At 38.7% G+C, this 72,089-nt stretch overlaps 1 protein-coding gene, 1 non-coding gene and 1 pseudogene across 2 annotated transcripts; all 3 read left to right on the top strand.

Moving 5' to 3' along the window:
* Positions 1-12,763: 12,763 nt before the first annotated feature.
* On the top strand, positions 12,764-53,023 carry LOC125995804 (DLA class II histocompatibility antigen, DR-1 beta chain-like). Its single transcript, XM_049764787.1, has 6 exons — positions 12,764-13,024; positions 13,425-13,448; positions 19,259-19,389; positions 35,841-35,938; positions 46,951-47,220; positions 52,716-53,023. Exons 1-6 carry the CDS (start codon positions 12,764-12,766, stop codon positions 53,021-53,023), a joined length of 1,092 nt encoding a protein of 363 aa, XP_049620744.1.
* LOC125996752 (U1 spliceosomal RNA) lies at positions 36,903-37,066 on the top strand. Its single transcript, XR_007491433.1, has one exon. It is a non-coding gene; the product is annotated as a U1 spliceosomal RNA (small nuclear RNA).
* Positions 53,024-62,662: 9,639 nt separating the features above from the next.
* LOC125995803 (rho GTPase-activating protein 5-like) lies at positions 62,663-70,834 on the top strand (annotated as a pseudogene).
* The last annotated feature ends 1,255 nt before the right edge of the window (positions 70,835-72,089 follow it).

Raw genomic sequence — 72,089 nt, 5'->3', positions numbered from 1 at the left:
TGCCCCAAAATCCTTCTATTTAAAACCCATTCAAGGAATAAAGCCTCTCTCTCTGGTCTCTCCCTCTTTATTTTCACCATGTAGTTCTGTGAGGTTTCATTTATTTCATATTTCATAATTCATATTTCATATTTGTCCGTTTCGTGCACCTGCTTGATTCCCAGTGGGAAAATGAGCCCACTAAGGTTTGCTTAGGGACCTTTATCTTATTATGATAAAAACTCCGCAGCACCTTAGCTCATTGAATATCCATGGCTCTTCTTTGCCTTTATCCCCCTGGAAGCTTTCCTGATGATTTTCCTGGTTCACGTTTTTACTAGAGATTTCTCCACCTCAGAAGTCATTAAAAGGGAGTGTGGCTGAAGGCCTTTCTTCTGTAATTTCTTCAGGCTGGCAAAGGATAATGGTCTCTACCTAAGAAGAGGAGAAATCTCATGCTACCTTAATTCAAAGGAGCACTTAATTGATGCAGCTTTACAGTTTCAACACCTGAAAAGGATTAAAGCAAATACACAGAGGAATATTACTTAAACAGATCTGACCCTAGAGCAGTTAATGGACCTCTAATAAACACAGCTCTGAGTTACTTCTCCTTTCTTCTCCTATTCATGTTAATGTGAGGAATAGACTTTAAATTATGCTTACTGGAATGCAATTATTTTAATCAACTACAGAAACACAGTTATTCTCTCCACTTTTACCATGAACTTTGTCAACTAATTAATGATAATCTTGGATAAACACAGCAATACTGGAGAAATATCCATCTGGGGCACCCCATTATTTACAGAGAATTTCTGAGGATTTTTCAAGGACAAAGCCCATGTTTCATTAATAAAGACATAAATACTTTATTTATCAAGTTTGTTTTACTCAGGCTTGGCCAATGTAGAGATGAAAGGGTCCTTTCAGTAGGATAATCTGAATGATAGCCCTGGGCATCTCACCCTCTGTAGGAGAGCCCTAAAGGTCATCTGCCCCACCCATCTTCAGGTTGGGAGAGATTTTCCCCAGACTGAGAGCAGAGCCCAGGCTGTGTCCAGTCAGTGCAAATCCAGAAACTGCTAGAAGATCTCCAATTTCGTCAAGTCATCATTCCACTTGTATGGCCAAGTGTTTAAGAGTAGGGGCATGCTTGTCACTCAACCTTAACCCCTTTTAACTCTATTCCTTTGAAAGATGGCTTTGTGGTCAGCTAGCTGACTTTTAGGATTTCTTGTCTTCATGAAGAGTGACCACCACTACAGAGAGGAAAACTTCCTGCCTGTATTTGTGCAAATCAACAAAATGCCATGTAGCATCAAAAATAGAGAAGATGCCAAGAAAAGAGATAAAGCAATATTTCTCAATTCAAAGAACACACAGAACAACAATTATGCATGCAATTTAAAATCCCAATATAAAGACCTTGATTTCCAGTCATTCTTTTTATTTTTTTGTTTTGATTTTTTGAACATCACTGCGACAAACATTTTTCAGAATATTCAATGTCTATGTTGATTCTACAATCACAGTAGTCACAGTCAAGTTTCTGTAGTTAGAGAACCTTGTTTTGCAATAGATCCTGTGTCCAAGTCAGGGAGACCCAGAGAATCTTCTGGTTTCATCCCAGGGCACCATTAGGACCTTTTTTCTGGTAGAAATTTGATTCCTGGTGTAGAAAACTGTCCTGGTGGACCTCCAGGTATCTTACATGTTTCTCATCAGAGGAATCATTTCTGGCCCCTCATCTAGCTTAGGTCATCCTATTGTTCTCTGTACCAGAACCCCAGTTTTCTCCTGACATTACGCAGTCAGTTCTAAGTCAGATACAATATCTCCCCCTTTCCTGTGTTTCCCTGGGAACAGGAGGATGGTAGATGATTTCCTGCATTCTGGAGTCTTTGGTTCCTATGATTCAGTCTGGGATTCGGTATTCTCATGGCCTCTGGGTTCAGCTCACTGAGGGTGTCTCTATCAGTTGCTTCCTGGACCAACCCTCACACAGCCTTCCTGTCCCCACAGCATGTTTCCTGTTAAAATGAAAGTTGAGTGTCACTTCTCCAAATGCACAGAGTAGGTATAGTGGAGAGGAGCTCTTGAGCTTTGATAGCCATGGGGTGCGAGTTCCTTTTGGTGATAGACATTACACATCTAGAAGTTCCGTCTTGAAACACACAAAATGACAAACTGGAGAACTAGCTGGCTGTGGTGGACACATACTGCAAACAGAATTATGGTGTTTTTTGCACCTCCTGGGGACGCTCGGGGGTTACACCTGACTATGCATGCAAAAATCGCTCCTGGCTATGGTTACCTTATGGGATGTGTTGGATAGGACCCTGGTCTGTCCTGGGTCAGAAGCGTACAAGGCAAACTCCTACCAGTGTACTATCGCTCTGGCTTCATGTTTTTTATGGCTTCACCTTTCAGAGAGGTGAACACTGAGGGATGAGAGCACTGTGTGTGTGTGTGTGTATGTATGTATGTATGTATGTATGTGTGTGTGTATGTGTGTGTATGAGTAGAGAGAGAGAAACAGAGAGGCAGATGACAGAGACAGATGTAGTGTGTGAGAGAAAGGGGTGTGTATATGTGGGGAGAGGCCAAAGTGTGTGTGTGTGTGTGTGTGTGTGTGTGTGTGTGTGGTAAAGGAGGAACCTTGAAACTGTGTGAGGTGATAAGTAATCTGGGGGTGTCAATGGGGTATCAGGTGCTTTTGGTGTTCCCTTGGGAAGGATTAGGGGTGTGTGAAGCACCATGCTGAGCCTGGAGGTGGATCAACTGGGTGGGAAGGGCTGTCAGTGGTTGTCTGTGGTTGGGTGAAAGTTTGGAGTGACACTGAGTGGTGACCCTTCCCTCCCTCTCTCTATTCCTCTTTTCCTCTCTTCCCCCTTTTCCCCCTCTCTCCTCCTTTCTTTATCTTTTCCACTCTCCCTCTCTCCCTTTATCTTCCTCTCTTCCTTTCCCTCTATTCCCCTCTCTCTCCTCCCTTTGTCTCCTCTCCTCTTTCTCCTTTCTCTCTCCTTAGAACACCTGGTGAGTCCCTGGTCCTATTCTGACCACAAATGTCTGCTTAAAATAGAGAGAGTCAGGATAATATTCTAACGATGCCTCTGGTAGTTTTACAAGGAAAAGGTGATCAACTGAATGTAAATGACACCAGATTTATCTGTGGTGAGACATACTCAGAGGTGCTGAGGCCATACTCCTAAGTCTGAGCTCAGGGATCACTTCTGGATTATTCAGGGGCTCATACAGGGTGCTGGGTATGAATCTGGGTGGACCACATGCAAGGCCCTCTTCACCAAAACATTACTTTTAATGAATCACTCTAATTTTTACTTTCTTTTCCTTTAGGATTCTTGTTGTGGAATCAGCTGTTAAAGACAGAGAATCACCTGAACCTTTTCTTTCTTTTCTTTTCTTTTTTTTGGGGGGGTTTTGGGCCACACTCAGTGATGCTCAGATTTTGTTCCTGGCTATGCACTCAGAAATTGTTCCTGGCTTGGGGGACCATATGGGACACCGGGGTATCAAACCACCGTACATCCTAGGCTAGTGCGAACAAGGCAGACTCTTTACCGCTTGTGCCCCTCCTCCAGCCCCGACCTTTTCTTTCTTAAGGTAGAATTATTTATGTGGTGTTTTAGATACAGAAGCAGTTCCAAGAATTTTATACTTGGTCTGCATCTCTCGTGCCATGTGACCCAGTTTATTGACACAGTTTTGTTTATTTACATTATTTGAGCATATTTTAGTGCAGATTTATTGTAAGTAATTGTGTGAAGGCATCTTCTCAATAAAATTTCCCCTTTACCTATGATTTTAGCTCAAGGAAAGTGTAAGGACTATTACTGCCAGGTGGTGGCAGTGATGCTCTCCTGTATCATGCTGATTCTTTGGAACATTAAGCAGATATTATGATGTTACTGTTTTCATTATCCGTGTTCTTCATTTCTTTTTTTTTAATATAATTTTTATTTTGATCATTGTGGCTTACATATTGTTGACAATATTATTTTAGGTACATATTTACATAAAATCAAGGGGGATTCCCATCACCAGATTGTCTTCCCTATACCTCCATTTTTGTCCTCCCTCCCATTTCCTCTTCCCTCACCTCAGGGCGGCTAGAATATGTGGTCCCCTCTGTATCTGACCTACTACTTAGTAGTCTTGCACCTGTTTGGTCTTGATGTCTCCCTTATTTCCCCCTCTAACTGGAAGCAGGACTAGCTAGTTCAAGATGCATGGTTTTGTTTGAAAAAGAGAACCAAAAAAAAAAAAAAGAAAAAAAAGAAAAGTAATAAGCTGGGTAAGAGACTAATATGCCGAAAATGGGCGGAATCCTTCTAGGGGCTCTCATCAACGCTTTGAGAGATGAAGGAGATAAAGAAGGTGAAACACTCCCCCAGTACCAAAAGAAGTGTCAAATATCCAGTGAGGATTCCAGCTATATCGATTAGCACCATAAAAAAAACAAGCAAACAAACAAAAAAAAAACAAAGAAAAACAGACAAACAAAAACTAAAACAAAAACAAAAAGAAACAAACATAAACAAATCAAAACGAAAACCGCCATGGTCTTGAAATAAGAAACATGGCATAGCACATAAAGAAAGAAAAGAAGAGAAAAAAAATAAGTATAACTGGGGACAACAATTTTAATAATCACACCCAAACAGAGAAATCTACCAAAGATAGGTAGGTAAATAAAAATAATAATAATAATAATAATAAATGAAGATAAAAAATAATATATATAAAAAATAACCGAGGTTTTGTGCTTTTTGTATTTTTGTTTTTTCCCTCCTGCCCTGGCACAGTAGATATTGGGGTCATTCAAAGAGGAATTCACTTGGCCTAAGAAATATGGGGTTTCTCCGTCCTTGGAGTATATTGTCATGGGGTCAACTATAGACTCTGTTCAGGATAATTTATTCTCCCGGTGGTGCCTTTGTGGTGTGTGGAAGACTTCTGCCCTGTCCTGGGTAATACAATCAGACCTCTGTGTCTAGAGGTCTCAGTATCTGCACGGATCATGAGGTGGGACTTATGATGAAGTCAGTCTTTGTGGTTCTAGAGGTTCTGTTCCTTCAGTGTCATTTTAATCCATCTTCTGTGGTTGGAGATCTTGGTCTTTGTGTTGAACCTGGGATGGCGCCTAGGATAGCGTCTTTCTTTGTGCTTCCCGAAGCCCCATTCCGTTACAATTGTCTCTGCCAGACCTTTGGAACTGGGGATCATAATTATTGTGCAGGTCATAGTTCAAACCCTAAACTAGGGCTTTTTTATTGGTCCCAAGATATATCCAGTCTGGTCATGGTTCTAGCAGCCAGTCATCGATAAATCACGATCTTGGCTTTTGGACCTACCAAAGGGTGACAAGTCTTCTGGTTTTGTCTTGTCATTGGCTGGTAAGGTAGGCTAATCTGTTCTAAGTTCAAGTTGTTCACATTTTCCTCGTTGTCAGGATATCATGTTAGAGCTGGTCCTTGTTGGTGACCCCACAGTATTAAGGCTGTCCCGGCTGGGATTTGTTTCTTGTAGCTGTTGTGAAGAACTGTGCCGTTTCTATGTCTGGGGTCCAGGTTTCAAGGCTGGATGAATGGTATCTAATCACCTGAGGTCTAAGTTGATTCCACATGACATATTTTCAGGGTAGGAGATATCCCTGTATTGTAAACAACTATGAGTTCTTATCTCTAGTAGATAAGAGCTCTTTTTTTTATGTAAGATTTCCCCTTTATTTAGTGTGCCTTTGCAGGGAGAAATGGTGCTACCTTATATTGTCGGTGTATTTGGGGGTGGACAGAGGGGATAACAGAAACAGGTCAATTACCCAAAAATGATAAAAAAAAGGAATAAAAATGTATGTGCTCACAAATGTATATGTAGGACAGACATTTAAAAAAATAACTTAATTAATTAAAAAAAAAAGAAAAGAAATAAAATGAGTTAGCGAAGTTTTTAAAGGACCAAAGTGGTGCAAAAGACTATCTTACATTTGGGGGAAAGCAGGTAAAGAGGTGCTATATTACAGGTCTTATGCCTATGTTGGAAGTACAGTTTTTCCCATTGTCTTTTGGGTTTTTCTTGTGGTGCGTGGGTTCCCAGGCATCTTTCTATCACACCCCTGACCTTCTTCAGATTCGTAAAAATTTGCGGCAGGGAGGTCTTCGAAAAGTTCTTGCTTTGGGTATACTTTTGGACGTAGGTCCAGTTTCAAGAAACAGTCCACATTAGGGGGAGTTGGTAGGGAGGGCCTCGCATCATGAGTCCGCAGGGGAGTTGGCTGTCTTTTCTTGCAGGAGACGAGGTGTGGGTTTGACTGGGTGTTCCCTCGCCTGGGTGCTGGGTACTGGTTCGTTGGGTAGGAGGTCGATCTTGATGCCTGATAGATTAAGGACTGAGGGTGAAGAGTTTTAATATGGTGGGAGATCTGGATGGGATTGAGGGGTGAAGGGATAGTTGGATTTCTGGAGGGGAGAAAGGGGAAGGTATATGGGAGGGGTATGAAGGGAGAGAAAAGAGAAAATACCTTAGAAAGAAAGGGAGAAGAGAAAGGGAAAAAAGAAAAGAGAATAGAAAAGAGAAAAGTGAAAGGGAAAAAAAAAGTAGAGCCTGTAGTTTAAGTCTGTGCATCGCAGTTACTGCTTCGGTGGTCTGACTAGTCAAGTACTTCATTTCCTAAAAGAAGGTGTAACCTAGAGATAAAGTGTATGTTCAAGGGTTTTCTTGGGGCCATCTCGTAGTGCAAGCAAGGTATGGAATCTCGTGTGGTATCCCGAGTTGCCGTCTTAGTTTGTCCGCCCTTTGTATCCAAGGGCGCCTGTGGACAGAAAAGCTGAGAGGTTATTTAAAATATAGTAAGATAAAGGCATTAAAACCTAGTGTTATGGTATGTTTCCATTGCAGTCAGTGATTTCCCGTGGTGTTCTATACTTGTGTTCCTGTATACAATCTCTAAGGGATTATTGTGGGCCTTTGTTGTAGAAGTCTGATTACATACCTGTTCTCTCTATGCTGCTGTTTCTGTTGTTGTTGTTTTCTTTGTGGTATAATGTGTAGTCAAGAGTTCGTGTTGTTCCTTTTTCATGTATTTTGGACACTGCTCCCAAGTATATGTTGACTATTACAGTGTTTGGAGTTTCTACCCTGTTAAGCCCTGTTATTTGGTTGTTAGGTATTAGTTGTGTATAAAATATATGTTCTAGGTGCTTTAGAATAGTGCTACCATTCTGTGTTTATCTTTTGTCTTCTGACTTACCTCGTTTAACATAACATGATCTAGGTCCATCCACGTTGCTGCAAAGTGTGTGATTGTATCATTTCTGACTGCCATGTAGTATTCCATTGTGTATATGTACCACATCTTAATGATCCATTCATCTGTTGTTGGACATCAAGGTTGGTTCCAAGATTTGGCTATTGTACTGAGTGCTGCAATAAATAGTGGGGTGCATACGTATTTTGGAATGAATGTACTTTCAACTTGGGGGTATATGCCTAGGAACGCAATTGCTGGGTCAAATGGCAGCTCAATTCTGAGTTCTTTGAGCACTCTCCAGACTTTTCTCCATAGGTGTTGGACTAGGGGGCATTCCCACCAGCAGTGGATGAGAGTTCCTTTCATACCACATCCCCGCCAACAAAGGTTGTTTCCATTATTTTTGATGTGAGCCATCCTCACTGGTGTAAGGTGGTATCTCAATGTTGTCTTGATTTGGATCTCCCTGATGATGAGTGAAGGTCAGCATGTTTTCATGTGTTTGTTGGCCATCCTTCTGTCTTCCTCAGAGAAGTGTCTATTCATTTCATCTCCCCATTTTTTATGGCTTTATTTGGTTTTGGGGGGCTCAGCTTTCTGAGTGCTTTGTATGTTCTAGATATCAGCCCTTTATCTGATATATCGAGTGAAAAGATTTTTTCCCATTCTGTTAACTGTCTTCTTGCATTAAGTAGGGTTTCTTTTGTCATGCAAAAGCTTTTTAGTTTGATGTAGTCCCATTTGTTTATATTTGATGCTAACGTTCTTGCCATTGGTGCTCCATTCTCAAAGACTTTTTTGATATATAGGTCTTCAAGTGTTCTGCCTATTTTATTCTCGATAAACTTTATAGATTCGGGTCTGATTTCAAGGTCCTTGATCCATTTTGAGTTGACTTTTGTATAAGGAGTGAGGTATGGGTCGATTTTGACTTTCGTACATGTGGTTTTCCAGTTGTACCAACACCATTTGTTGAATAGGTTTTCTTTGTTCCATTTCAGATTCTTGCCTCTTTTTATCAAATATTAGTTGGCTGTATATCTGGGGGTTTATGTCTGGGAATTCTGTCCTGACCCATTGGTCTGAGGTCCTGTCTCTGTTCCAGTACCATGTTGTTTTGATTACTATGGCTTTATAGTATAGTTTCAAGTTAGGTAAGGAGATGCCTCCCAGCTTTTTGTTTTTCAGTATGTGTTTGGCTATCCTGGCTCTTTTGTGGTTCCAGATGAATTTTGTGATTGATTGTTCTATTTCTTTAAAGAATTGTGTCTGGATTTGGATAGGGATTGCATTAAATCTATATAGAAGTTTGGGTAGGATAGTCATTTTGACTATGTTAATTCTACCTATCCATGAGCATGGGATACTCTTCCATTTCTTTAGATCGTCTTCAATTTCTTTCTGAAGTGTTTTGAAGTTTCCCTGGTATAGGTCTTTCACTTCTCTTGTAAGGTTGATTCCTAGATACTTGATATTTTTTGATACTATCTTAAATGGAATTGTATTTTTAAACTCTCTCTCCTCAACTTCATTTTTTTGTATATAGAAACGCTACTGTCTTTTGTGTATTGACTTTGTATCCAGCCACTTTGCTGTATTGGTTAATTGTTTCTAGGAGTTTTACTATAGACTCTTTAGGGTTTTTGATATATATCATCGTATCATCGGCAAATAGAGATAGCTTGTGTTCCTCTTTCCCAATTTGAATTCCTTTGATTCCCTTCTCTTGTCGGATTGCTATTGCTAGGACTTCTAAGGTTATATTGAATAAGAGTGGAGAGAGTGGGCAGCCTTGCCTAGTTCCTGACCTTAATGGGAATGCTTCCAGTTTCTCGCCATTAAGTATAATGTTGGCTGTAGGCTTTTCATATATAGCTGTAACTATTTTGAGGAAGGTTCCTTCTAACCCTATTTTGCTGAGTGTCTTTAACATGAAAGGATGTTGGATTTTGTCAAACGCCTTCTCTGCATCGATTGATATGATCATGTGGTTTTTGTCTTTCATGTTGTTGATGTGATGTATAATGTTGATTGATTTGCGTATGTTGAACCAACCTTGCATTCCTGGTATGAATCCCACTTGTTCGTGATGTATGATCTTTTTGATGAAGTGCTGGATTCGGTTTGCTAAGATTTTATTGAGTATCTTTGCATCTATGTTCATTAGTGAGATTGGTCTGTAGTTTTCTTTTTTGGTAGTGTCTTTGCCTTCTTTGGGAATGAGTGTGATATTAGCCTCATAAAAGGAGTTGGGGAGGATTCCTGTTTTTTCTATGGTTTGGAAGAGCCTATGGAAAAGTGGTAGTAACTCTTCTTGAAATGTTTGATAGAATTCACCTGTAAATCCATCTGGGCCTGGGCTTTTGTTCTTAGGGAGTTTTTTAATTACATCTTCAATTTTCTCTGAAGTGATTGGTCTGTTTAGGCTTTCTAGATCTTCCTTTTCCAGTCTTAAAAGAGGGTGTTTTTCCAAGAATCTGTCAATTTCTACTGGGTTCTCTAGCCTAGTTGAGTATAGTTGTTCATAATATGATCTCATGATATGTTGTATTTCTTGGGGTTCTGTTGTAATATCTCCCCTTTCATTTGTGATCCTACTGATTTGGGTGTTTTCCCTCTTTTTTTTGGTGAGTTTTGCCAATGCTTTGTCTATCTTGTTTATTTTTTCGAAAAACCAACTCCTGGTCTCATTGATTTTTTGTATTGTTTTCTTAGTTTCTATGTTGTTTATTTCTGCTCTGGTTTTTATTATTTCTTGCCTTCTGGTTGTGGTTGGATTTCTCTGTTGCTGTTGTTCCAATTCTTTGAGGTGATCTTTTAAACTGTTGGTTTTGTTATTTTCCTGTTTCTTGACATAGGCCTGTATTGCTATGAGTTTCCCCCTAATTACTGCTTTTGCTGTGTCCCATAAATTTTGACATGTTGTCTCTTCATTGTCATTTGTCTCAAGGAATCTTTTTATTTCTTCCTTGAGTTGTTCTTTGATCCAGCTGTTGTTGAGCAGCATGTTGTTTAATCTCCAGGTATTAGTTTTTCTCCATTGCTTCTTCTTGACCTCAATTTTGAGCTCTGTTGCATAGTGATCTGAGAGGGTACTTTTAATGATCCTTACCTTTGTGGTCTTATATAGCTTGCCTTTGTATCCTAAGACATGGTCTATTCTGGAGAAGGTTCCATGTGGGCTTGAGAAGAATGTGTATTCTGCTTTCTGGGGATGGAGGGCTCTATATAAGTCTATTAGCCCTAAATCTTCTAATTTTTTATTCGGAGCTCTTATTTCTTTACTATTTTTCTGTTTGGTGGATCTGTCCAGTGGTGATAGTGGAGTATTGAGGTCCCCTACTATTATCACATTTCCCTTCATGTGTTTCTCCAGGTTTGCCAATAGTTGCCTCACATATTTTGCTGACTCTACATTAGGTGCATAGATATTGACCAGGGTTAGTGTTTCTTGATCTAATGTTCCCCTGATCAGTAAGTAGTGACCCTCTTTGTCTCTGATCACTTTCTTGAGGTTGAATGCAATTTGGTCTGATATAAGAATGGCTGTCCCTGCTCTTTTTTGTTTTCCATTGGCCTGAATAATTACTTTCCATCCTTTTATTCTAAGCCTGTGCTTATCCTGTATCTGTAGGTGTGTTTCTTGCAGACAGCAGAAGTCCGGTTTATTTTTCCTAATCCAGTTCTCTACTATGTGTCTTTTAATTGGAGCGTTTAGTCCGTTAACATTTAGGGAGATTATTGAGAGAGAGGATTGCTGTGCAGTTGTGTTGTGTAGGGTGGTTTTTGTTACAATCAGGGGTTTGGATTGTGTAATTCGTCTCTGAGTAAGTCGTTTAGGATCGGTTTTGTTTGCACAAATAGTTTAAGTTCGTTCTTGTTTGAGAATGTTTTTAGTCTATCCTCCCATATGAATGATAGTTTTGCTGTGTATTGGACCCTAGGTTGGAAATTTCTTTCATTCAGTCGTTTAAATATGTCATTCCACTGTCTTCTTGCTTGAATTATTTTGAATGGGAGATCTGGTTTGATTCTTATATCCCTACCTTGGTACTTGAGGTTTCTTTTCTTTCTTATTGCTTTAAGGAGTTCCTCTTTCTCTTTGGTTTTTGCCAATTGGATTACTATATGTCTTGGTGTTTGTTTATTAGGGTTTATCTTATTGGGAACTCTTTTTACTTCCTGTATTGGCATTGGGGTTTCTTTCCAGAGGGTGGGGAAGTTCTCTGCTATTATCTCTCTGACTACTTGTTCTTCCCCTTTCCCTATTTCCTCTCCTTCTGGTATACCCACAATTCTTAGATTGTTTCTTTTGTCCTTGTTCATTAGATACTGGACTTTTCCTTCCAGTGCTTTGCCTTTTATTTCTTTGTTGGTTTCTTGATCATTTTTTGTTTGCAGTTTTCCTTCGAGTTCTTCAATGTGTTACTCCAATTCTGTGTTTCTGCTTGTAAGGTTTGTTACTTTGTCTTTTAATTCCTTCACTTCTTTTTGTATGGAATCTCTCATGTTCTTTAACATTACTTCTTTAATTTGGCTGATTCGTTCATCCATAGATTTCTTATACTCGGTAGCTAGGGTTTATCTCATTTCTTTTATTAATTCTTGCATTTCCTTCCTCATGGCTGCTTTTAGGTCTTCTTCGCATGGATCTGTGCGTTTTGGTGGACTTGGAAACTTGCTAGGGTTTGTCACCATATCTCCAGATATTGGGGTTCTCCTTGATTTATGCATATTTCTTTGTATTTAATGGTGTGCTTTAGAGTGCTGTGCTTCTAAATTCTGCCTATTTTGATCCCCTGTGGTGTGGGAATGGGTTCCCTCCCTGAGGGTGGTTCTAGAGGGACTTTTGGGTGAACTCGCTGAGGTTTGGTTCCTCCTGGCTCTTTATCTGGCCTGGTTAGTTGTTTTGCCCTTTTTTTGGCAGCTAGTACTGGCCCTCTCCTGACCACAATAGTGGAGGGCACTGTTGAGCCTAGCTCTTTTCCCCTCCTCTACTACCTGGAAGTCAGCCTTCCTCTTTATTCCTCTCAGCAGGTGTAGTTTTGCTCCTGGCCACACTGGTTGCGGGTGCTGTTGAGCCTATCTCTCTGTTCCCTCCCTTATCTGGGAGTCAATGAAGCTCTGCTCCTCCGAGTTTCCGCTGAGGAAATTCCCCCAGTCAAGCCCTCCCAGTAGCTGCTCTCAGCCCTTGGGGGTTCTCAGGTCCACTCTGGGGCTCGGGGCTAGGTTGCTCTAGGTTACCTAAAGGTCCAGGGGGGCAGGTCCAAGCTCACCCAGTCTATTCGTCCCAGCCTGTCCCAGTGGGGCAGGTGACTCTGGCCCACTAAGTACTAGGGAATGCCCTCCTCTGTCTAAGCTCGGGTTGGGTGGGGTGAACTCTGTGGCCTGGAAGATGAGGCGACGGGTGGTGTGGTCTCTGTGTCAACAAGCTGGCGGGTGCGGAGTTCTCCGAGTGTCCACGTGGAAGGGCTCCAGTGGAACGCACTCACCCTGGGCACCACCGGGGTCATGAGCGCGGACGTCCCTGCTCCCCAGTTGGAGCAGTTCCAGGCCCCTGCAGCCTCTCTGGGGGGGGCGCAGGGTGGCGGGAGCGGATGTCTCCGGTCACCCACGTGGGAGCGCCTTAGGGGGAGCGCACTTACCCTGGGCGCCGGAGGGGTCATGAGTGTGGAGGTCCCTGCTCCCCAGTTGGAGCAGTTCCAGACCCCTGCAGCCTCTCTGGGGGGGGGGGGCGCAGGGTGGCGGGAGCGGATGTCTCCGGTCACCCACGTGGGAGCGCCTTAGGGGGAGCGCACTTACCCTGGGCGCCGGCGGGGTCAGGAGCACGGGGGTTCCTTCTCCCCAGTTGGAGCAGCTCCGGGCCCCTGCCAATGCTAATGTTTTTTCTCAAAAATGTTAATTGTTAACATTTATGGAGATCTCAGTGTATCAACCTGGAATAATTAAGAAGGAGACTCTAAAATTTATGAGATTGATTTAAATTTATGTGTAAAACTGATGTTTCGAATGCTCCTACATTCTATTTTCTATCCTGGCATTTGTGGTGATGGTTGTGGTATTTGAAAAATCTCAGGGATGTGATTGATTTTGTTCATGAAACCTTTTTTTTTCTTTATTCAACATATTTTCTGCCATTTGATTTAGTCTATATTTTTTCCTCTTTTCATAGGAAACTCGGGACTTCAGCCCACAGGTAATATTTTACTCATGTCTTAGAGATGTACGCATTTTCTCTCAAACATATTTATGAAGTAACAAGAGAGAAGACAGAGCTATTGGAATTGACTTTGGATCTGACAAGTAATTGGGCAGTTTACACTAAAGTGTGCTCCACATTGAATAGAAGGTAACTTGTAATATAATTTTGGGGCCAGAGCTATAGCACAGTGGTAGGGCATTTGCCTTGCAAACAGCCAACCCGGGACTGACCTGAGTGGGATTTGGTTCCAGGCATCCTATATGGTGCACTTAGCTTGCCAGGAGTGATTTCTGAGTGCAAAGCATGGAGTATCCTTTGAGTGCAGCCACTAATTGTGCCCCTCTTCAAGAAAATACAAATCAAAAGTAAAGTAGTTTTGATCAGGCTGATATGAACACCCCCCACCCTGATTACCTTAGGTTGTAGTATTAGACACTTTGAAAAGGGAGAAAATACTTATAGTTTTAGGTATTAGTATAACACTCTCCTTTCTTCTCCAGGACTTCTGCACTGAATTGACATTCATTGGTTGACATTGGTTGACATTCAACCAAGAACCTTTTCTTCCTTCTTCTCCATCATATGAAAAGTTACCTGCTTGGCTTCAATTCTTCTCCATGAGTGTGCTTTCTTAGGATCTGGTTTCCTTTTCCTATGACCTTGAAATGGTCCTTCTTCATATATAACTTACTTTTTTCTTCCTATATGGGATCTCCTGAGTTCTCATTTCATGTCTGATCTTCAGTTACTCCTGGTCCCTTTTGAATTCAACATAGCACCACCAGTGAATCTGAACTTACCTTCTATCCTCATTACTTTATGAAGTTTTTCCTTAAATATATATGTAGGAACTTTCTACTCCGTGTAGTTTCAAAGATTTGAAGTAATAGGAAAATCAAGGGTGAACAGAATAATTCTTTCCATTTATTCACGTAAAGTTTTATAAATGTGAATTACGAAGTCTCTGTTGCTCATTCCCATTTTATCTTGAGTTTTATGCACTGTTTAATCAAGAGAAATTTGCTGCCTAATGAGAAAGTTTTTAATAAATATAGATCATATTGGCCTTGTATGTGTTTTTATTCTCCAAGCCAAGTCATTTACACCATGGAATAAAGTAAAATAACATCAAATAAAGGAATATTAATAATAGAGAAGGACAGGGCATGTAAAAATTTAAAATTATGTCACATAATTTTTATGTTACTTTGAAGAAAAAATATCTAAATTTTGATATTTTTCATTAAAATAATGCTGCATTAGAAATATATTTGTGCTCTTTGTTTTGGCTATCTTTATTTAAACACCTTGATTACAAATATGATTGTAGTTGGGTTTCAGTCATGTAAAGAACACCTCACTTCACCAGTGCTATATTCCCATCACCAATGTCCCAAGTTTCCCTTCACTCCACACCACCCTGCTGTACTCTAGACAGGCTTTCTACTTCCCTCATTCATTTACATTTTATGATAGTTCTTAGTATAGTTATTTCTGTAACTGCATTCATCACTCTTGTGGTGAGTTTCATGTCAGAAGAGAACTTTTTTTGATCTTTTTACTCTTTGGTTGGAGGCATTATCCCCTAAAAGTCTCACAGCCCTGTAACACAACACTATATCTCTAGAGAAAAGAGTTGTATTTTAGAGGTTCACCAGATTATGTAAAAAACAAGTTTCTGATAAATACATGTGAAAGTTACAAAAGTGTTGGAAGCTAAATGGAATGTATGAAGACATTGATAGACATCCCAACATCAAGTACTCTTCAAGTGGGAGAAAAGTGATCTGACATAGAATAATATTAAAAATGCACTTGGATATATAGATAACATATTTATAAGCTCATTCTTTTTCTATAGAAAATAAAAATTATTAGAAGAGGCTACAATTACAGATCTGAATGTTTCCATTTATGACTTTATATCATTTAAATTTTGAAAAATATTCATATAGTTATGTGTTGTGGGCCAATTCTGTTGCAGAACGCCAGCGCCTGCAAACAGATTCTTCGTGGAGTTTGGGAAACCTTCACGGGGAGAGAGTGGGTACACGAAATGGTGAAAAGACAGAGCAATATTGTAGAAATGAATGAGACCACACAGAATGCATGGGGACTTGCATCTAGAAAGACGAAGACAAATTTATTTTTTGAGCTGGCTGCTTTTAAGGTTTGAGGTTTGGAATGCAGGGTGTAAATTTTTGACATCAAAGAAAATGGGAAAAGAATGAAGGACCCTGGCTAAAATTAGCATATTAAAGAGCCGATACTGAAGGTGAAAAGGCAGTTTCTGTTGGGTTTGCTTTGTTTTGGGTAAGCAGGGGGAAACAGGTAATTTTCAGGGAAGTGGGAAGAGAGAGAAATGTTTTAGAGTTTTTGGGGGGAAACTGAAAATTGTTTTACTATGAGCTAAGTTTTTGGAAAAACCTGATCTTGGCGCCAAAGTAGCATAGATCACAGGGAGCTGTTAGTGGGAGACTTTTGGCGGGATTTGTACTGTCCTCCTTTGTTAGAAAGAATTACTAAGGCCTGGCCTGATTTTTAGTAATGGTTAGAAATAAAGAGAGAGATAGTTACAGCCACTTTAGAATTATGGCCAAACAATCCATGCAAAGGGTCAACTGATTTTGACTGCTCTAAGCGGGCCTTTTTGGCAAGTAATCTTTTTCAGGAGTGCAACACTTTTAATGTGTGCCCTTCCTGAGTGGGGCGCAACAGTTATGTAAAAAATTAAACTAGGAATTGTAGAGATAGTATGAAGTATAAGGTACTTGCATTGCATGTAGGTGAAGAGGATTCAATGTCCAGCAACATCTGTGATCCCTGAGGAGAGAAATAGGAGTTTATAATGTATAGAACTGGACTCAAATAATAAACTAGGCTAAAATTTGAAATAATAAGTTAGTAAATAGATAGAATTAAATAATTGGGAAAAATTACCAAATATATCTGGAAACCCGTAAAGCATGTAAATGGTTTTATGAACATTATTTAAGAAATTGGGAAGTATATACATCTAGTGTACAATACCTAGTTAACAAAAATAAGTTAAATTGTAGTGCCAGAATGGGCACATTGGGTAGGATGCTTCACTTGAATGAGGCTAACACGGGTCTGTTTCCTGGATCCCACATTGTCCTCTTAGCACTTTCAGGAGTAGATAAATAGTTCTGAGTGTAGTTATTTCTCTAACTGCGCTCATCACTCTTTGTGGTGAGCTTCATGTCAGGAGAGAAATTTTTTGACCTTATAATAATATGTGCCATGCTTACTCTTTAGTTGAGAGGCATTATATATGTTAATGTCTTTATAGCTTCATGAGATAGATATAAAATGCAAGTAGAACCCAATTGTTCTACAAAGTAATGGGGGATACAGTCCCTGTCATCTGATTGGTTGGGATTAGTATTATAAATTAATGAGCCCTAGTGTGTTGAATGGATGGTGAAACCTTTCTTGGCTTGGCCAGATGCCTGAAGCCCCTACAGCCAGAAGGTCTATCAGCAAAGAAATGATACACAGGCAGCCAGTTGAAGCTTCAGGAGACAGCTTTATTAAAACTTTATTACAAGACCGCAGTTGCCATGTGTGTCTTCTAAGCTAAGGAGTCACTTCCTGCACCAATCCCATGTCCCATCTCTCTCTGTAGCATCTCCTCTTCCTCCTCTCCCAGGAACCTCTTAATTACCAAACACAGACCCCATCTAACTGTGGGTGGGTCTCACCATCCAGGTGAAAATATCATTTGGCTTTGGGGGAGGGTAACAGTTGCCCATAGTACATTTGTTTCTAGATAAGTGACAGAAAGCAGAATTGAAAGAAAAAAAAAGGAAGAGAATAAAAAGTTTTAAACAAAGAAATAATGAAAAATAAAGAAGTACAGTAGCAAGCACATTTGTGAAAATTATTGTATCTGTCATGAAGTCATTAATACAATGGTAGAAGGTTTAACAAGATCTTGTTAGCTGTCTCTTCTATTAAATTGGTGTGTTCCTATAGGGATGACAGCATCAAACAAATGAAATTAACCAAAAATTCAGCGCACTATTACTGATACTGCAACTTTTAGGGGCATGTACTCATATGCCAGTCCTCCTGTAAAAAAGAAGTTATGGGGGAAGGGTGCCCACACTTCCTCCAAAAGCCCTGCTGATATCAGAACAAAAACATATACCTGAAATTTGGTCAGATTGGTGTCCCTGAAAGAACCAAAGAAGAGTGGGTGAGGTAGGGCCATCAGCAAAATGGTGTTTATGGATGATGGATACAGCTGGCATGGCTTCAGGATGGCTGGGGCTTGGCCCACCCTCTCCTTCTGAGATAGCCAGCTTTCTGCTGTATGTATGATTTAATTATCTTTATTTAAACACCATGATTACAAATATGATTGTAGTTGTATGATTTTAGTCATGTAAAGAACACCCCCCTTTACCAGTGCAACATTCCCACCATCAATTTCCCAGATCTCCCTCCTCCCCACCCCACCCGCACCTGTACTCGAGACAGGCTTTCTACTTCTGTCATTCATTCACATTGTTATGATAGTTTTCAGTGTAGTTATTTCTCTAATTCACTCATCATATCATGGTGAGCTTCATGTCATGAGCAGCACCTACCAGCCCTCATCTCTCTTGTCACTGAGATACTGTTAAAATGTCTTTCATTTTTCTTAAAATCAATAGGTGAGTGAAACAATTTTGCATCTTTCTCTCTCTCTCTGACTTACTTCACCAGGCAGAATAGATTCCATGTACATCCATGTATAGAAAATTTCATGACTTCATCTCTCCTGATGGCTGCATAGTATTCCATTGTGTATATGTACCACAGTTTCTTTAGCCACTCATCTGTTTAAGGGAATCTTGGTTGTTTCTATAGTCTGGCCATTGTAAATAGCTCTGCAATGAATATAGGTATGAGGAACGGATTTTTGTATTGTATTTTTGTGTTCCTCAGGTGTATTCCTAGGAGTGGTACAGTTGGATCGTATGGAGCTGAATTTCCCGTTGTGAAGACCTATACCATGAAGATCTTTCAACATTACATCTCACCCTGCTCATATCCTGAACAGAAATCTGTCATGTGGCCATTACAAAATGGCATCCCTCCTTGTTCACAACCCAGGTTCCAACATTCCTTCCTCGTCTTATGGACCTGAGTCAAATCTTTGATTCTCCTTGAGGTTACTCATTCTTGTCCCTACTTGTGGAACCTTAGCCCAAGCATCTAAATCAGGGAGATTTTCCTAGGTGATTTACCACTGTTCATAGCAGATGACAACCTTTCTGTTGCCTTTTCTGCTCCTACAAACTAGTCTTCACCAGCTACAGTGTCTCATGTGTGACATCGAAATGGTTAGCATAGAATTATTATTCCCGAAGAGCCAAGGACTAGTCCCCACTGTTCTGTAGAGCAACTTCAGCTAACATCCTGATCAGAATTCACTTGATGGGAGAGTTCATCTTGTTCTCACCCAAAGTTGTTCTCACGACACCAAAAGTGACACCTTAGGTAGGAGAGTGACTCTGATGCAAAGCTTATCTGAGTTTGCAAAAGTAGTGGCAAACACATAGGGGGTCAGTTTCTTGATACACACAAAGTCTTGTCCTATTTAGTCCCCGATGGGGATTACTTTCCCATGCAAATATATTAGAATCTACACTCTCATTTCAATAGTTTATGTATAAGAAGGGGACCTTGGTAGCCCTTCCAGGGGCCAGTAAGAGAACATTCCCATGCCTTGTATTTGCTGCAGGGTTACCCGACTCAGTCCAGGGGTAACCATTCTGTTGTCTGGACCACAGGTTTCATTCAACCCTTTATCCACAGTCTGGGTAAGAGAGTACTCATTCTTTTTGGTCATCCTGCAGTCACTGCACTGTCATGGCCTCAGTCAGCAGGAGCACAAGGACTATCTGCCTTCTCTCCTGGTCCTGTGAGCTGAATCTGCAAGAGGTCCTCCTTATTCAGGCTGTGACTCTACTGCAAAGAGAAAAAATGTTCCTGCTTCTTCAATTCTGCAACTTAAACAGTTATTGGGGTGGAGAGAACAACATAGAACATAAACTTCAGTTTTGTTTTGAGAACTAGGTCAGACAGACATGAAGAAATTCTTCCCACACCTGGTGCTATTTTTTTTCCCTTAATATCACTAAGGGAAGCCATAATTTTGGGACCTTCTTTCCTTCTACCACCCATCCTTATTCAATGTTTGGTGAACTCTTGCTACTTACCCCCAACTTCTGGACTAGAGAGTCATAATATAATTTCCAATGGATGCCAATGGCCTTAGCTCATTGCATTTTCATGGCTCTTCTTTGCCCTTATTCCCCTGGAATCTTTCCATATGACTTTCCTGTTTTATGTTTTACTAGAGATTTCTCCACCTTAGAAGTCATTAAAAGGGAGTGTGGCTGAAGGTCCTTCTTCTGTAATTTCTTCAGGCTGGCAAAGGACTGTGGTCTCTACCCAAGAAGAGGTAAAATCTCATGCTACCTTAATTCAAATGAGCACTTAACTGATGCAGTTCTGCAGTTTCAACACCTGAAAAAGATTAAATCAAATAAACAGAGGAATATTACTCAAACAGATCTGACCCTAGAGCAGTTAATGGACCACTACTAAACACAGCTGAGTTACTTTTCCTATTCAGATTAAGTTGAGGAGTGAGCTTTAAGTTATGCTTACTAGAATGCATTTAATTTAATCAACTACAGAAACTCAGGTTTTCTCTCCACCTTTACCTTGAACATTGCCAGCTAAAGGAATAATAATCTTGGCTTGTTTCTTTGCATTAACACAGCAATACTGGAGAAATCTCCATCTGGGGGCACCCCATTATTTACAGAAAATTTATGAGAATTTTTTTGGTTTTTTTAGGGGGTCACATCCGGCAGCACTCAGGGGTTACTCCTGACTCTATACTCAGAAATCGCTCCTGGTAGGCTCAGGGGACCATATGGGATGCTGGGATTTGAACCACCATAATTTTGCTTGCAAGGCAAATATCTTACCTCCATGCTATCTCTCCGGCCCCAGGATGTTTCAAGGGCAAAGCACGTGTTTCACTAATAAAGGCATAAATACTTTACCTATCACATTTGATTTACCCAGGCTTGTCCAAGGTAGAGATGAGAAGGTCAATTCAGCAGGATAACCTGAATGATAGCCCTGGGCATCTCACTCTCTCAAGGAGTGTCCTGAAGGTAGTCTGCCCCATCCATCTTCAGGGTTGGGAGAGATTTTGCCCTTTAAAACTTTTCTTGAGGCTGAGAGCAGAGCCCAGGCTGTGGCCAGTTAGTGCAAATCCAGAAACTCCTAGATCTCCAATTTCCTCAAGTCATCACTTCACCTCTATGGCCAAGTGCTTAACTGTAGGAGTGGCAAAACAAATGTATGGGGTGCACCCAGCCTGAGGGAGGGCAAAAGGTAGGAGATCTACCCAACTGCCTTCAGTGTCCTCAATTAGTTTTGCTAATGTTTTCTTTAGGGTCTGATTCATTCTCCTAGTTGTTCTGAACTCTGAGGACTATCTGCACAGTGCAGCTTCCAATTAGTTTCCAGTGCCCTTGCCATCTCCTGAAAATTGAATAGTAAAGACTGGATTATTGTCAGATCCAATAGCTACTGGCAAACCAAAGAGGGCACAATCTTTTTTTGGAATTTTCTTTGCTATCTGACTGGCAGTCTTCTCCCTCTTTTCTGGGGGGGGGGGTCATCCTGTAAGCACTCCAGGGTAGCAACTGGCTCTGCACTCAGAAATTGCTTCTGGAAGACTTGAGGACCCTAAGGGATGCCAAATTTGAACCACCGTCCTTCTGCATGCAAGGCAAATGCCTTACCTCCATGCTAACTCTCCAACCTCTGGCAGTCTCCCTTTTTGTGGGAAAGGCCTCAACCTATCCTGGAAATGTGTCCACCATTACCAACAACTATCTATCCCCATACTTCCCTGGCCCCAGTTCTGTGAAGTCAGGTTCCCAGAACATTCCTGGATCTTTCCCCTGGGAGTGTTTCCCATGTCTGGCCTTTATTCCTCCCACATTCATTTTCCTACACAAAAGGCATTTAGCAGCCTACCATTCCACAGTTCTTGACTCTCTCTACGACATATTTTCCTCTAAGGAGTTCTTTCATATTTCTACCCCAGGTGAATGCAGCTATGCACTTATCTGACTAGTCAGTTCACCCAGTTTTCATGGTTCCCTCTACATCTGTGCCCATCCAACTTTCCCCCATGAACATCCCTTTTTATTAATATAGTATTCATCCTCCATGGTATAGTCAGGTTTCTCCAGCAGCTTGGGTGCAGGCAAGGCCAAAAGGGCTTCAGAGGTGTCTCTGGCAACTTCTTGAGCAGCTAGATCAGCACATCATTTTCTAGTTGCAACTGGATCTTCTCCTTTCTATATTTTGGACAGTGAATCACTGCCACAGCCTTTGGCTCCCACACAGCCTGAAGAAGGTCTAAAAATCATCTGCTTGTTTAAATTTCTCTCCCTTTGGCAGACAGAAGCCCCCTCTTCTTATAAATGGCCCCCATGAACATGAATGGTGGCAAATGCATACCAGTTATCTGTAGATGTTGATTTTCTTCCTCTTCTCACTTGGAAGGTCTGTGTCAGGGTCACCAATTTAGATCACTGAACAGACATGCCTTTCTGTAGGCCTGATTTCTGAATGATGCCACTGCCACCCACTAACCACTGCCCCTTATACCTCTTTTCATCCTCTACTTAGCTGTTTCTGTTGGGAAATAAGTGACATCAGCATCAGGGAGTGCTGTGCCCTTCAGATATTCTCTCAACCCCATCTGGTGATCCAATACCTCTTCACAGTTATGGAGGTGTTCTTCTAGGTCTGGAAGCAAAGTTGTAGGGGTCAGCACAGCAGGGCTTGCTATGGTGATTGGGGGCTCATTCAGACTGCTACCCAATGTTTCTGGCATTACTGATCCATCTACTTGGTTGGTGTTCTCAAGTCATCCTCTTATGCATGAGTGAGTGGGAGCACGACCTGCTGCCCCAGCGTGAGTTTGATTGAATTTAGAACCAGTGCTGCTGAAGCTGCTACTATGTGTAGGTGTGGGGGGAACCTGATGGCAACTGGATCTAGCTTTTTGCTTAGGTGTGAAACTAGTCCTTGCCAACGTACAAATTTTTGGGTCAAGTCTCTCTTTGCAAGCCTCAATTTCTCTTCCACACAATGATGGAAGGGCTTTGTTAATCAGGAATAGCTAATGTTGGGGCCTTTTAAAGGGCCGCCTGGAGGCTCCTGAATGCTTGTTCCTGCTAGGGCCCCAGGCAAAGTCTGTCCCTATTGTCAAGTTATATAGAGGCTGTGCCACTTCCACAAACCTGGGAATCCAGTGTTGGTAATAACCCTCTTTCCCCAGGAACTCAATCAGCTGTCTGGTAGATGTGGGTGTTGGATATGGATATTACTATCTATGGATATTACTACCACACAATCTTCTTTTTCTTATATCCCAGTAATCAGTTAGATAAACATATGTTTTTCCATTTCCTTTTGATTAATTTTACTCAGCATAATACTTTTCATATCATCCATAAATAAGGCACTTGAATTATTTTCAGATTCTGGCAATTGTAGACAGTACTGCAATAAATATAGGAATGCAGGAGGCTTTTTATAAAGTGTTTTTGTGATCCTAATTAATTTTACTCAGCATAATACTTTTCATATCCATACATAAATAAAATTTTATTACTTTATTTTTCCTAACTGTTGCATAATATTCCAATGTAGACAGTACTGCAATGAACATAGGAATTCAGGAGGTTTTTTATATCGTGTTTTTGTAATCCTAGGGTATATCCTTAGGAGCTGTATTACTTTGTTTGAGGAATATCCATGTTGTTTTCCTAAAGGGTTGGACTAGTCAGCATTCCCCCCAGCAGTGAATGAGCATTCCTTTCTTTTTGCATCCAGGCCAGCACTGGTTGTAATTATACTTTGTGATATGTGCCAGTCTCTGTGTTGTGAGATGATAGCTCATAGTTGATGTAATGGCAGTTGGACTTGACAGGTCACAATGATACCCCCACTGTAATGATAGTTTGACCTGGACCTGCCTCCTGACATGTCCCTTAGACAGGATGGCCTATCACACCTTGTATAAAAAGTAAAACTTGGAAAGTTAAAAGTGGGGTCAAGCCAGAGAGATAGCCTGGAGGTAAGGCATTTGCCTTTCATGCAGAAGGTCATTGGTTCAAATCCCAGCATCCCATATGGTCCTCCGTCCTGCCAGGAGTGATTTCTGAGTGTGGAGCCAGGAGTAACCCCTGAGCAACGCAGGATGTGACCCCCCCCAAAAAAAAAAAACAAAAAAAAGTGGGACCAAGGATAGTGACCAGAATTGTGTCTGCTGGTCATGTAGGCCTGAGTTAAAGTACCCACAAGTAGCTGCTTGCTTTGTATCTATCTCTTTGTCTCTCTAAGGAATCCAAACCTACAAGTCTTGCCAGGTCCCTTTGCTGGTGGATTTCTATTTCTCTCTCTTTCAGAAAGCCCTGGGCAGTTGCAGTCTTCAGACTTCAGGCAGGAATAAAAAGATACTTGATTTCTGTTTTTCTCTCTTCTCTCACTCCCTCCCAGTTTACCTGGGCAGCAGTATTACCCAAGTAGCTATTCCTCATTGTTTTGATTAGTATCTCCCTGATAATTAGTGATGTGGAGAAATTTTTCATGTGTGTTTAGGTCATCTGTATTTCTTCTTTGAGAAAGAATTATTTCTCCCTATTTTTTTATGGGGTTAGATGTTTTTTAATTGTTAAGTTTAATCGGTGTCTTTTATATCTTAGTTGTTAACTCCTTATCTGATGCTTATTGAGTGAACAGTTTCTCCCATCCTGTGTATTGTCTATGTATTTTAATCACTGTTTCTTTTGATGTACAGAAACTTTTCAGTTTTATTGTAGTCTCACTTGTTTATATTTGTTTGTTTTTGGTTAGTGATATTTCTTCCTTGTAGATAACTTTGGCTATTGTGCACAGTGTTTAAATTGTGATCTGAGTTCACTTTTCTGCATGTAGCTGAAAACTGACCTAACTCCACACATGTATTTTTTAATATATTTATTTAAACACTTTGATTACAAATATGATTGTAGTTGGGTTTCAGTTATGTAAATAATACCCTCCTTCACCAGTGTGATATTCACATCACCAATGTCCCAAATCTCCCTCCTTCCCACCCCAGCCCCGACTGTGCTCTAGACAAGCTTTCTACGTCCCTCATTCATTCACTTTGTTATGATAGTTCTCAATGTAATTATTTATGTAAATGCACTCATAACTCTGTGATGAGCTTCACCTCATGAGCTGGACCTTCCAGCCCTCCTCTCTTGTCTCTGAGAATTATTGCAAGAATGTCTTTTATTCTTTATAAAACCCATAGATGAGTGAGACTATTCTATGTCTATCTCTCTCACTCTGGCTTATTTCATAGATTCCATGAATATCCATGCATAAAAATTTCATTACTTCATCTCTCCTGATGGCTGCATAGTATTCCATTGTGTATATGTACCACTGTTTCTTTAACCATTCATCTCTTGAAGGGCATCTTGCTAACCACACAAACTGAATGACTTTCCTTGATCCATTTTGTATGTATTGCCCCTTTAGTAGAGATGAGTTGATCATAAAACTGTGGGTCCTGAGTGGCCATACTAATATCAGATAATGCAAACTTTATACTCAGAAGGTTGTAAGGGACAAAGGTGGACATTTTATATTAATCAAGGGGTATGCAGAGCAGGAAGAAATCACTCTCCTAAACATATATGTACCGAATGAGGGGCCAGCAAAATATTTAATACAATTGTTGACAAATCTGAAAAAAATATCAATAACAACACAATAATGGTGGGGGACCTCAACATGCCCTTGTCAACACTGGATAGGTCAACAGACTGAAATCCAACAAGAATATACTAGACCTGAGGAGAGAAATGGAAGAAAGAGGCCTAGTGGATATATATAGGACACTCCATTCCCAGAAACCTGGATACACATTCTTCTCCAATGTACATGGGACATTCTCCAGGACAGACTACATGCTGGCACATAAAACATACCTCCATAATATCAAGAGGATAGACATTTTGCAGACTACCTTCGCTGACCACAAGGCTCTGAAATTATTTGTGAATTCCAAAGGGACACAGAAGAAAAACTTTAACACCTGGAAGTTAAACAGCTTCATACTCAACCAGTGGGTCTGAGATGAAATCAAGGAAGAAATCAAAAGGTTCCTGGAAACAAATGACAATAAAGACACAAACTATCAGATCTTATGGGACACAGCAAAAGCAGTACTGAGAGGAAAATTTATAACTTTGCAAGCACACATCAGGAAGAAAGAAGGAACTTACCTGAGTAGCTTAATGACACAGCTAATAGACTAGAAAGCGCTCAACAAAAGGAACCAAAAATAGGGTGACAGAAGGAAATAACAAAGTTGAGAGCAGAAATCAATGAAGTGGAAACCCAAAAAACAATCCGAAATATCAACAAAAGCAGAAATTGGTTCTTTGAAAAAATAAACATGATTGATAGACCACTGGCAAAACTAACCAAGAAAGAGAGAGAAACTTGATAACTCGTATTAGGAATGAAAAGGAGAGATCACTACTGATATGACAGAGATTCAAAGGGCAATCAGAAACTACTTTGAAAAACTCTACGCCACTAAAAATGAGAATCTGGAAGAAATGGATAAATTCTTGGACTCTTATAATCTTCCACGGTTGAAGGAAGAGGATGTAGCATATCTAAACACCCCCATCACTATTGATGAAATTAAAACGGTAATCAAATATCTTCGCAAAAACAAAAGTCCAGGCCCAGATGGATTCACTAATAAATTCTTTCAAACTTTCCAAGAGGAACTACTACTAATCGTGGCAAGACTCTTTCATGAAATTGAACAAACGGAAACACTTCCAAATAGCTTTTATAAGTCAACATCACCTTGATACCTAAACCAGACAGATATGCTATGAATAAAGAAAATTACAAACCAATATCACTGAAGAATACAGATGCAAAGATCCTCAACAAAATCCTAGCAAATAGGATTCAATGCCTCATTAATTAGGGTTCATCCAAGGAATGCAAGGATGGTTTAACATCCATAAATCCATAAATCTATCACATAATACACAACATCAACAAAAAGAAAAATAAAAACCACATAATCATATCAATCGATGCAGAGAAAGCATTTGATAAGGTCCAACACCCATTCTTGATCAAAACTCTCAGCAAGATTGAAATGGAAGGAACCTTTCTGAATATAGTTAAGGCCATCTACCACAAGCCAGTGGCAAATATTTTCCTCAATGGAGAAAAACTAAGAGCCTTCCCTTTAAATTCTGGCACAAGACAAGGCTGTCTTCTCTCACCACTCCTATTCAACATAGCACTGGAAGTACTCGCTATAGCGATTAGGCAAGAAAAAGATATCAAGGAAATCCAGATAGAAAAGGAAGAAGTCAAGCTCTCACTGTTTGCAGATGACATGATACTCTACCTAGAAAACCCTAAAGACTCTACCAAAAAGCTTCTAGAAACAATAGACTCAAATAGCAAGGTGGCAGGCTACAGAAACTATAGACTCATATAGGAAGGTGGCAGGCTACAAAATTAACACACAAAAATTAATGACCTTTCTATACACCAATAGTAATAAGGAAGAAATGGACATTAAGAAAACAACCCCATTCACAATAGTGCCACACAAACTCAAATGTCTTGGAATCAACTTGACTAAAAATGTGAAGGACCTATACAAAGAAAACTATCCACCTCTGCTCCAAGAAAAAAGAAAGGACACGCGGAAATGGAAACACATACCCTGCTCATGGATTGGCAGGATTAACATCATCAAAATGGCAATACTCCTTAAGGCATTATAAAGAATTAATGGGATACCTCTAAACATACCCATGGCATTCTTCAAATAAGTGGATCAGGCACTTTTGAAATTCGTTTGGAACAATAAACACCCTCGAATAGCTAAAGCAATCATTGGCAAAAAGAAAATGGGAGGAATTATTTTCCCCAACTTTAAACTTTAGTACAAGGCAATAGTTATTCAAAACAGCATGGTATTGGAATAAAGAGAGGCCCTCAGATCAGTGGAATAGGCTTAAATACTCAGAGAATGTTCCCCAGACATATAATCACCTAATTTTTGATAAAGAAGCAAAAAATCCTAAATGGAGCAAAGAAAGCCTCTTCAACAAGTGGTGTTGGCACAACTGGCTAGCCACTTGCAAAAATTGAACTTAGACCCCCAGCTAACATCATGTATGAAGGTAAAATCCAAGTGGATTAAAGACCTCGATATCAGACCCAAAACCATAAGATATATAGAACAACACATAGGCAAAACACTCCAGGACATTGAGATTACAGGCATCTTCAAGGAGGAAACTGAAGTCTCCAAGCAAGTGAAAGCAGAGATTAACAGATGGGAATATATTAAGCTGAGAAGCTTCTGCTCCTAAATGAAAATAGCAGCCAGGATACAAGAGCCACCCACTGAGTGGGAGAAACTATTCACCCAATACCCATCAGATAAGGGGCTAATCTCCAAAATATACAAGACATTTACAGAAATTTACAAGAAAAAACATTTAATCCCATCAAAAAATGGGGAGAAGAAATGGACAGACACTTTGAGAAAGAAGAAATACAAATGGCCAAAAGACACATGAAAAAATGCTCCACATCAGTAATCATCAGGGTGATGCAAATCAAAACAACTATGAGCTACCATCTCGCACCACAGAGAATGGCACACATCACAAAGAATGAGAATAATCAGTGTTGGCGGGGATGTGGAGAGAAAGGAACTCTTATCCAATGCTGGTGGGAATGCCATCTAGTTCAACCTTTATGGAAACAGATATGGAGATTCCTCCAAAAATTGGAAATCGAGCTCCCATATGTTCCAGCTATACCACTCCTAGGAATATACCCTAGGAATACAAAAATACAATACAAAATCCCCTTCCTTACACCTATATTCATTGCAGCACTATTTACCATATCAAAACTCTGGAAACAGCCAAGATGCCCTTCAACAGATGAATGGCTAAAGAAACTGTGGTACATATACACAATGGAATATTATGCCGCCATCAGGAGAGATGAAGTCATGAAATTTTCCTATACATGGATGTACACGGAATCTATTATGCTGAGTGAAATAAGTCAGAGAGAGAGAAACCAGAATGGTCTCACTCATCTATGGTTTTAAGAAAAATGAAAGACATTCTTGCAATAATAACTTTCAGACACAAAAGAGAAAAGAGCTGGAAGTTACAGCTCACCTCAGGAAGCTCACCACAAAGAGTGATGAGTTTAGTTAAAGAAATAACTACATTTTGAACTGTCCTAATAATGTGAATGTATAAGGGAAATGGAAAGCCTGTCTAGAATCCAGGCTGGGGTCGGGTGGGGAAGAGGGAAATTTGGGACATTGGTGATAGGAATGTTGCACTGGTGATGGGTGTTGTTCTTTACATGACTGAAACCCAAACACAATCATGTATGTAATCAAGGTGTTTAAATAAAATATATATAAAAAACTGTGGGTCTTCTCAGATATTCTAGTCTATGTCATTGATCAGAGGGATAATCTTTTTTCCAGTATATATCATGATATTTTCATAACTCCTGAGCTGTTGTTTATCTATGAAACTGTATATCCTTCCTTCAGTCCTGAATGAAAGTTAGCTGGGTGAAGTATTTTCAGTGAGATGTTTATTTCATCGTTATTTTTCACTTTATCGTACAAATTCCTTTGCCTTTTTTGCAAATAAATTCTTTTTATAATCTTCCTGCTTTCAATTTTTTCTCAATCATCATTCTATCACTATATCTATCAGTTTTCTATGTATATTATTTTCATGACAAGATTGTTACCTTGGGGTGATTATATTTGAGTCTTGTTTAGCTGGTATTCTTTGGGAATCTTGATTATGAGTACAGAGATCTTTAGTTTTGAGAATTTCTCAGTGATGATGCCTTTCACTTGCTTCTTAATCTAGGATTTTTTCCTTTTTCTCTGGACCCAAATGATACTTCTATGGTTCCTTTTAAATGTACCCCCAAATGCCTACTGTTGTCTGTTTACTTATTTTGATTATATGTTTCATTTATTTTAAGAGTATTTTCCAGTTTTTATGTTAAATGGAGGTTTTATGCAGCTCTTCCTTCATTTCACTCATTCAGTCCTCAGCAGCTGTTACTCTACAGGTGAGTCTTTCCAGTGAGTTTTTATTTCCATCTACCAAATTTTTCTTTCCTATTATTTCTCTTTGAGGTTTTATCATTTATACCTTAATATTCTTATGGATCCTATGGCTGTCTGTTGCATGGTCTCTTTAAGTTTTTTTGAACAACTTTAACATTTCCATTTTAAATTCCTGATCAGAAGGTTCTAGGTGGCTGATGTTAATTGATTCTTCAGAACTTCTGTCTTCAGTCACTAGGTGTGTAGTCTCTCGAAGTTGTTTTCTCATTGTGACCTATGTAGTATGTTTATCCTTTATATGTTTTGTGGTGAAGCACTTTGATGAGAATAAAAGAGCAAAGTGAAATGATAGTACAGCAGGCAAGGCTCTTGTGCTTGCCTTGTATATGACTCACCAGGGTTTGTTTGATCAACAGCATGCCATATGGTCCTAGAGCATGTCAGCAATAATTCCTGAATGCAGAGCCCAGAGATCTCTTGAGCATTGCTAGAAGAGATCCCAGTACAAAAACAAACAGTAAGAAGAATATACTGGCCGGTATTCAATATTTTAAATATATTTTTCCATATAAACTTTTTAGAATTTACCCCCAAAATAAAAGCATATTCTCAAAATATACTTATGTAATTTTTTACTTAAACATTTCTCAAACAGAAGACAATGCAGTATTGAATAGATGAATTATTTATATAGCAAAATATTAATCAGTAATAAAAGGAAACAACATAATATAAACAAAGTAAAATTAAATTCTATGACATTGGTATCTTTAGCTACATTACACAAAGTGAAATAAGCAAGACACAAAAAAAGTAGACCACTATATTATGTCACAAAATAGCAACATAGTACCATTGCATTAAATATTTTGATTGTATGGAATATCTTTATTAGAAAATTCATAGAAAACAGTTCAAACGGGGCTGGCAAGGTGGCGCTAGAGGTAAGGTATCTGCCTTACAAGCAATAGGGTAATACTGACTGCGGTTCGATCCCCATATGGGATCCCCATATGGTCCCCCCAAGCCAGGAGCAATTTCTGAGTGCATAGCCAGGAGTAACCCCTGAGCATCAAAAGGGTGTGCCCCCTCCAAAAAAAAAAAAAAAGAAAAGAAAACAGTTCAAACAATATATTGGAATTAGGATGTAAATGCAGATGTAAATGTTTAAACACAGGAGATATTTGGGGATGACGTAAATGTACTTCAACTGGATAGTGAATGTGTTTGGACACAATCATAAGTGTATTATAAAATTTGAGACATAAAAGGGTGAATTTTGTGTTATGTCAAGAATGTTAATTATATTATTTCAAACCATCATTTAAAAATAATATCGTGTTTTGAACTAGACTCAAGTCAATAACTATGCAGTGAAATACATTTAAATAAATTTAAACTACTTTTTCCTTAGAGATAATAATACAAAATTAAGATCATAAAACTCAGGGAAATTTTTCAACACATGAGGGAGCCATGTGTTCTTTTTCATTATGTAACATGTCCAATAACTAAATACATGGATGCATTCCTAACAAAAGACAGAGAATAGCTACTTAGAGAAATATTCCAAAACTAAAAACTATAAAAAATCTATTCAAAATAACTATCAGAGAAAATGTAGATTTAAATCTTAACATGATTCAAGATTTCTTCCTTTTAATATAGTCGATATAGTTTTATTCCCAGATCAGATATAGAAGATTCTCTGGGAGTAAATTTTCTCATCTAAAGGGATTATAATTTTCGGAATTATAAATAATGATAAATTATTCCAGAGGAACTCTTGAGTGAATATGAGGAGTAACTCAGAGAATTACGGGTTGTAGCCCAAAATTAAAAATAAAAAATAGTGGCAGCTTGACAGTATGGTATAAAAATTTAAAATATTGAAGTCATTTAGTTTTTCTCCATTGAGGATAATATTTGCCATTGGCTTGTGGTAGATGGCTTCAACTAGACTGAGAAAGGTTTCTTCCATTCCCATCTTGCTGAGAGTTTTGATCAAGAATGGGTGTTGGACCTTATCAAATGCTTTCTCTGCGTCTATTAATATGATCATGTGATTTTTATTTTTCTTGTTGTTGATGTTGTCTATGATTTTGATAGATTTATGAATGTTAAACCATTCTTGCATTCCTGGGATGAAACATACTTGGTCGTAGTGTATGATCTTCTTGATGATGCATTGGATCCTATTTGCCAGGATTTTGTTGAAGATCTTTGCATCTGCATTCATCATGGATATTGCTCTGTAATTTTCTTTTTTTGGCAGCATCTCTGTCTGGTTTTGGTATTAAGGTGATGTTGGCCTCATAGAAGCTGTTTGGGAATGTTCCCGTTTTTTCAATTTTATGGAAGAGCTTGGCTAGGATGGGTAGTAGCTCCTCTTGAAAGATTTGAAAAAAATCATTAGGAAATCTATCTGGGCCTGGGCTTTCCTTTTTGGGCAGATGTTTGATTACAATTTCAATTTCCTCAGTAGTGATGGGGGTGTTTAGATATGCTACATCCTCCTTACTTAAATGTGGAAGGTTATGTGTCCAAGAATTTTTCCATTTCTTTTAGGTTCTCATGTTTAGTAGCATAAAGTTTCTCAAAGTAGTCTCTGATTACCCTTTGGATCTCTGCAATTTCTGTCGTAATCTCCCCATTTTCATTTCTAATACTAGTTATCAGATTTCTCTCTCTCTCTTTCTTTGTGAGTTTTGTCAATGGTCTATCAATCTTGTTTATTTTTTCAAGCCTTTCCTCTAAATTCTGGTACAAGACAAGGCTGTCTGCTCTCACCACTCCTCTTCAACATAGTACTGGAAGTTCTTGCTATTGCAATCAGGCAAGAAAAAGATATCAAGGGAATCGAGATAGGAAAGGAAGAAGTCAAGCTTTAATTGTTTGCAGATGACATGATACTCTACTAAGAAAACCCTAAGACTCTACCATAAAGCTTCTAGAAACAATAGATTCATATAGCAAGGTGGCAGGCTACAAAATCAACCTACAGAAATCAATGGCCTTTTTATACACCAATAATGATAGGGAAGAGATGGAAGTCAGGAAGGCAATCCTATTCACAATAGTGCCACACAAACTCAAATATCTTGGAGTCAACTTGACCAAAGATGTGAAGGACCCATACAAAGAAAATTATAAAGCCCTGCTCCAAGAAATAAGAGAGGACACAGGAAATGGAAACACATACCATGCTCATGGATTGGCAGGATTAACATCATTAAAATGGCAATACTCCCCAAAGCATTATACAGATTTAATGCGATCCCCTTAAAAATACCCATGACATTCTCCAAAGAAATGAATCTAACACTTATGAAGTTTATCTGGAACAATAAACACCCTCAAATAGCTAAAGCACTTCTAGGGAAAAGGAAAATGGGAGGCATTACTTTCCCCAACTTTAAACTGTACTACAAAGCAATAGTTATCAAAACAGCATGGTATTGGAAAAAAGACAAACCCTCAGATTGGTGGAATCGGCTTGAGTTCTCAGAGAACATTCCCCAGACATAGAATTACCTAATTTTTGACATAGGAGCAAGAAATCCAAAGTGGAGCAGGGAAAACCTCTTCAACAAGTGGTGCTGGCAGAACTGGTTAGCCACTTGCAAAAAAGCGAACATAGACCCCTAGTTAACATCATGTACGAAGGTAAAATCAAAATTGGTTAAAGACCTTGATATCAGACCTGATACCATAAGGTATATAGAACAACACGTCGGTAAAACACTCCATGACATTGAGACTAAAGGCATCTTCAAGGAGGAAACTGCACTTTCCAAGCAAGTAGAAGCAGAGATCAACAGATGGGAATACATTAAACTGAGAAGCGTCTTCACCTAAAAAAAAAATAGTGCCCAGGATACAAGAGTCACCCACTGAGTGGGAGAAACTATTCACCCAACACCCATCAAATAAGGGACTAATCTCCAAAATATACAGAGCACTGACAGAACTTTACAAGATAAAAAAATCTAATCCCATCAAAAAATGGGAGAAGAAATGAACAGACACTTTGATAAAAAAGAAATACAAATGGCCAAAAGACACATGAAAAAATGCTCCTCGTCACTAATCATCAGGGAGATGCAAATCAAAACAACGATGAGATACCACCTCACACCGCAGAGATTGGCGCACATCACAAAGAATGAGAACAATCAGTGCTGGCAGGAATGTGGAGAGAAAGGAACTCTTATCCACTGCTGGTGGGAATGCTGTCTGGTCCAACCTCTATGGAAAGCGGTATGGAGATTCCTCCAAAATCTGGAAATTGAGCTCCCATTCGACCCAGCTATTCCACTCCTAGAGATATACCCTAAGAACACATGAATACAATAAAAAAAAAAACCCTTCCTCACACCTATATTTATTGCAGCACTATTCACAATAGCCAGGCTCTGGAAACAACCAAGATGCCCTTCAACAGATGAATGGCTAAAGAAACTGTGGTATATATATACAATGGAATATTATGCAGCTGTCAGGAGAGATGAAGTCATGAAATTTTCCTATACATGGATGTACATGGAGTCTATCATGCTGAGTAAAATAAGTCAGAGGGAGAGTGAGAGATGCAGAATAGTCTCACTCATCTATGGGTGTTAAGAAAAATAAAAGTCATCTTGGCAACAATCCTCAGAGAAAATGAAAGGAGGGCTGGAACACCAGCTCACTTCATGAAGCTCACCACAATGAATGGTGAGTACGCTATAAAAATAACTACACAGAGAACTACCATAATCATGTGAATGAATGAGGGAACTGGAAAGCCTGTCTGCAGTACAGGTGGGGGTGGGGTGGGATGGAGGGAATTTGGGACATTGGTGGTGGGAATTTTGCACTGGTGAAGTGGGGGTTCTTTACATGACTGAATCCTAATCACAATCATTTATGTAATTAATATGTTTAAATAAAGAAAAAATGGAAAATATTGAAGTCATTAAGCTAAGAAGGCCAGAAGTAAAGTTCTGTGAGAACCCCTGAGACATCAAATTACAAAATATACAAAACTGATTGAAGCTCTGCATCAGAAAGGAATATCATAGATAAAATTCACGGTAGAAAACTACAGTCATCTCAGAGAGATTCACTTTCACAGAAGGCAAAACTATGAGCATTTAGAACTAAGGAGTGTTTTGCGTAGGTTGGATGCATGTTGAAGTAATAACCAGAATAAAAAACGTATCACAAGTTTTGTACCTGATTGAAGCCACTGACCTTCAGTGCCTGATTCTGGTTGGAGTGGGATATATAACAGTCAGGGGCAAGTTGATGCTAGCTTTTGGTGTATATGGCAAAGAACATTATGTGTTCTGTTTATTGAAAAGCATATAGAAGCAATGCTTTATTTAGGGAAAATGGTGTATTCTCTGTTTATGGGGAAAGGGGATGTGAATTCTGTTTAGGAAAAAAGGGTGTGTGCTCTGTTTAGTGAAAAATGGTATGTATTCTGTTTAGAGAGATAAGGTTGTGTGCTCCATGTGTTTAACAACATTTCCCCCCTTTCTGTTTGAGGAACCTAATAAATTGAGATGGTCTGCTAAACACAAAAATTGAGATGGGATAGTAGGTCATGCTCTCTGTATGTAATATATTTTCCATAAGAAGCAAAAATTGTAAAATTAAAACACAATCATAAGCAAATTGATAATTATATATTTCACAGTGATTGTATTAAAGAATTTTTTCATATATAAAAAGGATGTCTTCAAGTCAGTAATTTAGGTTTTCCCCAAAGACCAAAAGTTGTGGCTATTATATATAGTTACAGTTGCCTTACAATAAAGGCCAGACTAAAATATTTCAGATGCAATTGGATTGAACCTTTAAGTATTCCATTAAACCAATTTTCTTAGTGTGTAAATTTCTAAGTTCGAGAAGAGGACTTGCAAATTGAATCTCTGACCAGCTACTGATGATGCTTTGAACACTTATGCTTATTGGTTCTCAAGACTGAAGTTGTCCAATCACAGAGCAAAGACATGAATTCTGCTCTTATTGTCTAGAGGGCTTAAGACGAAGAGGCTCATGATGGGGTTTGCTTAAATCCTGTACACAATTCTTTTGATGTCCTGCAGAATGATCCTTAACTTTTCCAAAGACTCAGAGATGACAACTCTAGCAGTGTTACTGATGGTGATGAGTCCTTCCTTTGCTTTGGCCAGGGACACCTCATGTAAGTGGACACTTGAGAGTGAGCTATTGAGGAAGGGAAACTGAATTACGTTTATCTGTGCCCAGGACATTTCCCCTACTGATATTCTCTTCAGTGATCACCTTTTGCTCCCTAATTAGCCCTCAACACTTTCCAGGGAAAAAGAAACTTCAATATTGACTATCTGAACTAGAGTTGTGAAAATAAATTTCATTGGAGGAGTTTTTTGTAATTGTCCTCCAATAAAATATTTCTAATCTTGCTTTTAATTTTCTTGACATATTGAGAAGATCTAGAGTTATTATTTCAAATAATTGTTCTAAAATAATTAATTTATTATGAAATGTTTTGCTAAAACGTGGGGTTGTTTCTGTTAATTTTATGATGAGTCAAGAAGAATTACAAACACTTAATTAGAATTTTGTCTGTGATGTTGGTGCTTCTAATAAAAGTAAATGTACAAAGAAGACACTTCTGTGTTATTATCTCATTTTTTTACAAACCCTAATGTTTTGAAACCCTGTATTTCTCCACTGGATGTTTTCTAAAAATTGGACCTAGTTCAAAATACCTTGAATGAAACAGAGATCCTTTACATATATCTTATGATTCTAAAAAGAGTCACCTATGGTATGTTTTTGATGCTTTTATGCACTTAAGATGTCTTTTAAAGTCTGGCACAGGTTAAAGCTTTTAAATAAAAATTATTTTTGACCTTTCTAAATTATTAGTTTTTCTATCTTTTTCTATTCACTGACTTGAGTCCACAAGAAGAAATTAAGCAAACAGAGTATAAATTATATGAAATTGAAGTTGTGTAGACCAAAATAGTAAAAATTCAACAATTCCATATGATTCAAATTGCACATCTAGGTAAGAGTTTAGAATGTGAATGTTGCTTAAATCCCCCAAACCTACTCTTTAATAAACAAGTCAGGCACCTCAATGAACTATTTGTAACTTGCCCAAATGTCATATAATCATTATACTTACCTGGTAGGGGAGATACCATGATCACGAAGGTGGTTTTTTCGAGGTGAGGCTTATCCATTGCACTCCGGATGTGCTGACCCCTGCGATTTCCCCATATGTGGGAAACTTGACTGCATAATTTGTGGGAGTGGGGGACTGTGCTCATGCTCTCCCCTAATTTGGTTCTCTAATAAAAGAATTTGTTCTAAACATTTCATATAATCACTCATCACTGTTTTTATTAGTCAGCCATGTATTGATACCTCTATCTGGTACTTTCCTATTTTCATGTTTTGTTTTCTTTTTTTGGTTATTTTTTTATATTTTATTTAAACACCTTGATTACATACATGATTGTGTTTGGGTTTCAGTCATGTAAAGAACACCATCACCAGTGCAACATTCCTATCACCAATGCCCCAAATTTTCCTCCTTCTCACTTGACCCCCCCTGTACTCTAAACAGGCTTTCCATTTCCCTCATACATTCTCATTATTAGAACAGTTCAAAATGTAGTTATTTCTCTAACTAAATTCATCACTCTTTGTGGTGAGCTTCTTGCATGAGGTGAGCTGGAAATTCCAGCTCTTTTCTCTTTTGTGTCTGAAAATTATTATTGCAAGAATGTCTTTCATTTTTCTTAAAACCATAGATGAGTGAGACCATTCTGCGTTTTTCTCTCTCTCTCTCTCTCTCTGACTTATTTCACTCAGCATAATAGATTCCATGTACATCCATGTATAGGAAAATTTCATGACTTCATCTCTCCTGACAGCTGCATAATATTCCATTGTGTATATGTACCACAGTTTCTTTAGCCATTTGTCTGTTGAAGGGCATCTTGGTTGTTTCCAGAGTCTTGCTATGGTAAATAGTGCTGCAATGAATATAGGTGTAAGGAAGGGGTTTTTGTATTGTATGTTTGTGTTCCTAGGGTATATTCCTAGGAGTGGTATAGCTGGATCAAATAGGAGCTCGATTTCCAGTTTTTGGAGGAATCTCCATATCGCTTTCCATAAAGGTTGAACTGGACAGTATTCCCACCAGCAGTGTATAAGCATTCCTTTCTCTCCACATCCCCGCCAACACTGTTTATTCTCATTCTTTGTGATGTGTGCCATTCTCTGTGGAGTGAACTGGTATCTCATCGTTGTTTTGATTTGCATCTCCCTGATGATTAGTGATGTGGGGCATTTTCTCATGTGTCTTTTGGCCATTTGTATTTCTTCTTTGTCAAAGTGTCTGTCCATTTCTTCTCCCCATTTTTTGATGGGATTAGATGTTTTTTCTTGTAAATTTCTGTCAGTGCCTTGTATATTTTGGAGATTAGCCCCTTATCTGATGGGTATTGGGTAAATAGTTTCTCCCACACGGTGGGTGGCTCTTGAATCCTGGGCACTATTTCCTTTGAGGTGCAGAAACTTCTCAGCTTAATATATTCCCATCTGTTAATCTCTGCTTTCACTTGCTTGGAGAGTTCAGTTTCCTCCTTGAATATGCCTGTAGTCTCAATGTCCTGGAGTGTTTTGCCTATGTGTTGTTCCATATATCTTATGGTTTCGGGTCTGATATCGAGGTCTTTAATCTATTTGGATTTTACCTTTGTACATGATGTTAGCTGGGGGTCTAAGTTCAATTTTTTGCAAGTGGCTAGCCAGTTGTGCCAACACCACTTGTTGAAGAGGATTTCTTTGCTCCATTTAGGATTTTTTGCTCCTTTATCAAATATTGGGTGATTATATGTCTGGGAACATTTTCTGAGTATTCAAGCCTATTCCACTGATGTGAGGTCCTGTCCTTATTCCAATACCATGCTGTTTTGAATAACTATTGCTTTGTAGTACAGTTTAAAGTTGGGGAAAGTAATTCCTCCCATATTCTTTTTCCCAATGATTGCTTTAGCTATTCTAGGGTGTTTATTGTTCCAAACGAATTTCAAAAGTGCATGATCCACTTCTTTGAATAATGTCATGGGTATCTTTAGAGGTATCACATTAAATCTGTATAATGCCTTAGGGAGTATTGCCATTTTGATGATATTAATCCTGCCAATCCATGAGCAGGGTATGTGTTTCCAGTTCCGAGTGTCTTCTCTTATTTCTTGGATCAGAGTTTTATAGTTTTCTTTGTATAGGTCCTTCACATTTTGAGTCAAGTTGATTCCAAGATATTTGAGTTTGTGTGGCACTATTGTGAATGGGGTTGTTTTCTTAATGTCCATTTCTTCCTTATTAATATTGGTGTATAGAAAGGCCATTGATTTTTGTCTGTTAATTTTGTAGCCTGCCCCCTTGCTATATGAGTCTATTGTTTCTAGAAGCTTTTTGGTAGAATCTTTAGGGTTTTCTAAGTAGAGTATCATGTCATCTGCAAACAGTGAGAGCTTGACTTCTTCCTTTCCTATCTGGATTCCCTTGATATCTTTTTCTTGCCTAATCACTATAGCGAGTACTTCCAGTGCTATGTTGAATAGGAGTGGTGAGAGAGGACAGCCTTGTCTTGTGCCAGAATTTAGAGGGAAGGCTTTTAGTTTTTCTCCATTGAAGATAATATTTGCCACTGGCTTGTGTTAGATGGCCTTAACTATATTGAGAAAGGTTCCTTCCATTCCCATCTTGTTGAGAGTTTTGATCAAGAATGTGTGTTGGACCTTATCAAATGCTTTCTCTGCATCGATTGATATGATCATGTGATTTTTATATTTCTTGTTGTTGATGTTGTGTATGATGTTGATAGATTTACGGATGTTAAACCATCCTTGCATTCCTGGGATGAAACCTACTTGATCGTAGTGGATGATCTTCTTAATGAGGCATTGAATCCTATTTTCCAGGATTTTGTTGAGGATCTTTGCATCTGCATTCATCAGCGATATTGGTTTGTAATTTTCTTTTTCCGTAGCATCTCTGTCTGGTTTAGGTATCAAGGTGATGTTGGCTTCATAAAAGCTATTTGGAAGTGTTTCCGTTTGTTCAATTTCATGAAAGTGTCTTGCCAGGATTGGTAGTAGTTATTCTTGGAAAGTTTGAAAGAATTTATTAGTGAATCCATCTGGGACTGCACTTTTGTTTTTGGGCAGACATTCGATTATCCTTTTAATTTTATCAATGGTGATGGGGGTGTTTAGATATGTTACATTCTCTTCCTTCAACCGTGGAAGATTTAAGAGTCCAAGAATTTATCCATTTCTTCCAGGTTCTCATTTTTAGTGGCATAGAGTTTCTCAAAGTCATTTCTGATTACTCTTTAAATCTCTATCATATCAGTAGTGATCTCTCCTTTTTAATTCCTAATACGAGTTATCAAGTTTCTCTCTCTCTTTCTTTGTTAGGTTTGCCAGTGGTCTATCAATCTTGTTAATTTTTTCAAAGAACCAACTTCTGCTTTCGTTAATCTTTCGGATTGCTTTTTGGGTTTCAACTTCGTTGATTTTTGCTCTTAGCTTTGTTATTTCCTTCTGTCTCCCTATTTTTGGGTCCTTTATTGAGCACTTTCTAGTTCTATTAGCTGTGTCATTAAGCTACTCAGGTAAGCTCCTTCTTCCTTTCTGATATTTGCTTACAAAGCTATAAATTTTCCTCTCAGTACTGCTTTTGCTGTGTCCCATAAGTTCTGATAGTTTGTGTCTTTATTGTCATTTGTTTCCAGGAACCTTTTGATTTCCTCCTTGATTTCATCTCGGACACATTGGTTATTGAATATGAGGCTGTTTAACTTCCAGGTGTTAAAGTTTTTCTTCTAAGTTTCTTTGGAATTCAGAAATAATTTCAGAGCCTTGTGGTCAGCGAAGGTATTCTGCAAAATTTCTATCCTCTTGATATTACGGAGGTATGTTTTATGTGCCAGCATGTAGTCTATCCTGGAGAATTTCCCATGTACATTGGAGAAGAATGTGTATCCAGTTTTCTGGGGATGGAGTGTCCTATATATATCAACTAGTCCTCTTTCCTCCATTTCTCTCCTCAGGTCTAGTATATTCTTGTTGGATTTCAGTCTGGTTGACCTATCCAGTGTTGACAAAGCCGTGTTGAGGTCCCCCACAATTATTGTGTTGTTACTGATATTATTTTTCAGGTTTGTCAACAGTTGTATTAAATATTTTGCTGGCCCCTCATTCGGTGCATATATGTTTAGGAGAGTGATTTCTTCCTGCTCTACATAACCCTTGATTAATATAAAATGTCCATCCTTGTCACATACAACCTTCCTGAGTATAAAGTTTGCATTATCTGATATCAGTATGGCTACTCCAGCTGTTTTATGGGTGTTGTTTGCTTGGATAATTTTTCTCCAGCCTTTTATTTTGAGTCTATGTTTGTTCTGACTATTCAGGTGTGTTTCTTGTAGGCAACAGAAGGTTGGATTGAGTTTTTTGATCCATTTAGCCACTCTGTGTCTCTTAACTGGTGCATTTAGTCCATTGACGTTGAGAGAAAACATTGTCCTGGGATTTAATGCCATCTTTATATTGAAATTTGGTGTGTCTTTTGGTTAGTCTTGTCTTAAATTAGGTTTTTCAGTTTTTCTCTTAAGAGTGGTTTTGAGTCTGTAAAGTTACTGAGTTGTTTTTTGTCTGTGAAACCATGTATTCTTCCGTCAAACAGGAAAGTGAGTTTTGTTGGGTACAGTATTGTAGGTGAACCATTCAATTCATTCAGTCTGGTCACAATATCCCACCACTGCTTTTTGGCCTTGAGGTGTTTCTGGTGACAGGTCTGCTGTAAATATCAAGGATGCTCGCTTGAACATAATTTCCCCTTTTGATCTTGCTGTTTTCAGAATTCTGTCTCTATCTGTGGGATTCATCATTGTGACTAGGATGTGTCTTGAGGTATTTTTTCTGGGGTCTCTCGAGCATGCAGGGTTTGATCACATATATTCTTTAGCTCTGGAAGTTTCTCTTTAATGATGTTCTTGACCGTTGATTCTTCCTGGAAATTTTCTTTCTGGGTCTCTGGGACTCCAATGATTCTTAAGTTGTTTCTGTTGAGCTTATCTTAAACCTCTATTTTCATCTTTTCCCATTCTTTGACTATTTTTTCCATTGTCTGTTCATTTGCTTTAAGTTTTTTCCCCAATCTCTCCTGCTGTATGGAATTGTTATGTATCTCATCTTCCACAGCACCAAGTCTATTCTCAGCTTCTTTTACCCTGTCCCAGAGCTTATCCATTTTGTCATTCACTTCATTTACTGAGTTATTCAGGCCTATTTGTTGACATGTTATTTCAGTTTGGAGTTTTGTGATTTCTGTCTTCATATTTTCTTGGTTCTTATTAGTGTTCTGTTCAAATCGATCTATGGTTTCTTTGAGTTCTTTGAGGATCTTCCGTATTGCTAGTCTAAAGTCCTTATCTGAGATGTTGATTAGTTGGTTGGTCATTATCTGTTCATCAGAATTGTCATCTTCATTCTCTATGCCTGATGCTGGCCTGCATTGTTTCCCCATTGTCACACTTGTATTGTGGGTTTTTGTACATGTTGTGGTGGTATTCATTGGCTAAATGATGCAGGCAGCCACACTCCTCTGAGTCTGCCCTTTCTGGATGGGCCGACTTGCCTCCAAGGAAGGGGAGTCCTCAGTGGATGAAGCCTCAACAGGATCAAATCTTAGGCCTGAGCATGCAGCAGAGAAGACAGTCTGGAGAGAAATGCTTGCTTCAGTGTTCCAGCACAGTTCTTAATGTGATTTTTTCTTGTTGTTGCGATGGTGTTCTTTATTTAGAAAGAGCACACTGCCGCTTAGCGAAGTGGAGCCAAAGTGCTCTGCTGGAGCCTCTTTTCGGCCCACTCCCAAGAGGTTCACGCAACAGGATAGTAGACAGACACACACCGGCAGCACTCACAGTTTTTCACAGTTGGGCCCCACTGGGCAGGCGTAGTTTCCTTGGTTATTTTTTTGCCACATCCAGTGGTGTTCAGGTATTACTCCTCATTCTGCACTGAGAAATCACTTCTGGTAGGCTCAGGTAACCATTGTAGTACTGAGATTGAACCCAGGTCAGTTTCATGCAAAGAAAATGCTGTCTTACCTATCTATATCTATCTATCTATCTATCTATCTATCTATCTATCTATCTATCTATCTATCTATCTATCTATCTATCTATCTATCTATCTCTGTCTGTATCTACCTATTTATTTATCTATCTATCATCTATCTATCTATCATCTATCTATCTATCTATCTATCTATCTATCTATCTATCTATCTATCTATCTATCTATCTATCTATCTATCTATCTATCTATCATCTATCTATCTATCTATCTATCTATCTATCTATCTATCTATCTATCTATCTATATCTATCTTTTTTTCTATCTATCATCTATCTATTCTGTCCTATCTGTCTGAAGTTGTTTCCTATTATTTTATCAACTACAGAATTCTTATGAAAAATCCTAACAGTTTCAAGGATTCTCAAAACTATAAAAATTATTCATGGAATAAGATAAAAATTACTAAACTTTTCCTCTTTCTTAAAGTTACCTTAAATTTTTCCTTAGATGTGAATACATTCTCAAACTAGTACAGAGAGAAAGAAAATATTCTTCCCCCAGGTAACTAACAAACAAACAAACAAACCAAAAAAGGGCCAGAGCTATAGCATGGTGGTAGGGAGTTTGCCTTGCATTAACAAACAGAAGTACTTTTTACATAAATGTTAGGAATATAATTGGTGGAGTAATTGTACATTAGCAAAAACATATTTTTGTTTACTCAATCCAGTTTATACTGAACTCCAGTACTGATACAAAGTGACTGTTGAGCCCATTTTAAATTTTTATTATTTATTTATTTATTTATTTATTTATTTATTTATTTTTTGGTTTTTGGGCCACAGCCAGTGATGTTCAGTGGTTACTCCTGACTACGTGCTCAGAAATCACCCCTGGCTTCAGGAACCATATGGGACACTGGGGTACTGAACCAAAGTCAGTCCTAGCTCAACCATGTGCAAGGCAAAGCCTGACTGCTTCGCCACTGTTCCAGCCCCACCTGGGAATTTCTTCTTTTTGTTTTTGTTTTTGTCACACCCAGCAGGGCTTAGGGGTCACTCCTGGCTCTAAGTTCAGAAATCGCTCCTGGCAGGCTTGGGGAACCATATGGGATGCTGGGATTTTAACCACTGCCTTCTGCATGCAAGGCAAACACGCTACCTCCACACTATCACTCTGGCCCCCCCACCTGGGACATTTCTAACACAGGATGTCAACTAGACATTTTATTCCCTGGACAGTTCATCCTTTCCACAATAAAGTATAATCTCTTTCAAAATGTCAGCATTGCTGAGAATGGAAACACAGCTTTTATTGCTGGCCTTCTCTATGTCCAGACTCAAGTAATTGTACAAACACCTTCCAGTTCAGTACCTTGTGTCTGATTATAGTTTAATTGCACAAACAATCTAGATACTTGCATAAACTTGATACTTTATTTTATTCAAAAAAACCTTTTAAACTTCTAAAACTTTTTTAAAATTTAGATTGAGGTTCTGTGATTTACAATACTGTCCCTTACGACTTCAAAGGACATACTTATAACACTATATTAATCATCTGTGCACTCACTCTCCTCCCTCAGAGATTCTCTAATTTTTTTAATTAATTAATTTTTTAAATACACAAATTTGTATTTATCTTCAGATGAACTGATTACCAAGTAGAAAGTTAGATAGACTATTTCAAAATGCTTTTAGAATCAATTAATATAAGTGACCTTAGACTCTTCTGGCATATAAGATGAGTAATAAATATGCAAGAAAAATATTCATATACATTAATCAGGCATTGAAAGAATCAGAACAATGTAATTTAATATAGCTATATAAAACATATGTTTTATACATATTAGAAATATATCTGGAAAAAGCTAAAAAAGATCAGGATATACCAAAGACTATAAAAACATTGCTGAAATATATTAAAGATTTAAATATATGGATTCCTTTTGTTCACTAGTAAAATGACGATTACTTACTCATATTATAACTAATTTTCTTATTCTATAAATTCAAAAATCTTTTTTTACTGTTGACATTTTATTTATACTATACACTATGATTATAATTAATTAGTAGGCTTTATCTTTTCTTTTATTTATCTTTATTTAAACACACTGACTAAAAACATGCTGCAGTTGGGTTTTAGTCACACACACACACACACACACACACACACACACACACACACAACAACCTCCTTCACCACTGCAACATTCTCATCACCAATTTACCCCATATTATTCACCCACACTCCCTGCCTGTATTCAGGACAGACATTCTACTTCTCTCACTCATTAACATTGTCATGGTAGTTGTTAGTGTTCCAACTGCACTCACCTCTCCTTGAGGTGAGCTTCATATCATGAGCTGGTTCGGTTCTTTTGGCCCTTATCTCTGGGCATTATTACAATAATGTTTTTAATTTTTCTTAAAATTCATAGATGAATGAGACTATTCTGTCTCTCTCTCCCTCTGACTTTTTTCACTCAGCATAATAGTTTCCATGTTATTCCATGTATAGGAAAATTTCATGACTTCATTTCTCCTGACAGCTGTATAATATTCTATTGTTTCTTTATCCATTCATCTGTTGAAGGGCATCTTGGTTGTTTCCAGAATCTGACCATTGTAAATAGTGCTGCGATGAATATAGGTGTGAGGAAGGGATTTTTGTATTTTGTTTTTGTGTTCCTAGGTTATATCCCTAGGAGTGGGATTCTCTAATTTTCTATATTTCAGAATATATTTTGAAATTTCAAAATTTGCATCCAATCTCTGTATTGATTCCACAGTCTGTTTTTAGGCCTATAGGTCCTATTGGTGTTTAGGGCATATTCTGGATTCTGCACTAAGAAATAACTACTGGTAAGGTTCAGGGGAACATATGGAGTGCTGTGGATTGAACCCAGCATTCATCCTATTTCTCTAGCTTCTGATTCTATAATTTTCCTCCAGATTCATTGCCTGCTCCCATTTATTTGTATAACTTTTTGATGGGTTATAACTTATTTTGAAATGCTTTCAGCGCAATTAAATAAAAATACAAAATGTATACCTTTGAGAATAAACATATCATATATTATAACTATTGCATATATTATATGTTTTGAAACTATATGAGCATAAGTGACTGATCCATAGGAACTCGGGTATCTTCCATGCTTCTTTTTAGAGGAACAATTCTCTGGCCACTTATGTAACTCAAATCATCCTGCCATTCTCTGTACCCAACCCCCTTAGTCTTTTCTTCTTCTTAGTCCTGTGTTAATGATGGTGAGTTTGGCTTTTGATTATCGGCATCAGGCTGAACTGAAATTCTTTTTTTTTTTTTTTTTTTTTTTTGGCTTTTGTGTCACACCCGGTGATTCTCAGGGGTTACTTTTGGCCCTGTGCTCAGAAATTGCTCGTGGCAGGCTTAGGGTACCATATGGGATTTCACGAATCGAACCCAGTCGTCCGGGGGTCCTTTGCAGTGCAAGGCAAATTCCCTGTGGCTATGCTATAGCTCTGGCACCTGGACTGGAATTCTTGTGAGATAATCCTCAGAATCCCCAGTGGGGGCCCAGTGCAGGGTAAAATGAGGGCAGTGAGTGCTCCCACTCCCAAGCCCAGTCTTCCAGGAGGGGGGCTGATGGGTTCCCTCAGCTGGGCCTGTAGTCCTCAGGCCAGCAGGAGGTAGAGCCCATTCCAAAAGCAGGCTCTGAAAATCGCCCCTTTCCCTGGGCCCTCCTGGGCAGCTGGCGTCAGGGGTCTCAAACTCAATTTATCTGGGGGCCACAGGAGGCAAAGTCGGGGTGATCCTTGAGTGCAGAGTCAGTAGTAAGCTTTGAACATTGGGGGTGTGTGACCCAAACAACTAAAACAAAACAAAACAAAACAAAAAGAAGATTCCTCTAGGGCAGGGCCACAAAATATTGTAAAGAGGGCCCCAAACGGGCCGCGAGTTTGTATGGTTCAGTCAGGGCTGAGCCTTTGTTGGGGCTCTGGGCTCTTCTTGGGGGACGCCTCTGTCAGCCTCTTCTGGTCCCGAACTCACTCGCCTTCCTGCCCCGCAGCGCATTTCTTGGAAATGGTAAAGTTCGAGTGTTACTTCTCTAACGGGACAGAACGGGTGCGGCTCCTGGAGAGATATTTTTATAATGGAGCCGAGTATGCGCACTTCGACAGCGACGTGGGGGACTACCTGGCGGTGAATGAGCTGGGACTGCCAGACGCCAAGTACTGGAACTCACAGAAGGACCTCCTGGAGCAGAAGCGGGCCTACGTGGACACACTCTGCAGACACAACTATGGGGTTTTCAAAGGTTTCGCGGTGCAGAGGAGAGGTGAGCACTGAGGGGCGAGTGTGTGTGAGAGAGAAAGGAAGAGAGATGTGGAGAGAGATTGAGAGAGAATGGGGGGGGGGAGGAAGAAAGGGAGAGAGGGGGAAAGAGAGGGAAGAGAAAGGAGTGAAGGGGAGAGAATGATAGAGAGATGGACAGAGGGAGAGAGACAGGGAAAGAGGGAGAGGGGTTAAGAGAGGAAGAGAGAAGGAGAGAGAAGGAGAAAGTGAGAGAGGTAGAGAGTGTGATAGAGGGGAAGAGAGAAGGTTACAGAGGCCAGAGAGAGAAAGAGAGGCAGAGAGAGGGAGAATGAGAGGGAGAGAAATAGGGAGAGAGAGGTTGCAAGAGACGATAAAGAGAAGGATAGAGCATCTTGGTTGTTTCCAGAGTCTTGCTATGGTAAATAGAGCTGCAATGAATATAGGTGTAAGGAAGGGGTTTTTGTATTGTATTTTTGTGTTCCTAGGGTATATTCCTAGGAGTGGTATAGCTGGATCGTATGGGAGCTCGATTTCCAGTTTTTGGAGGAATCTCCATATCGCTTTCCATAAAGGTTGAACTAGACAGCATTCCCACCAGCAGTGGATAAGAGTTCCTTTCTCTCCACATCCCCGCCAACACTGTTTATTCTCATTCTTTGTGATGTGTGCCATTCTCTGGGGTGTGAGGTGGTATCTGGAAACAACCAAGATGCCCTTCAACAGACGAATGGCTAAAGAAACTGTGGTACATATACACAATGGAATATTATGCAGCTGTCAGGAGAGATGAAGTCATGAAATTTTCCTATACATGGATGTACATGGAATCTATTATGCTGAGTGAAATAAGTCAGAGAGAGAGAGAGAAAAACGCAGAATGGTCTCACTCATCTATGGGTCTTAAGAAAAATGAAAGACACCCTTGTAATAATAATTTTCAGACACAAAAGAGAAAAGAGCTGGAAGTTCCAGCTCACCTCAGGAAGCTCACCACAAAGAGTGATGAGTTTAGTTAGAGAAATAACTACATTTTGAACTGTCCTAATATTGAGAATGTATGAGGGAAATGTAGAGCCTGTTTAGGGTACAGGCGGGGGTTGGGTGGGGAGGAGGGAGATTTGGGACTTGGGTGATGGGAATGTTGCACTGGTGATGGGTGGTGTTCCTTTTATGACTGAAACCCAAACACAATCATGTATGTAATCAAGGTGTTTAAATAAAAAAAAAAAAAAAAAAGAGAAGGATAGAGAGAAGGGAGAGAGAGGGAGAGGGGTGAGCCATAGAGGGTAAGAGAGGGTGACAGTAGAGAGGAGAGAGAGGGAGAGAGAGAGAGGGAGTGAAAAGAGGGTAAAGAGAGAGGGAAAGTTAGCGAGAGAAGAAAAGAGAAATAAATTGAATAAATGAAACCATGAAACCACCTTTTTTTGGGTGGGGGATACTCAGGCATTCAGGTCTTACTTTTGGTTCAGCTCAAAACATTCCTTCTGGATTATTCAGGATCCCATAAAGGATGTTGGGGATGAATGTGGGAAGAACACAAGCCAGGCTAGTGCCCCAGCCTTCATAAGATTACTTGGAAACAATGACTCCTTGGTCTTTCCTTCCCAGGACTCTTGTCATGAGAATCAATCTTGGAGAACAGAATAACCTGCATTTTTCTTTCTCACCTTAGAACACTTTGTGTGGTGTCTTAGGTCTGAGTCACTGAGGCAGTCAAGGATTTCATCCTTGGTGAGCATCTCCCCTGAGATGCTCCAGTTTTTCCACACAGTTTTGTTTGCTCACTTACATTATTTACATAATTACATTGAAATTATTTTAGTGCATATGGATTAAGTAAACTGTGAAGGCATCATCTAAACAATGTTTCCCTCATTTCTTACAAGTTTAGCTCCATGTAAAGTGTAATACTATTCCAGCCACGTGTAGCAATGAGTCTCCCTTTCCTCCTGCAGAATATTTTGAACATTAATCACAAGTCATGATATTATTGTTATGATATTGTTATATGATATTATACAAATCCGTGTATTTCCTTTTAGTGGCTTATTTTATTATTATTTCATTCTTTGTTTTGTATTTAAGTTGTGCTATATTGCAGCTATCTATGCATATTATTATTTTTTCCTATCTCATTTATTGCTTTTGCTCATGAAGAATTCCTCTTTTTCCTATACTATAAAAATTTAAATTTAACTGGTTTCCCAGGAATCATGAATTTCTATGATTTCATATAGTTCAAGTGATTCAAATACAAAATTTGCGTAAAATTATACAGTATAGGGCTGAATCAATAGTACAGCTGTAGGGCATTTGCCTTGCACGAGGCTGACCCAGGAAGGACCTAGGTTTGATCCCTGGTGTCCCATATGGTCTCCTAAGCTAGGGGTGATTTCTGAGTCCATAGCCAGGAGTAACCCCTGAGCATCTTTGGGGGTGGCCCACCTCCAAATTTTACATTATGTAGTTAAATGTTGTCACTTAATAGTTTATAATAATCATTGTTTTATGGAATATGAAAGTATATATTTAATAATACAGTGTACACACTGTGAGTATAGCTTGATAATAGTGTACTGCCTCTACCAGTATTTACCTCCTTTTTCATGTCCAGAGTAAGCTCCACCATCCCTTTCTTTTTCTAGTCTCCTTTCGGGCAACTATCATATTTTTTCATAGAGCCTATTGATTGTTTTTGTTATGTCATTTGAAAGATGGTTTTGGCTATTCATTTATTATTGATATATTTGTTGTTCCCGCCACCATCTCCAACTGTAGTCAAGGCATTTCTGTGACTCTTTGCTCAGGGTTTAACTCCAGGAAGTTGGTGGTAGAACCGAATATGATTCTGAAATTAAATCAGGTTTGGTCACATATATGGCAGGAACCATTAACACTTCTATTTCTCAGGCCCAAGTTTTGTTATTGCCCATGTATAAAAAATTAATTTGTAATTTCTTTGACTTGATTAATTTTGCTTAGCACATTTAAGTAAAGCTTAAGCCACATTATCACAAAATAAATGGTTTCATCTACTTTTAGTGGTGAATAATATTCTATTGAGGACATTTATCAGAACTTCTTTGTTCACTATATTTCAATGGGAATCTTAGTTCTATTTCTTATTCTCCATATATAAAAATTCCCGATTTTCCATAATTCACCAATGCTTGTTGTTTCCAGTCTGTTTGTCATCTGTCATTTTTATCAGTCTGACAGCATATCTTTGTGGTTCTTAATAGCTAGTTATGACAGTATTTTTTGGTGTCAAAGGTTTTATGCTAGAAAATTGTTCTATGTCTTTAAAGACACTATTGGTATTTTGGTAGAGGTTGTGTTGACTCGGTAAATCACTCTACAATGAGCATTTTTACAATATTTATACTCCAGATCATGTGTATATATTCTTCCCATTGCTACATACTCTTCAAATTTTTCCTTAAGCGGTGGATAGATAGTACAGGGATTAAGGCACCTCTCTTGCTTACAACTACCTCAGTTCCATCCTCAGCACTGCACATGTTCCCCCAAGCACCACTAGAAATTATGATCACAGGGTGAATAGGAAGCCCTTAAAACTTCAGGGTGTGCTCAACAATGCAGAAAATTTCCAGACACCACAGTAGGACGTAGGGAAAAGTAAAAGAGCATGTACAGAGACTGTAGCTATTCCCATGACAGTATACTTCAAGGGTAAAGAAACCCTGTATCTCTTAAGCCAAGGGAATTCCCTTTCTAATCGCCCCAATATTTACTGTGCTTATGCAAGAAAAACAAAGAGAAGCACAAATTAATGTTTTATAGTTTTGTTATTGTTGGTTTTTTTTTGTGTGTGTGATTTGTTTAGTTTTTACTTCAGGACTGTGGTTATTGTGTGGCTCTTGTCTATATTGCTGTGGTGCTTTTCGAGTTCTTTGTTTGATTTTTTTATCTTTTATTTTTTTGTATTGTTGTTGTGATTTTTTTCTTCCTTTCCCCTTTCTTCTCTTAAATTAATAGATATAGCCTCTAGAAGGACTCCTCCCATTTTGTGCTTGTTTGATTTTTGCCACATTTTATTAATATTATTATTATTAATATTATTATCATTTTCTTTCCTTTAAACAGAACTACACAACTTGAACCATCTTGTTTGGCTTCACAAATGGAGGGGGAAATAATGGAGGGTACCAAAACCAAATAGTCATATGAACATTAAGTAGAAATAGAAAAAGATCAGATTTAAACACCAATTCCAAAGCCAACAACAACAGAATTGATACCCAATTTACAACATACTGGACACAGAGAGGACCACTTATACTAACAGGTGGAGGGGTAAAATAGGTGGATATGGGATGCATACTGGGAACAAAGGTGGAGGAAGGACAGAAAACATTGGTGGTGGGAATGCCCCTGCTTCAATAGCACCATGTAACTAAAATATTACTGTGAAAGATTTAAGATCTATTTTGATTAAAATAAAAAAGAATAAGAAAAAACCTTCAGGGTATGGCACTAAAAGCAAAAAATACAAAATGATGATAAAATTAGTTTTACTAATAACATATGTCAGGTGTAAAGTTCTTTCCCTTAAAATATTTTATTCACTATAATAAGAATATAAGTGGAATTGTTTTCTATTTGCTTAGCCATTGCATATAAAACTTTATAGGTTTTGGGCATTGACTTTGCATCCTGCAAGCTTACTGTATTTTTGTAGACTTAGCAGATATTTGAAGGACTATTTGCAAATGGTGTTAGTTTTAATTCTTGTTTTCCATCTTGTATTTCTGACATTTTTTCTTCCCTTTTGGACCTAATGAGGATTTCCAAATCTATTACTAATGGTGAGAGTGAACATCTCTGTCTTGTTTTTGATCTTAAGGGAATCTTTCAGTTTTCACATTGAGTATGATGCTATCTGTGGCATTGACATGTATGGCCTCTATCATGTTGGAACATGTTTATTTTGTTCATAATTTGTTGAGTGTTTTGTTAAATTTATGATTCTTCCCCAGTGGAAGTTCATGCCACCATTTATTGTGGACATATATTCATACATCTTTGAATTATATTAAGAATATTGAGACAATAGCAATTGAAATTTGAAATGTGAATTCTAGTTTTTGCTTTAGACTCTAAATTTCCATTAATCCTCACATAATTGTAGAAGGTAAGTATTCTGTTAATGATAATAGAAAATAAAGATGAATATGAAAGAAGAAACACATTTTTGATAATCAATAAGACAAACACTAATTCTAAACCAGTGTAGCTCCTGAAATCACACCTTAACCAATACACTACTTAATGAATTTATTTAATAGTTAAATGCCTAACTCCATACTCCACATGAATTAAAAAAAAACCCGTAAATGCTCATATCTCTAAAATCAGTTGGGCTAATACAGTTAGGATTGAGTTCAGTTACATGACACTGTCCTTTGAAGTACCACCTTGGAGTTGTTTTTATAGAAAGGTAAAAGAGCTTCCATAGAAACAGAGCTTTTTGTCTTGTTCACTTCTCCCTCCTAGTTCAGCCCAAGGTGACTAAAGTATTTCCTACAAAGACTCAGCTTCTGCACCACCACTACCTCCTGGTCTGCTCTGTGAATGGTTTCTACCCAGGTCACATTGAAGTCAGGTGGTTCCGGAATGGCCAGGAGCAGGAGGCCGGAGTGATCTCCACAGGACTCATCCGGAATGGAGACTGGACCTTCCAGATAATGGTGATGCTTGAAACAGTCCCTGAGAGTGGAGATGTCTACAGGTGCCAAGTGGAGCACCCAAGCCTGTCAAGTCCCATTTTAGAGGAATGGAGTGAGCAGCTTTATGATTTCTAGAGTGTCTCTTCCACTATGGAGGGAACTTTCCATATCCTTGAGTGTCAGATCTCCTTCTCTCCACAACAAATTTCATTTGTTCCATTTCCTTTTTCTTCAGCACTGGTTCTTCTAATTGACACTCTGATGCTCTAATTATTTAGAAATAACATGTATGTGGTATTGTGTACAAATTCCTATCTTCTAAAGGCAATTCCTTCTAAGTACTGACAGGTTTTTCCTATTCTGATATTTTTGTTGTTGTTATTGTTGTTGTTATAGGCTACACCAGATGGTGTTCAGGGGTTATTTCTGGCTTTTTGCTAAAAAATCATCCCTGTTAAACACGGGGAACCACATGGGATACTGGAATTGAACCTGGGTGAGTCCCAGGTCGACTTCATGTAAGAGAAATTACCTAATCTGTCCTATTGCTCTGCCACCCCCTTTTTTGTGCCACACCCGGTGGCACTCAAGTTACTCTTGGCTCTACACTCAGAAATTGCTCCTGATAATCTCACGGGACCATATGGGATGATAGGAATTAAATCCTGGTTTGTCCCAAGTTGCTCATGTGCAAGGCTAATGCCCTACTGCTGTGCTATTTCTCCAGCTCCCTTTGTTTTGATTTTTTTCTTTTATTTTTTTATATTTTATTTAAACACCTTGATTACATACATGATTGTGCTTGGATTTCAGTCATGTAAAGAACACCACCCATCACCAATGGAACATTCCCATCACCTATGTCCAAATCTCCCTACTCCTCACCCGAACCCGCATGTACTCTAGACAGGCTTTCCATTTCCCTCATACATTCTCATTATTAGGACAGTTCAAAATGTAGTTATTTCTCTAATTAAACTCATCACTCTTTGTGGTGAGCTTCCTAAGGTGAGCTGTAACTTCCAGCTCTTTTCTCTTTTGTGTCTAAAATTATTATTGCAAGAATGTCTTTCATTTTTCTTAAAACCCATAGATGAGTGAGACCATTCTGCATTTTCTCTCTCTCTCTCTCTCTCTCTCTCTCTCTCTGACTTATTTCACTCAGCATAATAGATTCCATGAACATCCATGTATAGGAAAATTTCATGACTTCATCTCTCCTGAAAGCTGCATAATATTCCATTGTGTATATGTACCACTGTTTCTTTAGCCATTCGTCTGTTGAAGGACATCTTGGTTGTTTCCAGAGTCTTGCTAAGGGAAATAGTGCTGCAATGAATAGGGGTGTAAGGAAAGGGTTTTAGGGGTGTAAGGAAGGGGTTTTTGTATTGTATTTTTGTATGTCTAGGGCATATTCCTAGGAGTGGTATAGCTGGATCGTATGGGAGCTCGATGACCAGATTTTGGAGAAATCTCCATATCGCTTTCCATAAAAGTTGAACTAGATGGCATTCCCACCAGCAGTGGATAAGAGTTCCTTTCTCTCCACATCCCCGCCAACACTGTTGATTCTCATTCTTTGGGATGTGTGCCATTTTCTGTGTTGTGAGGTGGTACCTCATAGTTGTTTTGATTTGCATCTCCCTGATGATTAGTGATGTGGAGCATTTTTTCATATGTTTTTTGGCCATTTGTATTTCTTCTTTGTCAAAGTGTCTGTCCATTTCTTCTCCCCATTTTTTGATGGGATTAGATGTTTTTTCTTGTAAATTTCTGTCAGTGCCTTGTATATTTTGGAGATTAACCCCTTATCTGATGGGGATTTGATAAATAGTTTCTCCCACTCAGTGGGTGGCTCTTGTATCCTGGGCGCTATTTCCTTTGAGGTGAAGAAGCTTCTCAGCTTAATATATTCCCATTTGTTAATCTCTGCTTTCACTTGCTTGGAGAGTGCAGTTTCCTCCTTGAAGATGCCTGTAGTCTCAATATCCTGGAGTGTTTTGCCTATGTGTTGTTCTATATATCTTATGGTTTTGGGTCTGATATCGAGGTCTTTACCTTCATACATGATGTTAGCTGGGGGTCTAAGTTCAACTTTTTGCAAGTGGCTAGCCAGTTGTGCCAACACCACTTGTTGAAGAGGCTTTCTTTGCTCCATTTAGAATTTCTTGCTCCTTTATCAAAAATTAGGTGATTGTATATCTGGGGAACATTATCCGAGTATTCAAGCCAATTCCCCTATCTGAAGCCTGTCCTTATTCCAATAGCATGCTGCTTTGATAACTATTGCTTTGTAGTAAAGGTTAAAGTTGGGGAAAGTAATTTCTCCCATATTCTTTTTCCCAATGATTGCTTAAGCTATTCTAGGGTGTTTATTGTTCCAAATGAATTTCAAAAGTGCCTGATTCACTTCTTTGAAAAATGTCATGGGTATCTTTAGAGGGATAGCATTAAATCTGTATAATGCCTTGGGGAGTATTGCCATTTTGATGTTAAACCTGCCAATCCATGAGCAGGGTATGTGTTTCCATTTCCATGTGTCCTCTCTTATTTCTTGGATCAGAGTTTTATAGTTTTCTTTGTATAGGTCCTTCACATTTTGAGTCAAGTTAATTCCAAGATATTTGAGTTTGTGTGGCACTATTGTGAATGGGGTTGTTTTCTTAATGTCCATTTCTTCCTTATGACTATTGGTGTATAGAAAAGCCATTGATTTTTGTGTGTTAATTTTGTAGCCTGCCACCTTGCTATATGAGTCTATTGTTTCTAGAAGCTTTTCAGTAGAGTCTTTTGGGTTTTCTAAGTAGAGTATCATGTCATCTGCAAAGAGTGAGAACTTCACTTCTTCCTTTCCTATCTGGATTCCCTTGATATCTTTTTCTTGCCTAATCACTATAGCGAGTACTTCCAGTGCTATGTTGAATAGGAGTGGTGAGAGATGACAGCCTTGTCTTGTGCCAGAATTTAGAGGGAAGGCTTTTAGTTTTTCTCCATTGAGGATAATATTTGCCACTGGCTTGTGTTAGATGGCCTTAACTATATTGAGAAAGATTCCTTCCATTCCCATCTTGCTGAGAGTTTTGATCAAGAATGAGTGTTGGACCTTATCAAATGCTTTCTCTGCATCGATTGATATGATCATGTGATTTTTATATTTCCTGTTGTTGATGTTGTGTATGATGTTGATAGATTTATGGATGTTAAACCATCCTTGCATTCCTGGGATGAAACCTACTTGATCGTAGTGGATGATCTTCTTAATGAGGCATTAAATCCTATTTGCTACGATTTTGTTGAGGATCTTTGCAACTGTATTCATCAGCGATATTGGTCTGTAATTTTCTTTTTCCGTAGCATCTCTGTCTGGTTTAGGTATCAAGGTAATGTTGGCTTCATAAAAGCTATTTGGAAGTGTTTCCATTTGTTCAATTTCATGAAAGAGTCTTGCCAGGATTGGTAGTAGTTCCTCTTGGAAAGTTTGAAAGAATTCATTAGTGATTCCATCTGGGCCTGGGCTTTTGTTTTTGGGCAGACATTTGATTACTATTCTAATTTCATGAATAGTGATGGGGGTGTTTAGATATGCTACATCCTCTTCCTTCAACCGTGGAAGATTATATGAGTCCAAGAATTTATCCATTTCTTCCAGGTTCTCATGTTTAGTGGCGTAGAGTTTCTCAAAGTAGTTTCTGATTACCCTTTGAATCTCTGCAATGTCAGTAGTGATCTCTTTTTTTTTTCATTTCTAATACGAGTCATCAAGTTTCTCTCTCTCTCTTTCTTTGTTAGTTTTGCCAGTGGTCTACCAATCTTGTTTAATTTTTCAAAGAACCAACTTCTGCTTTCGTTGATCTTTCAGATTGTTTTTTGGCTTTCCACTTCGTTGATTTCTACTATCAGCTTTGTTATTTCCTTCTGTCTCTCTATTTTTGGGTCCTTTTGTTGAGCACTTTCTAGTTCTATTAGTTGTGTCATTAAGCTACTCAGGTAAGCCCCTTCTTCCTTCCTGATGTGTGCTTGTAAAGCTATAAATTTTCCTCTCAGTACTGCTTTTGCTATGTCCCATAAGTTCTGATAGTTTGTGTCTTTATTGTCATTTGTTTCCAGGAACCTTTTGATTTCCTCCTTGATTTCATCTCGAACCCACTGTTTATTGAGTATGTGGCTGTTTAACTTCCAGGTGTTAAAGTGTTTCTTCTGAGTCCCTTTGGAATTCACAAATAATTTCAGAGTCTTGTAGTCAGTGAAGGTAGTCTGAAAAATTTCAATCCTCTTGATATTATGGAGGTATGTTTTATGTGCCAGCATGTAGTCTATCCTGGAGTATGTCCTATGCACATTGAAGAAGAATGTGTATCCAGGTTTCTGGGGATGGAGTGTCCTATATATATCCTCTAGGCTCTTTCTTCCATTTCTCTCCTCAGGTCTAGTATATTCTTGTTGGGTTTCAGTCTGGTTGACCTATCTAGTGTTGACAAAGGCGTGTTGAGGTCCCCCACAATTATTGTGTTGTTATTGATATTATTTTTCAGATTTGTCAACAGTTGTATTAAATAATTTGCTGGCCCCTCATTCAGTGCATATATGTTTAGGAGAGTGATTTCTTCCTTCTCTACATACCCTTGAGTAATTTAATCATCTTTGTCCCTTACAACCTTCCTGAGTATAAAGTTTGCATCAGTAAACAAAAGAAAACAATCAAATGCAAAAAATGATGCTAAATGCTATGACATGGAAAACTTAAGAATTATTACACACATTGAAATAAGCAAGATACAAAATACTAGACCACTACATGCTGTCACTATGTATGAAAACAATATCACTGAATTAAATGATTTTGTTTGTTTGGGATATCTATAAGAAAAGTCATAAAAATGGTTCAAATGATATCTTGGAGTTAACATATGAATAAAGATGGAGTACAGGAAACAATTGGGATGATGATATTTTGAAGCTGGATTGTGATTTATTCTGTAAAAAAGAAAAACTATTATTTGACACACAAAATGTGAATGTTGTGCTATGTCATGTATACCAATTATTCTACTAAACAAAACCTTTAAAAAATGTTTTCCTGAAATAGATTGATGTAAAAAATATATGAAGTGAAATTTACATATAAACTCTTTTTTCTTGGAGATCATATTCAAAATTGATTTCATAAAACTTAATGAAAGTTTTCAACACACAAGGGAGACATGAATGGTATTGTCTTCTTATTATGTAATATGTCCAAAAAACAAGTACATGGAAAAATTCTTCACAAATAACAGTAAAAGATAGAAATATATTTACATAATGGATTATTCCAAGGGTAATCAAATGTGAAGTATTTGTTCAAAATAACCAATAATCAAGGGTTGGAGGAATATTGGAGTAGTAGGGCATTTGCCTTGCATGCAACTGACCCAGGACAGGCCCTGGATAGATTTGCAGCATCTCATATAGTCTTCCTGAACATGCAGGAGTGATTTCTGAGTTCAGAGCAGGAGTAACCCCTGAGTGCTGCTGGGTGTGACCCAAAACCAACCAACCAACCAACAAACAAATATACCACCAACAATACCAAATAACCAATAATCAGGAAAGTTTAAACTGAAATCTTAACGTGATGGTAATATATTTCTTAATAAATAGAAATAGCTGTTCTTTTTTCCAGATCACACATATAGAAACTTCTCTGGGAGTGGATTCACTCATAAACTGGGATTATATTGGGTAATGAATGGTGATAGCCTTTGCCAGGAGTAATACTTGAATGAAGGACCAGAGATAACACTGAGTACTACTGTATTTTACTCAGAAAGCAAAAGCAAAGAATATTGACAGCTTGGAAGTAAGTATAAAGAGTTATGTTAAAAATCATGGAGCCAAGTTGACCTGAAGAAAAGTTCTGTGAGAACTCCCCAGGTATCAGAACTGAGTGGCGTTTAGCACCAGATAAAGGATTTCCAATTAGGTTTGCATGAGAAAACTGCAATAACCTCATGGAGCTTCACTTCTACAGAAGGCAAAACTATAGGCATCCAGAGCTAAAAATTGTTTTGCCTGCTTTGGGAGCATGTTTCAAGCAAGACCAGAATAGAATATGTATGACAAGTTGGACTTATCAGAAAGCACTAACCTTCAGTCTCTGAATCAAAGCACAAAGAATTTACAGGACTTAATTTAAACGAAGAGTTACTATGAATAGATTCTGGTCTTCAGACCTGCCTTGGCCAAGAAGGGAGCTGCTATTTCTTGCCCATTAGAACTGATCCAGACCTCTCTACAGGCTTGTCTCCTGAACTATTTTGGCTCTCTCCTTTCCTTCCCCCATCACCCCGCCCCCTCCGTTTGAACTAGACAGATCCCCGCTGCTCTATTAGGTCTCACACTGAATTAATTTTTGTATTGGTTCTCCTGAGCTATGTAGTTATCAGGATTTCCTAAGCGCTCTAAGTGTGGTATAGCTCCACCTGCAAGCAGCCTTTCTGGAAGTGAGAAGTGCCCAGAAGATCCCAGCCTCAGTCCTGCCAGGGAGCGGTTTCAGTCTCAGTTCTGCTCCTACAAGTTTATAATGTCAGCCCTACCCCCTGCCAAGTGTATAGTCACAGACAGGCTACACACCATTCAGGATCCACCAATCAGCCAATCCACAGTTTTGTAGGGGAGCCAATTAAGAATCAAAGAAGCTCCTTTCAAACTAGTTTTTCCAGATGTCATCTCTAAGATGATTTAGTGCACATGATCCAGAAAGGTCATTTTCGAGCAGAGCTTTCTCCAAAGTGGCAATAATGACTGTTCTTTACTAAACTCCATTGACACTTTTTTTGGTACTGGTGGAGTGTTTCACCTTCTTTCTCTCCTTCATCTCCCAAATCGATGATGAGAGCCTCTAGAAGGATTCCACCCATTTTGGGAGTATTAGACTCTTACCCCAGTTTATTTATCTTCTCCTTTTCAGGCAAAACCACGCAACTTGAACTAGCTAGTTCTGCCTACAGTTAGAGGGGGAGATAAGGGAGGCATCAAGACCAAACAGGTGCAAGACTACTAAGTAGTGGGTTGGATACAGAGGGGACCACATATTCTAGCCGCCCTGGGGGTGAGGGAAGAGGAAATGGGAGGTAGGACAACAACGGAGGGGTAGGGAGGACAATTTGGGGATGGGAATTCCCCCTGATTTTATGTAAATATGTACCTAAAATGTTATTGTCAACAATATGTAAGACACTATGATCAAAATAAAAATTATATTAAAAAAAATTGAGAAGTCCACTTTTTTCCTTTTTCTTTTTCTTTCTCCAGCCTAAAAAGCAGCAACCTAAAAAGTAGCAAGGCAAATAGCTTCCATGATATTTCATATTCTGCCTTCCCCATCTCTATATACACATGCAGATATCTTAATCTCTCTTGCCCTCAACTAACCATGGTAGAAAAGCAGCCAAGATGGTCACATACTCTAAACATTCTCCAGGAAAAATTTAGGTCCTGGTGGTCATTGAGATTTTCAGGGTTTATGACCCCCCCACCTTTTTGCCCTCTCTCTCATAGACCAATATCAGACTTATAAATCAAGTTACATAAAGACACACAAGGCCAACACAACACACTGTACACTGTAGAGTTCAACCTTCCCACAGATAGCTATAATTTTCTTTAAAATGTCAACATTGCTGGTTGTAAACACTGGTTTTCATTGCTAGGCTTTGAAAAGTCCAACTCAAGATGTACAAACACTCACCTTCCAGTTCAGTACTTGTGTCTTGTTAGAGTATAATTATAGAAGCATTCTAGATAGCTGCAAAGCCTTACCACTTTCTCTTATTTTTAAAAAATTCTGGAATTTTCAAAACTTTTTATTGTTTGAGGTTCTGTGATTCACAATACTGTACATAATGGCTTGTTATGCACATAATTATAGCACTCAACACTGTACCCATCACCAGTACACTCACTCGGGTCCTCCCAATGTTCCTGCTTCCTTCTCCAGCAAAGCCCCCACTAAATCAATCCTTTCTGGTTATGGATGTTAAAGAACTTCACTTTATATATTTTTTGTCCATTGCAATATTTTTCAAAATGTCATTGAATTTGGGTCACTATTATCTCTGTTAACTTTCAATAATGTGGTCTTTTTATTGTTTGTTTGTTTTTGTTTTTGGGTCACACCCAGCAGCGCTCAGGTGTTACTTCTGGCTTTATGCTCAGAAATCGCCCCTGACAGGCACAGGGGACCATATGGGATGCCGGGATTCGAACCACCGTTCTTCTGCATGAAAGGCAAGTGCCTTACCTCCATGCTATCTCTCTGGCCCTGTGTCTTTTTCTTAAAATCAACACTGCGACAAACATTTTTTCAGAATATTGATTTAATCTCTATGTTGATTCTACAATCACGGTAGTCACAGTCAGGTTTCTGTAGTTAGAGAACCTTGTTTTTCAATCAATCCTGTGTCAAAGTCAGGGAGACACAGAGCGTCTTCTGGTTTCATCCCAGGGCAGCATTAGGACCTTTTCTGGTAGAAGTTTGATTCCTGGTGTAGAAAACTGTCCTGGTGGACCTCCAGGTATCTTACATGTTTCTCATCAGAGGAACAATTTCTGGCCACTCATATAACATATAATAGGTAATCCAATTATTCTCTGTACCAGAACCCCAGTTTTCTCCTGGTATTACTCAATCACTTATAAGGCAGATACAATATCTCCCCCTTCCTTGGACTTCCCTGGGGAGTAGGAGAATGATAGATAATTTCCTGTATTCTGGAGTCTCTGGTTCCTATGATTTAGTCTGGAATTTACTATTGTCAGGGCCTCTGGAATCAGCTCACTGAAGGTGTCTCTGTCAACTTCTTCCTATGCCAGCCCTCACAGGGCCTTCCTATCCCCACAGAATGTTTCCTGTTAAAATTAAAGGTGAGTGTCACTTCTCCAAATGCACAGAGTAGGTATAATCGACAGGAGCTCTTGAGCTTTGACAGCCATGTGAGTGTGTTCCTTTTCTTGACAGAACTTAGTCTTCCAAAAGTGCAGTCTTGAAAGACTGCAGAATGACAAACTGGAGAACTAGCTGGCTGTGGTGGACATATACCACAAACAGAATTATGGTTTTGTTTTTTTGGTTTGTTTGTTTGTTTTGTTTTATTGCTACACCCGGTGATGCTCAGGGGTTACACCCATCTATGCACTCAGAAATAGCTCCTGGCAGTTTCTGAGAGAGGGAGAGGGAGAGAGAGAAGAGAGAGAGCTAGTGAGAGAGAGAAAGAACAAGAGAGTGAGCAAGCGCACGCATGCAAGACAGTGCTCCATCAGACCAAGCAAGGAGGAGAGGGTTCAGGAGAGAGAGAAAAAAGAGAAAGAAAGAGAGAGAGTGAGAGTGAGAATGAGAGAGATAGAGTGCTCCATCAGCGCGAGCAAGGAGGAGAGGGTACGGGAAAGCAAGAAGAAAGAGAAGAAAAAGAGAACGAGAGAGAAAGAGAGAGCAAGCAAGAGAGAAAGAGAGAGCTCCATCAGCGCAAGTGAGGAGGAGAAGGAGGCAGCAGTTGGAGTGCTCCCAGAAATGTCGCTGTTGCTGCCACCACTGCTGGCATAGCAGCAGTTGGTGAGGAGACTGTTGGAAGATGATTCATATAATTTTGAGGACCTTTCTTCAGAGAAATGGGGGAAATACAAAGAATCAAATATCCTTCTGAAATATAGAATCTATATTTTGACTTGATTTTTTTTCAGAATGAGACTTATATCGGCTTACCTTTATGAATATAGACACATAAGAATAGAGTTATTATGGCAAAAAATAAAGAACCTCATCCCCCATCCTATACGATCAGTGTGGTTGGACTCTCTGGGACTGAAAAAGACAAGGGTAACTGTGGAGTTGGAAAATCTTGACTGTGCAGTAGGTTTGTTCACTCAAAGGCAGATGAATATTATCTTCTGTGCTTAGCACCATTGACTTTGGAGGGCAGGTAGTAAACAGTGATCACTTTTTGTACTGGGGTAATATTACACAAAATGGTGAATACGGAAAAGAATGAAAAGATTCATGTTATTGAACAAACAGAGTTCATTGATGAGCAGACTTTCTTGCCTCATCGGAGAACAAATTTGCAACCATATATAAACCATACATAAAACGTGCAGCTGCTAAATTGCAGTCAACAGAAAAACTTAAGTACACTTGCACTGATCAGCTAGGCTTGGAGCAAGACTTTGAACAAAAGCAAATGCATGAAAAATAGCTCAATGTAGGTGGATTTTTATTTTGCATTGATGTAACTCACGGATGCAATAACATGTTCGATGATCAAACTAAATTGTGAATAACCTTTTTGCCCCATTGTCAAAATAAAAAACACCTGTAATAATAGCAGCTACTAACTTTGATGAGTGTGTGGATCATTATCTTAGAGAAGTTCAGGCATTTGCCTCAAACAAAAAGAACCTTCTTGTAGTGGAAACATTAACAAGATTTATTGTCAACATTGAGACATGCTTCACTGCATTGGTACAAATGTTGGGTAAAACTCATGGCATGCATAAAATTATTTCCTATCTGGATGCTTATAAAACATAGAGAGAACTTGTTGTCACAGCAATGGATAAGTTTGAAAAACTTGTGCAGAGTGTGAGAGATTATCATGCAACTTGGAAAACTGTTAGTAATAAATTAAAAAATCATCCTGATTATGAAGAATACATCAACGTAGAGGGAACACGGAAGGCCAGAAATACATTCTCAAACATAGAGAACAACTTAAACAGGAACATATAAGATAAAGGAGAGAAGAATATTTAAATACTTTACCAAGAGCTTTTAAAAATCTTTTGCCAATTCTAGAAGAAATTGAACATTTAAATTGGCCAGAAGATCTGAAATTAATGGAAAAGAGACCAGATTTTCAGTTATGCTTTGTGGTGTTAAAAAAAACACTTTGGGATTAAACTGACCACATGGACAAAATTAATGATAGACGAATACCGTTTGACCTCCTGAGCACTTTAGAAGCTGAAAAAATCTATCAGAATCATGTATAATATCTGATATCTGAGAAAATGTGGGTAGAAATTAAGGAAAAATTCAGAAGACTTTGGAAAAAAATCTATTTTATTTCACTTGAACAACCATAGGAGGAAGTTATGTGTTTTGTTATGGAGGATGAAGCCTTCATATATATCACTAAGGCTGATAGCAAAGAGGTATATAGTAGGCATCAGTGAGAAAGAGTTGAAAAAGCCAAAGAAGAGTTTCAGGAAATGCTTTTTGAGCATTCTAAACTTTTTTATGAGTTAGATCTAAATGCAACACTGAGTTCAAATAAAATGAGCGAGATTCATACAGTTTTGAGTGAAGAGCCTAGATATAAAGCTTTACAGAAACTTGCACCTGATAGGGAATCTCTTTTACTTAAGTGTATAGGTTTTGTTCATCATCCCACTAAAGAAACATGTCTTAGTGGCCAAAATTGTACAGACATTAAAGTGGAGCAATTATGTGTCAGCAGTCTTCTGCAGTTGGATCATGGTCATTTAAGATTCTATCATGACAAACTATATAGACAAAGTTAACCTTTTTCATTTTAGGGAAGGATGGCCTTGCTCAAGAATTAGCAAATAAGGCTGGGAAAATCTATGCCCACCCAGTGATTCCCGACTGTGAGTGTTGCCTCTGTGTGTTTTTCCACTGTCCTGTCTCTGAAACCTCTTGGGAGTGGGCCGAAAAAGGTCCAGAAAAATAGCACTCCTAGAAACTCACCCAAGGGCCGGAGCACCAAAGAACTGTGTTGGACCATGAAAACCGGCTATCCGCAGTTCTGCAGAAAGGAAGGTCGCCTGATTGTGACATCAGGCTGGGAAAATCTACGCCCCTCCTCCCCCAGTGACAGGACTATTAGAGTTGCCTCTGTGTGTTTTTCCACTGTCCTTTCTTTGAAACCTCTTGGTAGTGGGCCGAAAAGGGCTCAGAAAAATAGCACTCCCAGAGGCTCCAGAAGAGCACAGCTGCGAAGCTTCATGGCTGTGCACTCTTTCTACCCAATGAACCCCACCACAACATGCAGAAAAAATCACACTACAAGCCGGAAAATGGGGAAACTTCACAGGCAATTAACATGCACAGAGAACGAAGATGATAGCTCAGATGACCTAAAAAACTTCAACCATCTAATTAACCTCTCAGACAAGGAATTTAGAATAGCAATATGGAAACTTGTAGAACTCAAAGAAAGCATAGATTGATCTGAAGAAAACACAAAGACAGAAATCAGAAAAGTCCAAACTGAAATAACAGATCTGAAAAACATGGTAGCTGAACTGAAAAACTCAGTAGATGGCCTCGCCAGCAGGGTAAAAGCAGCTGAGGACAGAATCAGTGTGCTGGAAAAAGAGATACAGAAAAACTCAACACAGCAGAAGAAATTGGAAAAGAACCTTAAGACAAATTATCAGGCAATGGAAAAAGTACTCAGGGAATGTGAACAGATGAAAATAGAAGTCTTTGATAAACTCAACAGAAACAACATAAGAATCATTGGAGTCCCAGAGGCCCAGGTAAAAGATCTCCATGAAGAATCAACTGTCAAAGACATTATCAAAGAGATACTCCCAGAATTAAAGACTACATGCAATCAAATCCTGCTTGCCCTAAGAGGATCAGCTAAAAGAGACCCAAAGAAAAATACCCCAAGACACATCCTCATTACAATAACAAATCCCACAGATAGAGATAGAATATTGAAAGCATCAAGATCAAAAAGGGAAATTACATTCAAAGGAGCATCCCTAAGACTTACAGCAGACATGTCACAAGAAACTCTCAAGGGCAGAAGACAGTGGTGGGATATTGTGACAAGACTGAATGAAATGAATGCCTCACTGAGAATACTGCACACAGCCTGACTCACATTCTGGTTTGAAGGGAAAATACATAGCTTCATGGATAAACAACAGCTCAGAAACTTCACAGACAATAAACCAGCCTTAAACAAAAAACTGAAAGGTCTACTTTAAGACAAGAGAAACCAACAAACACAGAAAACTTATCTACAAAGATGACATTAAATCCAATGACAATCATCTCCCTCAATGTCAATGGACTAAATTCACCAATTAAAAGACACAGAGTGGCAAAATGGGTCAAAAAAAATAAACCCAATCTGCTGCTGCCTGCAAGAAACACACCTGAATAGTCAGAACAAACATAGACTCAAAAATCAAAGGCTGGAGAAAAATCATCCAATCAAACAACACACGTAAAAAAGCTGGGGTGGCCATATTAATATCTGATGACACCAAATTTGTACTCAGAAAAGTTGTAAGAAACAAAGATGGACACTATGTACTAATCAAGGGATATGTGCAACAGGAAGAAATCAAATTATTAAGCATATATGCACCCAATCAGAGACCAGCAAATTATCTAATACAATTACCGACAAATCTGAAAGAAGACATCAATAATAACAAAATAATTGTGGGAGAATTCAACACGGCCCTATCAACACTTGATCGGTCAACCAAACTGAAACCCAACAAAAGCATACTAACCCTGAAAAGAGTAATGGAAGAAAGAGGACTAGTATATATATATATATATATATATATATATATATATATATATATATATATATATATATATATATATATATATATATATATATATATATAGGACACTCCACCCAAAAAACCTGGATACACATTCTTCTCCAGTGTACATGGGTCATTCTTCAGGATAAACCACATGCTGACACATAAAACATACATTCAAAAATCAAGAGGATAGAAACATTGCAGGCTACCTTTGCTGACCACAAGGCTCCAAAATTAGATGTGAACTACAAAGGCACACAGAAGAAAAACTTTAACAATTGGAAATTAAACAGCCTGCTATTGAACAACCAGTGGGTACAAGATGAAATCAAAGAGGAAATCAAAACTTTCCTGGAAACAAATGATAATGAAGACACAAACTGCCAGAATCTATGGGACACAGCAAAAGCAGTCCTGAGAGGAAAATTTATAGCTTTGCAAGCACACATCAGGAAGGAAGAAGGGGCATACCTGAATAACTTAATGATGCAGCTTATAAAATTAGAAAATGGCCAACAAAAGGAACTGAAAATAGGGAGACAGGAGGAAATAACAAAACTGGAAGCGGAAATCAATGAAGTGGAAAACAAAAAGACAATCTGAAAGATCAACGAAAGCAGAAGTTGGTTCTTTGAAAAAATAAACAAGATTGATAGACCATTGGCAAAACTCACAAAGAAAAAGAGAGAAACCTGATAACCTGTATTAGAAATGAGAAAGGGAGGGGCCGGGCGGTGGCGCTAGAGGTAAGGTGCCTGCCTTGCCTGCGCTAGCCTTGGACGGACTGCGGTTCGATTCCCCGGTGTCCTATATGGTCCCCCAAGCCAGGAGGGATTTCTGAGCGCATAGCCAGGAGTAACCCCTGAGCGTCACCGGGTGTGGCCCAAAAACCAAAAAAACAAACAAACAAAAAAAAAGAAATGAGAAAGGGGAGGTCACGACAGATACTGCAGAGATCCAAAGGGTAATCAGAGACTACTTTGAGAAACTTTATGCTACTAAACATGAGAACCTAGAAGAAATGGAAAAATTCTTGGACACTTATAACCTTCCACAATTAAGTAAGGAGGATATAGCATATCTAAACACCCTCATCACTACTGAGGAAATTGAAACTGTAATCAAACATCTGCCTAAAAAAAAAAAGCCCAGGCCCAGATGGATTTACTAATGAATTTTCAAACCTTTCAAGAGGAGCCACTATCAATCCTAGCTAGGCTCTTCCATGAAATTGGAAAAACGGGAACACTCCCAAACAGCTTTTATAAAGCCAACATCACCTTGATACCAAAACCAGACAGAGATGCTTCCAAAAAAGAAAATTACAGGCCAATATCCCCGATGAATGCTGATGCAAAGATCTTCAACAAAATCCTGGCAAATAGGATCCAATGCATCATCAAGAAGATCATACACTACGACCAAGTAGTTTCATCCCAGAAATGCAAGGATGGTTTAACATCCATTTATCTATCAATGTCATATAGAACATCAACAACAGGAAAAATAAAAATCACATGATCATATCAATAGATGCAGAGAAAGCATTTGATAAGGTCCAACACCCATTCTTGATCAAAACTCTCAGCAAGATGGGAATGGAAGGAACCTTTCTCAATCTAGTTGAAGCCATCTACCACAAGCCAATGGCATGTGGTATTATTATTAAATATTATCCTCAATGGAGAAAAACTAAAAGCCTTTCCTCTAAATTCTGGTACAAGACAAGGCTGTCCACACTCACCACTCCTCTTCAACATAGTACTGGAAGTTCTTGCTATGGCGATCAGGCAAGAAATAGATATCAAGGGAATCCAGATAGGAAAGGAAGAAGTCAAGCTCTCACTGTTTGCAGATGACATGATACTCTACTTAGAAAACCCTAAAGACTCTACCAAAAATCTTCTAGAAACAATAGACTCATAAAGCAATGTGGCAGGCTACAAAATTAACACACAAAATCAATGGCCTTTTTATACACCAATAATGATAGGGAAGAGATGGATGTCAAGAAGGCAATCCCATTCAAATTAGTGTCACACAAACTCAAATATCTTGGAGTCAACTTGACCAAAGACGTGAAGGACCTATACAAAGAAAACTATAAATCTCCAAGAAATAAGAGAGGACACACGGAAATGGAAACACATACCCTGCTCATGGATTGGCAGGATTAACAACATTAAAATGGCAATACTCTGCAAAGCATTGCACAGATTTAAAGCGATCCCTCTAAAGATACCCATGACATTCGTCAAAGAAGTGGATCAAACACTTATGATGTTCATCTGGAACAATAAACACCCTCAAATAGCTAAAGCTCTCCTAGGAAAAAGGATTATGAGAGGCAGTACTTTCCCCAAATTTAAACTGTGCTTTAAAGCAATAGTTATCAAAACAGCATGGTATTGGAATAAGGACAGGCCATCAGATCAGTGGAATAGGCTTGAGTTCTCAGACAATGTTCCCTAGACATACAATCATCTAATTTTTGACAAGGGAGCAAGAAATCCTAAGTGGAGCAGGGAAAACCTCTTCAACAAATGGTGCTGGCAGAACTGGTTAGCCACTTGCAAAAAAGCGAACATAGACCCCCCAGTTAACATCATGTACAAAGGTAAAATCCAAATGGATTAAAGACCTTGATATCAGACCTGACACCATAAGGTATATAGAACAACATGTAGGTAAAACACTCCATGACATTGAGACTAAAGGCATCGTCAAGGAGAAAACTGCCCTTTCCAAACAAACTGTCCTTCCAAAGTGGAAGCAGAGATCAACAGATGGGAATACATTAAGCTGAGAAGCTTCTGCACCTCAAATGAAATAGTGCCCAGGATACAAGAGCCACCCACCGTGTGGGAGAAACTTAACGCAATACCCATCAGAGAAAAGGCTAATATCCAAAATATACAGGGCACTGACACAACTTTACAAGAAAAAAACATCTAATCCCATCAAAAAATGAGGAGAAGAAATGAACAGACACTTTGATAAAAAAAGAAATACAAATGGCCAAAAGGTATATGAAAAAATGCTCATCACTAATCATCAGGGAGATGCAAATCAAAACAACGATAAGATGCCATCTCACACCACAGAGATTGGCACACATCACCAAGAATGAGAACTATCGGTGCTGGCGGGGATGTGGAGAGAAAGGAACTCTTATCCACTGCTGGTGGGAATGCTGTCTAATCCAACCTCTATGGAAAGCGATATGGAAATTCCTCCAAAAACTAGAAATTGAGCTCCCATACGATCCTGCTATACCACTGCTAGGAATATATCTTAGGAACACAAGAATACAATACAAAAACCCCTTCCTCACACCTATGTTTATTGCAGCACTATTCAAAATAGCCATGCTCTAGAAACAACCAAGATGCCCTTCACCAGATGAATGGCTTAAGAAACTGTGGTACATATACACAATGGGATATTATGCAGTCGTCAGGAGAGATGAAGTCACGAAATTTCCCTTACATGGATGTACATGGAGTCTATTATGCTGAATGAAATAAGTCAGAGGGTGAGAGAGAGAGAGAGAGAGAGAGAGAGAGAGAGAGAGAGAGAGAGAGAGAGAGAGACGCAGAATAGTCTCACTCATCTATGGGTTTAAAGAAAAATAAAAGTCATCTTTGCAACAATCCTGAGAGACAATGAGAGGAGGGCTGGAACTTCCAGCTCACTTCATGAAACTCACCACAAAGAGTGGTGAGTTCAGTTATAGAAATAACTACACTGAGAACTACCATAATCATGTGAATGAATGAGGGAATTGGAAAGCCTGTCTAGTTTACAGGTGGGGGTGGGATGGGATGGAGGGAGATTTGGGACATTAGTGGTGGGAATGTTGCACTAGTGAAGGGGGGTATTCTTTACATGACTGAAACCTAATAACAATCATATTTGTAATCAAGATGTTTAAATAAATAAAAATACTATTAAAATTAGCAAGATAAGGATATAATCCACTGATAATGAGAATGTCTCAGATGGAAAAATTTATGAACTTGCTCTTTGTCCAGTTGATGCCAAGTCGCCTTACTTTCTTAGTCAATTATGAACTGTTGCCTTTAAACCACATGGGTGCTTCTAAGTATTTTATTCCATTGAATCGCTGAATTTTATTGGGGAATTTATTGGGAATATAAGAACTGAAGCTTCTCAGATCAAAAAGTAAATAAATGGCTAACCTTCTATTTACACTGATTCTAGCTAATCAGAGAGTCTATAAGTAAAAATCTACCAATTCTCAGGCACCAAGGGCAACAGTTGGCAAACAAGTTATAGTGTCCTTTTGAGATGTTACTCCCAGTACAGGGAACAGTTTCTCCCATCTTGTGTGTTGTCTTTTTATTTTAATCACTCTTTCTTTTGAGGCACAGAAACTTTTCAGTTTTGATGTAATCCCATATGTTTATCTTTGTTTTTTTATTTCTTTGGTCAGTGATATTTCTTCCTTGTAGATGACTTTGGCTCTTGTGTGCAGTGTTTAAATAGTGATCTGAGTACACTCTTCTGCATGGAGCTGAACTGCTGACCTAACCCCACAAATGCCATTTTAAAATATCTTTATTTAAACACCTTCATTACAAATATGATTGTAGTTGGGTTTCAGTTATGTAAATAACACCCCCCCTTCACCAGTGCAACATTCCTATTACCAATGTCCCGAATCTCCCTCCTCCCCACCCTACCCTCACCTGCACTCTAGACAGGCTTCTACTTCCCTCATTCATTCACTCTGTTATGATAGTTCTCAATTTATTTATTTCTCTAAATGCACTCATCACTCTGTGTTGAGCTTCATGTCGTGAGGTGGACATTCCAGCCCTCCTCTCTTTTGTCTGAGAATTATTGCAAAAATGTCTTTTATTTTTCTTAAAATCCATAGATGAGTGAGACTATTCTGCATCTATCTCTCTCCCTCTGACTTTTTTACTCTGCACAATAGATTCCATGTACATCCATGTATAGAAAAATTTCATGACTTTATCTCTCCTAATGACTGCATAATATTCCATTGTCTATATGTACCACCATTACTTTAGCCATTCATCTGTCAAAGGACATCTTGCTAACCCCACAAATTGAATGGCTTTTCTTGCTCCATTTTGTATTTATTGCCCCTTTATTAGAAATGAATTGATCATAAAACTGTAGGTCCTTCCGATATTCTGGTATATGTCATTGATCAGAGGGATGATCTTTTTTCCAGTATGTACCATGATGTTTTCATAACTCCTGTGCTGTTGTTTATCTATGAAATCGTATATCCTTCCTTCAGTCCTTACTGAAAGTTACCTGGGTGATGTATTTTCAGTCAGAAGTTTACTTTGTTGTGTTTTTCCACTATATATTACCAGTTCCTTTGCCTTTTTCGCATATAATTTCCCTTTATAATCTTCCTGCTTTCAATTTTTTTTCTCAATCATCATCCTATATCTATATCTATCAGTTTTCTAGGTATATTATCTTCGTGACAAGGTTGTTACCTTGGGGGTGATTCTATTTTAGTCTTGTATAGTTGGTATTCTTGGGGAATCTAGAACAAAGATCTAGAACAAATATCTTTAGTTCTGGTAATTTTTCAGTGGTGATGCCTTTCCCTGTTGCT

Source organism: Suncus etruscus, chromosome 18 (genome assembly GCF_024139225.1).
Source record: "Suncus etruscus isolate mSunEtr1 chromosome 18, mSunEtr1.pri.cur, whole genome shotgun sequence".
In the NCBI taxonomy this organism is placed as follows: Eukaryota; Metazoa; Chordata; class Mammalia; order Eulipotyphla; family Soricidae; genus Suncus; species Suncus etruscus.
The sequence above is the reverse complement of the archived record's forward strand: the minus strand, read 5'-3'. Positions and strand labels throughout refer to the sequence as shown.

Bases quoted from the DNA above. Each gene is read 5' to 3' on its own strand.
- LOC125995804 (XM_049764787.1), top strand. From the start codon at position 12,764: ATGAGCGCGGACGTCCCTGCTCCCCAGTTGGAGCAGTTCCAGGCCCCT. The intron at 19,390-35,840 runs GTGAGCTGAATC...GATGTCCTGCAG, and splicing joins CTGCCTTCTCTCCTGGTCCT to AATGATCCTTAACTTTTCCA. The intron at 47,221-52,715 runs GTGAGCACTGAG...TCTCCCTCCTAG, and splicing joins TTTCGCGGTGCAGAGGAGAG to TTCAGCCCAAGGTGACTAAA.